The 71,802-nt window shown below is 39.0% G+C and overlaps 4 protein-coding genes across 5 annotated transcripts in view; 3 read left to right on the top strand and 1 right to left on the bottom strand.

Annotated features, from left to right (window-relative positions):
• The window catches only part of ranbp2 (RAN binding protein 2), a 23,989-nt gene extending 7,863 nt beyond the window's left edge, over positions 1-16,126 (top strand). The window contains exons 13-30 of one of the 2 annotated variants that reach the window (XM_065962110.1): positions 260-421; positions 738-875; positions 1,842-1,973; positions 2,109-2,330; positions 2,463-2,546; positions 3,108-3,249; positions 3,386-3,480; positions 3,569-7,937; positions 8,372-8,449; positions 10,998-11,174; positions 11,266-11,352; positions 11,563-11,738; positions 12,158-12,425; positions 13,085-13,174; positions 13,253-13,410; positions 13,543-13,816; positions 14,524-14,879; positions 15,057-16,126. In XM_065962110.1, coding sequence (XP_065818182.1) covers positions 260-421; positions 738-875; positions 1,842-1,973; positions 2,109-2,330; positions 2,463-2,546; positions 3,108-3,249; positions 3,386-3,480; positions 3,569-7,937; positions 8,372-8,449; positions 10,998-11,174; positions 11,266-11,352; positions 11,563-11,738; positions 12,158-12,425; positions 13,085-13,174; positions 13,253-13,410; positions 13,543-13,816; positions 14,524-14,879; positions 15,057-15,362 — 7,314 coding nt within the window. In that variant the 3' untranslated portion in view covers positions 15,363-16,126. The remainder of the gene's footprint in view (positions 1-259; positions 422-737; positions 876-1,841; positions 1,974-2,108; positions 2,331-2,462; positions 2,547-3,107; positions 3,250-3,385; positions 3,481-3,568; positions 7,938-8,371; positions 8,450-10,997; positions 11,175-11,265; positions 11,353-11,562; positions 11,739-12,157; positions 12,426-13,084; positions 13,175-13,252; positions 13,411-13,542; positions 13,817-14,523; positions 14,880-15,056) is intronic. The other variant, XM_020641114.3, reaches the window with a different exon arrangement.
• A 4,424-nt stretch (positions 16,127-20,550) lies between these two features.
• On the top strand, positions 20,551-24,518 carry tpt1 (tumor protein, translationally-controlled 1). Its single transcript, XM_020641113.3, has 6 exons — positions 20,551-20,708; positions 21,227-21,300; positions 21,824-22,008; positions 22,097-22,202; positions 23,577-23,693; positions 24,227-24,518. The coding sequence occupies exons 1-6, from the start codon at positions 20,681-20,683 to the stop codon at positions 24,227-24,229; spliced, it is 513 nt and encodes a 170-aa protein (XP_020496769.1). The 5' UTR covers positions 20,551-20,680; the 3' UTR covers positions 24,230-24,518.
• Positions 24,519-26,274: 1,756 nt separating this feature from the next.
• On the bottom strand, positions 26,275-66,189 carry LOC109989370 (general transcription factor IIF subunit 2-like). Its single transcript, XM_020641097.3, has 8 exons — positions 66,079-66,189; positions 65,834-65,907; positions 65,672-65,690; positions 65,237-65,381; positions 30,716-30,797; positions 28,972-29,071; positions 28,176-28,319; positions 26,275-26,969 (listed from the first exon to the last, which is right to left on the bottom strand). Exons 1-8 carry the CDS (start codon positions 66,142-66,144, stop codon positions 26,835-26,837), a joined length of 765 nt encoding a protein of 254 aa, XP_020496753.1. The 5' UTR covers positions 66,145-66,189; the 3' UTR covers positions 26,275-26,834.
• kctd4 (potassium channel tetramerization domain containing 4) lies at positions 44,024-48,950 on the top strand. The gene has a single exon (XM_020641096.2). The coding sequence runs from the start codon at positions 44,312-44,314 to the stop codon at positions 45,086-45,088; it is 777 nt and encodes a 258-aa protein (XP_020496752.1). The 5' UTR covers positions 44,024-44,311; the 3' UTR covers positions 45,089-48,950.
• Positions 66,190-71,802: the final 5,613 nt, after the last annotated feature.

Raw genomic sequence — 71,802 nt, 5'->3', positions numbered from 1 at the left:
TGAATAAAATATCCAAGCAGATGATTGTTTGGATCTCTCTCAAGCTCAATCTGCTGATTTATTAGAGGACACAGCAATCTCTGAACAAAATAAAACATAATAGAAAAATGTAGAGTAGAACTTTCTTCATGTTTTTTTATGACAAGTTACTTGCAAGTTGTATATGTCGGACTGCCACAGTCACAGATAATTAATGGCTAGTACCGGCTACTTTAGTCTTCTAATCTTACGGATGTCTTTTGTAAATTTCATAACCCAGGGTGATGGAATCAACTCGTACTACGACCAGAAGGAATACATTGGCCGCAGTGTCCACTACTGGAAAGCTGTACTTCCACTGCTGGAAAAGATCAAAAACAGACGGAGTATACCAGAACCACTTGAGCCCCTCTTCATACACTTCCCCTCTAAAGATACCCAGGTTGGACTATTTTCTTGGTTTTCTTTCAAGGTCAAAGAAACAGTGTAGTATTGTGTCTAAAGCTGTTGAGGCTTTTGGCTTTAACCTACCTCTGTTAAGCTTTTGCTTAATTTATTATCACTTAGCTATAACATTGAACACAGATTTTTGAGAATTTTCACTGTTTATTGGATCCATGTGTCATAGTTTACAGTATGATAGAACTTGGTTTGATTCACACTGCAGTTATTAGACTGGTTGATTAGACTTAAGAACTAAATTGATGAAAGATACAAGCTACACTATGTTTTCTTACACTTTTATGGTTTGATTTCAGATTTCTTCTGTGAAGGGTTATGAAGAGGAGGCCACGGTAGCATATGCAGCTCTTCTTGACATTGAAGGCAAGACAGAGGAGGCCATTGCTACCTTGGAAACCATCAGTAACATGTCATCCATCTGGCATTTGGCACAGGTAAGTCATAGGTTCTTAACCTGCATAATAGGTAGAATAGGATCCTCTTTCACAATCTAAGGTAAACAAATACAGTCTTTTCTTTATTTAATAGGTATGCACCATTTTTCAATGAGTCAAGGCAAGCTTACGTTTTCGTTATGGCTGTAAATGTAACAGTACAGAGAAGGAATTATACATCTTATAGGAGCTGGATTATTGCCTGATTGAGGGGTCAAAGAAGCCATATGAAGCCACTTAAACACACAATATGCTTTGAAGGGTTTTATTTAATTTTCAGTGCCCTGTCAAATTTGTGGATTAAGCTTTTGAAATGCATTTTGAATGGGGGGGAATTAGTGAGTTAAGTGTAAACAGAGAAGGTAATTTTCTGTGGTCTTGACAGCAAGTAAAGAGACATTCAATGTTGCTAAGCTGCTCCGTACTCTGCTTGCCCGTATATTGCTTTCTAGTTGTTAATGATTTAGTATCCATATACAGTATCTCACAAAAGTGAGTACACCCCTCATATTTCTGTGTATATTGTATTATATCTTTTCATGGGACAAAACTGAAGAAATGACACTTTGCTACAATGTAAAGTAGTGAGTGTACAGCTTGTATAACAGTGTAAATTTACTGTCCCCTCAAAATAACTCAACACACAGCCATTAATGTCTAAAACGCAGGCAACAAAAGTGAGTACACCCCTAAGTGAAAATGTGATATAGTGTACATGTTGACATGATCTTTCAAAGTTGCTTCTTCTCAGCAAATAAGAGAATCTTGATGTTTTTGGCAACTAGGTGGAGAAAATGTCCATATATTGACTTCACGAATGAGTCAGATATTGTGCGCAATTCCAATTTTAAGTTACATCTCTCAATATTCATGCTGAACAACCAGTATAACGGGTGCATTGGTAATATGGGTGACTGGCAACTGTTTATATTTCACATTTTTCTTTCTGCGATGTTTCCTTGAAAGATTTACCAGCGACTATCAGAGGAGGCCAGCAATGGTGTTGAGGAGACACAAGATAGGTGTGTCACTTTTCTGAAAAAGTTCAGGACCTACCTGTCCAAGATCTACAATGGTAATGCAGAGGATATTGAGAAGGTAGGTCCCATTTCTTTAAGCAAGGTGACACTTTCATTATATGTAAAGCAGAACTACATTAGTGAATCTTTCTTCTATTACTCCTAAATGTTGTCAGCTTTCCAACTGTGTAACTTTGTTATATTTGAATCCCAGCTGCCTGTTTCCATGGAGGAAATTGTGGACCTCCTCAATGATGTGAACCAGCAGCTCGGGGAGAGTGGTGAGGCCATGGATGAAGAGGAGGAGAAAGAGGGGGCGGTTCAAAGAGGACCAGCACACTCCAGCCCCGCTACAGAAACCTCTGCCAGCATATCCCATATAAAGTTTTCCACTCCATCTCCTAACAAAAGCATCTCTCCTTCCAAAAGACACCTGGTAGGTTAGGTCTGAAGTTATTCAGATACTTCTATAAAATGTATCTAGTCTATCTGCATGTGAACAGTTGCATTGGATTTATCGCAGAGATATATAACACACTGAGTGACTTTACATAATTGTTTTTTCCAGATTTCTCCCAAGATACAACCGCATTGGGTGGAGGACCAGAAAAGTCTCCTCCAAATGCTTTGTCAGCAAGTTGAAGCCCTCAAGGTCAGGATAAGATATAAATAGAGATTAATGTCACACAATTCAACTATAGATCCTGAGATTAAATAATTCAAATTTATTTTTGTTTGAGAATCAAAACATTCTGTTTGTATATCGCCAATTAAAAAAAAAAAAGTTACATAAAGAGAAGACCTAGACCAAGCTCTTTAAGTGAGAAAATCAAGTTAATTGGGTGCCATCTATAACTTAGGTCTAATCTTTTAATCATGTTAGCACATTATGCTTAATCTATAAAATATACATATGAGAAATTCCTAGAAAGTTAACAGTTCTGATTGATGGATATCATTATCACAACTGAATAAACTGGACTTTAAGAACAATGCCTTCCTTCTCTAACAACCTCTTTCAAGCAAAGGCCAGTTTCTCAATGCAGTTGAAATTAATTCAAATCGAAGATGTAAACTTTTGGACCGTTTACACCTATTAAGATAAAACTGAATTATTATATGATTTTAACTCTGCATATTCTACTTTAAGTGGGAGGGTTTTTTTCTGTCAAGAAGTCGAAAAGAGTCACTACTCATAAATCTTGTTTTATAGAATGAGGTTCACGATCTGAGACACAACTCTTCAGGAAACGTAGACTCCCCACATCACAAGCTGTATGGGGAGAGCTACGGGGCTGAGGGCCTTCAAGAGCCATTTACGCCAGTCCAGTCCTACCATGGGGCCCCTCTAACAGGTGAGCATGCTTAATAAAAACAAATTAAGTCTAGATATACGGTTTCATATCTTCATTGAGAACTATTCGGCAGAATTTTGTGATTTAAAAAAAAAAAAAAAACAACACCAACAACAACTATGTATTTGTATCTCAGTTGCCACCACAGGCCCCTCTGGTTTCTACAACCAGTCTCCAGCTTACAACTCCCAGTACCTCCTACGCACAGCAGCAAATGTAACCCCCACCAAGGTAATTACCAGTGTCTTGTTTACTATAAAATGGCATATTTAGAATATATTTAATTACATTTATTGATTGTTAAAATGTCTCTACACAGGCTCCAATGTACAGTATGAACCGTATGCCACCACAGCAGCATATGTATGCCTACCAGCAGCCCACTCAAACGCCTCCATTGCAAACAGCCCCAGCCTGCATTTACCCTCCTCAGGAACAGGTCTTTGGTGCCTCTCTTCGATTTGAATCTCCAGCCACAAGCCTTCTTTCCCCATATAGTGAAGAGTACTATGGCCAGAGTGTAACCCAACAAACCACTAACCCTCCGCTTCCAGAACCTGGCTACTTTACCAAGCCATCAGTAGTCCCAGTTCAGCCACCAAAGAGCATTGAAGGAAAGCCTATGGACTTTGGTAAGCTCCCCTTTGGCCAACAGGCACCGGCTGAAGTCCCAAAAGTGCCTTGTTTTGGAGGAGTGCCAGTTTCTCAGTCAACACCTTCCACTGCTTTTAAATTCAACTCAAACTTTAAATCAAACGATGGAGATTTCAGTTTCTCAGCTTCCCAGGCCAAGCATAGTGAAAGTCTGCTTGGTCTTCTTACATCAGACATTCTCCCTAAAACTGATACTGCTACTGAGAAGCCTCAAGTCGGAGAGCAGCCCCCCAACCAAACAGGCATCTTCACATTTGGAAATAAAAACATCGGTGGCTTCTCCAGTGTAGACCCTGCTCAGAGCGCAGGCACTGGAAGTCTGTTTGGAAACATGGAGCAGCCATTTACATTTGGCGATGTTAACAAGCCATTGTTTGGGGTTGCCCAGTCTACAGCAGAGGAGGAGAGAGCAGCAGAGAGTGATAATGACAGTACGCATGTGGAGGAGGATGAAGATGGTCCTCACTTTGAACCCATTGTACCTCTTCCTGATAAAGTAGATGTCAAAACGGGTGAGGAGGAGGAGGAGGAAATGTTTTGCAACAGGGCAAAGCTGTTTCGTTTTGACACAGAGACAAAAGAGTGGAAGGAGCGGGGCATTGGCAATGTTAAAATCCTGAAACACAGCATTAAAGGGAAGGTCCGTCTCTTAATGAGAAGGGAGCAGGTCCTTAAGATCTGTGCAAACCACTACATTACTTCTGATATGTTACTAAAACCGAATGCCGGCTCTGACAAATCCTGGGTCTGGAATGCCATTGATTATGCAGATGAAGAGCCTAAGCCTGAACAGCTGGCGATACGCTTCAAAACAGTAGACGAGGCATCACTTTTCAAAGCCAAGTTTGAGGAAGCCCAGACAATTTCGCTTGAATTGCCTGTAAAGCAACATCAACAAGATGAGAAAGAGGAAACCCTTAAAAATCCAGTTTCTTTGGCTGCCCAGTTTGCTCTTAAAGAAGGGGAATGGGAATGCGATGTGTGCTGTGTAAGAAATAATCCAACAGATATGCAGTGTGCTGCTTGTCAAAGTGCAAATCCCAACTCTTCATCAAAGCCAGGCATTCAGGCTGCTGGTGAATCCAAAACCAGTCCTTTTACTTTCAAATTTGGGACTGATGCATCCAAACCAAATAGTTCTAGTTCTACATTTACAGGATTCGGTGGGTTTGGAGCTTCTGTACCCTCCTCATTTACATTTGGCACCACCACCTCAAAACCCACTGACACAGTAAGCAATGCATTTGGCTCTGCCTTTGTGGCTCAGTTTGGCAAGAAACCAGAGCAGTGGCACTGTGACTCATGCTCTACAAGAAACGATGCATCTGCAGATAGTTGTGTGTCTTGTAAAGTTGCTAAAGTTTCACCTAAAACAACTACCGCAACACAAATGGCACCAGCTGCAGTACAGTCCTCTTTATCCACTGCAGTGTCTGGGTTTGGTTCCCAGTTTAGCAAGAAGCTTGGACAATGGGACTGTGATGTATGCGTAGTAAGAAATGAGGCCTCTGCTGACAAATGTGTTGCCTGTCAAAGCCCCAACCCTGCAACTAAATCAATAGAAGGGGCTTCAGTTACATTTAATCCACCAACAATTTCAGGATTCGGAGCTGATTTTGCAAAAAATGATGGCCAATGGGACTGCAACAGCTGTCTGGTCAGAAATGATGCATCAGCTACTGAGTGCATTGCCTGCCATGCTCTTCATGAAGCTCCCTCTTTAGGAGCAATGTTTGGTAAGAAGGATGGAGAATGGGATTGTGACACTTGTTTGGTGAGAAACAAAACCTCTGCCAGTAACTGTGTGTCCTGTCAGACACCAAATCCTAATGCTAAAAGCACAACCAGCATTGCTCCCTCAGCCTCCACTTTCAGCTTTAGCTTTGGAACAAAAAGCTCATCAAACCAGCCTGCTGGAACTGGGTTTACTGTGCCTTTTGAGACTGGCAACACGTTTCAGTTTGGTCAAAATAAAGATAATGGTTCAGCTGCTTCTTTTAAGTTTGAAGCGCCTCAGGCAGGATCTAGTGCTAAAAGTCCATCAGGCTTTTCGTTCTCAATGCCTACTCTAGCTGGTGGCTTTAAGTTCGGTATTCAGGAACCTGAAAAAGAAATTGCCTCCACCGATAATCAAATACCTCCATCAGGATCAGCCTCCAATTTTCTAAAAAGCATAGCTGACGAACACAAGGCGAAAGAAAATTTGTCTTTGATCTCAGTGGGCCAAACAGAGCAAGAGCAAAATCCATTAGTTGCAGGAGGGGCGTTCTCGTCATTAAAAGCAATCCCCGCAAAGACTGATGCCACAAATGAACTGGAGGATGATGACATGTATAAAACAGAAGAAAATGACGATATACAGTTTGAACCAGTGGTCCAGATGCCTGATAAAGTTGACCTGGTGACTGGTGAGGAAGATGAACAGGTTCTTTACTCCCAGCGTGTCAAACTGTTCAGATTTGATGTAGACACCAGTCAGTGGAAAGAGCGTGGTGTAGGAGTCCTTAAATTCCTGAAGAACAGCAGTAATGGCAGGCTAAGAGTGCTAATGAGAAGAGAGCAAGTTCTCAAGGTTTGTGCCAACCACTGGATCACCACCACCATGAATCTTAAGCCCTTAGCAGGCTCGGACAAAGCATGGATGTGGATGGCCAACGACTTCTCTGATGGAGATGCTAAACTTGAACAATTGGCTGCTAAGTTCAAAAGCCCTGAGCTTGCTGAGGAGTTTAAGGAAAAATTTGAAGAATGTCAGAGACTGCTCTTGGACATCCCCTTGCAAACCCCCCATAAGCTCATTGACACAGGCAGAACAGCACATCTCATTCAGAAAGCAGAGGAAATGAAGTCAGGATTGAAAGACCTGAAATTCTTTTTGACAGAGGAGAAAACAAAGATCAAAGATGACGACAACCAGGATGATATTACTACATCCAGCAATGTTTCAAGCCTTGTGATAAAGCCTCACGGTGAAACCACCGGCCCCACCTTGGAATGGGATAACTATGACCTTAGAGAAGAGGCTTTGGATGATACTGCTGACTCATCAGTCTATGCCTCTCCCCTCGCCAGCAGCCCCCTGAGAAAGAACCTTTTCCGCTTTGGTGAGTCCACTAGTGGGTTCAACTTCAGCTTCCAACCTGGCATTAGCCCCTCCAAGTCTCCTGCTAAGCTTAACCAGAGCAGAAACTCAGTGGGCACTGATGACGAGCAGGATTCAATCCAGGATGAGGAAAAGGATGGCCAATACTTTGAACCTGTGGTGCCATTGCCTGATCTGGTGGATATTTCTACAGGAGAAGAAAATGAACAGGTGGTCTTCAGTCACAGGGCCAAACTGTATCGCTATGATAGGACATTGGCTCAATGGAAGGAGAGGGGTATTGGAGACCTCAAGATCTTGCAGAACTATGATACCAAGGGAGTGAGGTTAATAATGAGGAGGGACCAGGTACTTAAGATCTGTGCCAATCACTGGATCACTGCAGCCATGAAACTAGAACCTATGAAAGGTGCAGAGAAGGCCTGGGTCTGGAGTGCGCGGGACTATGCTGAATCAGGAGATGGCAACATTGAGCAGTTGGCTGTGAGATTCAAGCTCCAAGAAACGGCAAACACATTCAAGCAAGTTTTTGACGAGACTAAGGTAGCACAAGAAAAAGGGGAACTAATGACTCCTGTGACATCCAGTGTTGCCTCTCCTCGAGACTGTGGATCCATAGAACCAGCAAAGCCTGCTTCAGCTATTTGTGGGAAAGCAGCTATTGCCGTTCTGGAAGAGACCACCAAGGAACGTACTGAGCTTTCTCCTGAATCTGAGCTGTGTGTAGCTGGGTCGCCAAGTCAAGTAAACCCCTCAAAGACAACAGTGGTATCCCCTCCTAAGTTTGTCTTTGGCAATGATAACCTTCAGAAGATATTTGGATCTCCTAGATTTTGCTCTGAGACTGAGGAATCTGCATCCTGTGTAAAGGCAAAAGAGTCTGAACCGTCTGCCAAGGCTATAGCACCTGCATTCAAAATCCCAGAAAAAGGTAACTATTGTTTAGTTCCATTCAATTATTGTGGTGATTTATATGTTTTAATAAGCTCATGACTGACATCAGATTTTGCCATGATCTTCTTAATTGACCCTGCCCATCATCCTTCTCAAGAGAAATTGAACTAAAGAATTTCCACTCATCCTTCTGCAGCCTCCTTACATGTAGAAACTTAAATCCTAATAATATAACTCAATGTACAAGTTCACAAACGCTATATAATGATATTAGTACCTTTTTAGTTTACCTATTAATAATAAAAAGTAATTTTGCTTATGCATGCTTAATATATGTTGTCAACCCTCTGAGCTTAATCGTAAATAGTTCAGTTACACTCTTTTAATATTCCACATATTACATTTGTATCATGGTTACGATACCAGCCTCACAAGTAGTTTCTCTTCGCCCAACAACCCAATATCCTTTAGGGCTGGATTTTAGGCTTTTCAAAGATAATCCAATGGCTTTTTGGACCAGCTCATCAACCACCCAATTTGAACCCCCAGGTATTCTAATCACTGCAGTGTGTGTTAACACTTGTCAGGTGCCACGTGGCTGACCCTTACTACTAGACAGAAATAACCTGGATGCACGGAGTGTTAAAGCTAATCTTTTGCATGTCCGGTGTACAGATTTGTAGATTTTAGAATAAAAATGATCTGGTAATTACAGTAAATATTTTGTTGCGTCTATATGATGTAAGATTCAGTGTTTCACTCAAATGGTAACGAAAGATAATATCTTCAAAACATATGACCTGTGATCTGTAGTTGATCTGTTTGTTTGTTTTTCTGAGTCAGAGTCCTGGTGAGTCATTATGGGTTATCTAGTTATTAGTGCTGTCAGTCAATTAAAAAATAATCTGATTAATTAAAGGCTTTGAAATTAATGACTATGAAATGAGAAGAATTGCGTTACAGTTAGATTTACTGCATAACTCTGTTTCCACTTGGTTATATCTCACTTCCACATTTAAATTTTACTCTGTTCTTCAGGTTATTAAGAGTGAAATTAACAATTAACTTACATTTTATCCAGTTGCATCCTTCAGTTCTCACCCCTTCCTCTCACACACACACACACACACACACACACACACACACACACACACACACACACACACACACACACACTGTGGGGTAAACCAGAAGCAAAGCACGTCCTCAGAGTTACATCCAGCAACTATTATTTCTCTGCACAGCGCTGCATGCATCGTCCATTGTTCAGTTGGTCTTTCTCCCCCCACCCCCCCCCCCCTCATCAATGTTTTATTAGTGACAAAAGTTTGTTTTTTTCACACGAGTTACGCATGGAGGGCGCTTCTTGTCAAAACAATGGAGAGGAACTCACTCCTGAACAGCATCAGAACTTTTTACAAGATTTTGAAACTGTGGCAGGAGTAGAGTTATATAAACAGGAAAGATTGCAGATGTATTGAAAGGTTGAACATAGCTTACCTCAGCATGTCTCTGTATGTCCGGGTGTGTGTGTGTTTCTCTGTCAAGGCAGACAGAGACGGGAGGAGAGATGGACAGCAGACTGACTTATTAATTGATCCGGGATGGTGTTGATCTATTGGATGTAGGCTATACAATTTGTGTCATACTTTAGTTTAGAGCGCTACTCTGGATGATCAGTGATGAATGAATGATGAATACTTGTTTGTCCCTAAACAAATTCTGACTGTTAATTTAGCTTAAAAGTGTTTCTCCTGTCTACTTAAGAAAAGATTTCCAAGTAAAGTTTAGTTAGCCGTCTCTCATCTCCTGAAGTCTCAGTGTGTATCTGGATTGAAAGACATTTTTTATAGGGGCTTAAGGTTTTTAATGTATTCATGGACATTTGTTGTTTCAGTAGTCAATGTTACCTGTGTCACATGGCTGTCAGATATACACCAGTTACAAAGCTGCCATACTTTCCTCTCGTTTTGCTTCTTTTCTCGCAATTAAAGTGTGTTCGGCACTCTGATTAGTCAAATAAGAAACCTCTTAATTTAATACTCCGCATTTTTTGAATATTTAGCCTGCGACTGTTCACGATGAAGAGCAGAAGCAGATTGGAAGTAGATTTTACTTGTGTCGTGCTCATGCACACATTTTTATGCCTGACAATATTTGCATCTCGTATATTTAAGTTGAAATTCTTTAAAAAAAAAAAGAACGTAACCACTTGGAAGATCCTCTAATCACATAGGCTTATGTCATGCAAGATTGCCAAAAAAGATTGAATGTATGCATGTCAACTTAGCACAGTAGAAACATTGTTGACATGAGCTTGTAAAGAAGCCACAGCTTAACAGTTAAAACAAATAGTACAAGTAAGTTTACTGACTCTTATGAGCCTCATTGACGAAAGTATTTCTTTCATACTGCCTGCTGTGATGGGTAACTACAGCTCGCCATGAATTTTTTAATTGGTGGAAAAAAAAATGTCCTTACTGCAACGTCCCTGTTACGCAGTTGAAGAATGGAATGTGGGTATTTAATAACTGTAGGTAAAATTGGTGCTGCTTAAGGACCAGTCGGTATTTAATTGAATCAAAACCAGAGTTTTGTTTAGCACATGCACGTAGGTCTCCTGAAAGGTGAGCTGAGAAGATTCCACAGACAACATTCCTTCTGAGAAGAATGTGCTGTGCAAAGATGATCCTTGCCATTTTTAGTAGGGGATGAGTAGCAACAACATGAAATGCAATCCACCATCAGTGTGGCCCCTGCAAGGGAAATGCACCTCAGCATGGGGCTTATTTCAGTAACAAACCAGATATTTGTGCTGCTTAATGCAACCATACTAAGTATTCAAGTGGTAAATTCTGTCAAATGAAACAAAAGACAAGACATCCAAAACAGACATATTCTTTTAACACAACTTGTCCCACAAACTTGTAAACCCACGCATGCTTTTCATTTCGCTGTGCATGAGTTTTTGTTTGTGTGTGTGGAACTAACACTTGCTGTAATAGAAGAAATGAAGCAGTTTAATTCCTGCTATTCTTCTGATCCCTACCTTCTTACCCTGACTGTATGTTTTTACTATATCATCTGTCTGTCACAGGAGCACCTCGGGCAGAAGGAGGCAGTGCAGGGTCAGATGAGGACTCAGAGGTGGAGGTTGTGTTTGTCAGGGAACCTACAGCTGAACAGGCTGCTTTAGCAAGAAAGCTCTTGCTGCCTCTTACCTTCTTCTGCTACCAGAATGAACCGGGCTACATAAGTGACGATCAAAGTGATGGTAAGACCAAAGATTAGATGCAAACATTTTTTGTTGCGTAAGAATCAAAAGGTAATTTAAATAAAATATGTTTTTTTTTCTCATTTTTCAGATGAGGACTATGAGTCAGCTGTAAAAGCCTTAAATGGAAAGCTGTACCCTGACCCTCCTGAGAAAAAGGCTGCAGCATGTGGTGACGGTATGTGTCTTGTATTCTGTCACACACAACGTTTTTTTTATCCCATTATAGGCCATGATTTTGTCAGTTGCCATGTTGGCTAATAACTTCTCAGAGAAAAGTAGGCTGTATGGATAGATGTTCTTTTCCATACATACAATATAAGTTCCACTAAATGGTGAAAAGTATGCAGAGAAAAGTCAAATGCTTCAACCTTCATGTTCCATTCAGAGCAAGACTGCCAGGTGGTGTGGGAGAAGAAGCCGACGCCAGAAGAGGAGGAGAAGGCGAAAAGCCTCCAGCTGCCACCCACCTTCTTCTGCGGCCTGAGCACCACTGACAGTGACCCGGACCCCGACAAACCTGAAGACTTTGAGACAGAGGTCCGCAAGGCACAGCAAGACTTGGTAATGGACTCAACATTAACTGAAACCAAATATAATTCAAATCACATAGTGTACAGATAATAATGATTTATAACAGAGTACATATGGACAGCTGCTCCGTGTTTACTGAAACATGCAACTGGCTCCATCAATTTGATTGCCAGTATTTTAGTAATGCAAGCCTTCTTAACTGCACCCATTTTTAGTGATGGACCAGTAAGCTGCATGAATAGTAACATTTCCTAAATGATGAACATTATGAACTTCCTTAAGTGGGATACTTGCATTCTTGTTTGGACAGCGCATTATCATATATCTTACCATGAGTGCTAAATATTTTACTTTGGTCTATATGGCTAAACTGAGTTGGTTGCAGTTTTTAATTTCCTTTTTTAATGTAGCATCAATAGCATTTAAGTTTAACTGCTAAATTGTTTCAGGACGCTCAGTTAAACCAAACTGAAAAGACCCCGATCAGCGCTTCAGTTGCCCAAGAAGAGCCAAGTGCAGGTCCTTCTTCCAGCAGCACAGAAGCTGAAGGCACCACGTCTAGACCAAAAGAACAGACGTCAGACCAGCCAACAGAGACTCAGAATGATGCTCCCAGCAGCAGCTCTCCCATTGACCTGTCGACTAAAAAGAGCCCAGAGCCGGACTCCAACAGTGAGACCGCAGCTGTAGCTTTGACCGCTCCAACAGCTAGTCAAGGTACTGTGCAGTGCAGTGGTGTTAATAACGGAGCCCTTCCCACAGGCTGGGTTTGATGGTGAAACAGATACTTCTTTTATATTTACCTATGTTACCTCTGAGCTTCTCTAAGTTGAAGAAGTTGTGCTGTATCACAGCATTCGTTGTTGAAAATGCTTTTTAAAAGTATGTTTGGTTTAGGTCAAGCTTCTTTTACCTTTAGTTCTATGAACATGTAATGCTGTACTAGTTGTCTTCTTCGGCCTCTTAAATGGTTTTAAATACTGTTTATGGCTCAAAAAGGTAATATAGTACTTATTTATGTATTTTAAGAAAAGCTTAGAGGTAAGTTTAAAAAAAAATGTATGCACACTTCTTGAGCAGAACGTATATATATTGCTACTCTCCCAGCCCATTGATCATCTCACTTTACCCCTTCAGGGGTAAGGCTTCGGGCACCTCTTGACTATTCATCCTAATAGTGTTAATTATATAAAGAAGTTCAAACTAGCACAAACATTACCAGTTAACCCAGCTAAGTATCATCTTCAGCTAAGAGTTTGGATTTAGTGTTAATTATTTTGTCCAACCTCACCTCTGTCTCAAGATTTTAGGCAGGAATCTAGCAAAGTTTATTTCATTCAGTCTTTATTATTTAATGACCGTCTTTCCCTCCACAGATTCCTCAAACTTTGGCTTTAACTCTCTTGGAGGCTTCTCGTTTGCTGAATTGGCTCAAAACACAGATGGATTTGCATTTGGAACAAAAGGTTGGTATTTAATTTAAAGTAAAGATGAAATCAGCTAAATAGATATCCTCCCCCTCATTAATTGTTTTCTTTTAAAAGGAGACACTGACTTCTCATGGGAAAACGCTGGGGCTACAGTATTCCGTTCTGCGGTGCCAAAAGCCCCAAAAAACAATGGAGATGAGGATGGAAGTGATGAGGAGGAGGCTCCAAATGAAGTGGACATTCACTTTGAGCCAATAGTATCACTACCAGAGGTACCTCTAAATTCTGATTTCCAATGCTCTTTGTCTGTCCTGCTGTTTAATAGGCCTGAAGCTTCATGCAACACGTGCATTATTTATTTAATGCACAGCAACTCATCCCTGCCTAACTCCTCTACCTCTCAGGTGGAGACAAAGTCTGGAGAGGAGGACGAGGAAATCCTGTTTAAGGAGCGCACCAAGCTGTACCGGTGGGACCGAGACCTAGGTCAGTGGAAGGAGCGAGGGGTCGGTGACATCAAGATTCTCTTCCATCCTGATAAACGTTTCTACCGTATCCTGATGAGAAGAGAGCAGGTGTTCAGAGTTTGTGCCAACCACACTATTACACAGGTGATGGAACTTAAACCCATGAACGCCTCAGCCAACGCACTGATCTGGATTGCCACCGACTACTCAGGTTCGTTCATAGTGTTTTTATGTCTTTTCATGTCTTTTATGTCTTTTATGACTTGTCTGTTTTTAGCTTTTGCAAATGCATCTTGTGGTAACTGCACTTCCCATCTATAGAGAAAGTTGTTAGAGGTACACTGGCCCACATTTAGCTGTTAGTTTTTAAATCACATCATTTTTTGATTGAGCATTTTGATGATTTTATCTAGAAAACCATCAATTATAATAAAGATATAAAGATCAATTCTTAAATAGATTACTTTGTGTTCGGGCTGCTCGAGAATAAAGCAAAAAATCATACTTATGATATTTTGATTGATATTGAGATCACTGTTATAAAACTGAATGAAAATAAATAAGTGAAAAAAATATAAATATACATGTCATCTTCTTAAGTTCTCCTGCTTTTTCAAACTAACCAGAGTGCATGCCATGGCTCCCCAGCAAGAGCTGTTTTAGTGGGAGGGGCAGAGCACACACTGTGTTGTAGAGGAAGGGAGGGAGAGCTCCATTTACCACACGTGACAAAACCTTAAGACAAAATGAGTGTAACAGTTATTGTTTGATCTCGATTATCTTGTTTTCATGATTGTGGGAAGCCAAAATGGTAATTGGAACTCCATTAATCGCCCAGCACTGCTTTATGCAAATATCAATATGCTTTTCAGCTGTTCTTTTGCTGATGTCTTCTTTTCTTTTGCTTGGATTATCTAGATGGCGATGGAGTTGTGGAGCAGTTGGCAGCCAAGTTCAAAACCCCTGAGATAACCCAATCCTTCAAGAAGACCTTCTGCGAGTGTCAGAGTCGCATAGGCAGTGCTGATGGTGATGCTTCATGTATCTCCTCACCTCAGATGTCCAGAATTCAAGAGCACTCCAGAGACACTAACCCACAGGTTTTCCTCAAAGTGGAAGCTGATGGCCAACCACTTGGCACAATCAACATAGAGCTCTTTTCCCATATTGTCCCCAAGACGGCTGAAAACTTCAGGGCTCTCTGCACTGGCGAGAAAGGGTTTGGCCTTCGGGCTTCCATCTTCCATAGAGTCATACCAGACTTCATGTGTCAGGTAAGTCAGGCATTCAAGTTTTTGAAAGTCATTATTAGTGCCATTTGGTAAACTATTATTGAAATGATTCCCTCAAGCACTCCATACTCGCTGTGTCTCTGACAAGGAAGAATGTTTTATTTTCCGGCGCAAATCTCCATGTTAACATTTCTAACGAGTTACCTATATGTCTCTAAGGGCGGTGACATCACAAACAGTGATGGCACAGGAGGCAAGTCCATCTACGGCAGCAAGTTTGAAGATGAAAACTTTGATGTCCGGCACACAGGCCCAGGCGTTCTGTCAATGGCTAATCGTGGACGCGACACCAACAACTCCCAGTTCTTCATCACACTGAAGAAAGCCGAACACCTGGACTTCAAACATGTGGCTTTCGGTTGGGTTTGTGAAGGAATGGATGTGTTGCAACGGATGGGAGAGCTGGGCACAAAAGGAGGCCCCCCCTCAAAGAAGCTTGTCATCACAGACTGTGGACAGCTGTAGCCTGTCACATGTTTAGCTCAAGATTTACAGTTTTGTTTAGGTGATAAAATTATGTAATGATGTGACTCCTGTGCAGTACTTAACCACCTGCTGCAACTAAACAACTAGTGAATAGACAATTGAGAATAAAACCCAGGACACGGGTCTAGTGATCAAAATGATACATCATAAAAGTGTCGTTCCATTAGCATGGAGTAAGAAACTATTTTTGCTATCCCATAACCTAGTCATAAAAGAGAAACATGGCACAGTATGTGTGAGGAGGTCAATGTACTTTTGCTGTGTTGCACTTGCATCTTTATCATCTGTCAATAAATTGTCATGATATGTTTATTTTGTGTATAGATGTACATTGACTTTTTAAAATGTTGTTCTTTTGTCTTACATGTGTTCAATTTAAATGTGCCGGTTCTCTTTTGTTTTTTTTTCCTAAAAAGTCTTGTCTATAATTTCAAGGTGACACTGTTATTTGAATGCACCTAGATTTGTACCCATGGCCTTGCCTTCTCCCCGAGTACTGCTTCAGTCCTTTTTATTGTTCCCTTGTGATTTTCCTTTGTGTAAGTGGATTTCACGATGGCCCTACTCAGATTGCCGTTTTAAGGCACTTTTGTAGAAACGCAGTATGCAAAGTGCTAATGTGCTTACCTCCCCATATTCTGGAGTTATGTCACTGTGTTGCACGGAGGGAAGGTGGGTGTAAATTATCTATATCTGGTGCTTGTACCAAAATAATTTGACAAAATAAAGTACAAATAAAGTTGCTTTACAGGTAATGAATGGTGATTTAAAAGGTTTTTCTTTAAATCTCTTTAGCTTGTATAAATTTCAATGAACAACCACATATCTTGGATATAAAATGTCATTCTCTTTCTCAAAGGTATAAGAAAATGTAGATATTTTCTAATAATATGGGCAGAAGATGCCATTCTTGCGTTATAAAAGACCACCATCGCAGGTGAAATAAAAACATTGTGAAGTAACACTGGCACATTTTATGAAGTGACCCGGCTTTTAAACGAGTATGTACTGATTCCCCACTCCTCTCATTTCCAAAAGAGCCTACTCACTGAAGGATACACTCCCAATACCCACCGTCTGGCTTCCACAGGTGGGGCCACTGCACTCACTGCTCCAACTCATCTGACACTAAACACTTCTGTCACCCACGCACTAGCAAAATATGTATCATCAACTCTTTCATAAACTGCAGTAGCTACTGTGTTTACCTACTAAAATGCCTGTGTGGGATAGTCTGAGGATCAGACCAAACGCCCCACACATATCATTGAACATAAAGCAGCCATTTGCAACCTCAGCATGGACTATGCAATAACAATACACTACATACAAGCAAACCATTGTTCTGCTGCATCACACTGGGGCATTGAAAAAATCTCTCCCAGAGAGGGAGACATTGTTAATATACTACTGAATCATTTACACACTCAACATGAGCCTCATGTTTTTTTGTTGTGTTGTTCGAGTCAGTTGTTCTCTTTGTCATTTCAACCATACACAACGTACACAGTGAGATGAAATGTTGATTTTCTAGGACCGTGATGCTACGGAAGACAATTGAGGATTAAAAAATTAAGAAATAAGAATTAAGAGGAAGGAATAAGCGATTCAATTCAGTGAAAAGAAGGTGGTTATAGATAGTTAAATTATTAAACAAAGCTAAGTGGATTGAAAAACAAACCGGTAACAACATTTTAAAGTGACTAAAATAGCTTAAGTGGCAACGTTAAAGTGACATTTAAATGGGCAGATGTCATTTTTTTAAACACAGACCATCATCAACTGATGTAGTCTACATATGTACCGGTACTTATGAAGTGCAGCCAGTAAATGTATGTAGTACATGCATTATACATGATGGCTGACGGCTTGGGGGAAGAAGCTATTACTCAATCTAGTAATGGAGGCTTGGATGCTTTGGTAGCTTTTTCCAGAAGGCAAGAGAGTGAAGAGTTTGTGGGTGGGGTCAGCAACAATCCTGTTGGCTCTGCTGAGACAGTGTGATTGGTAAATGTCCTATGATCTTTTTAGCAGTTCTAACTATCCTTTGTAAGGTCTTGCGATCTGAGGTGGTGAAGTTTCCAAACCGGGAAGTGATAAAGCTGCTCAGGATGCTCTCTACATACCCTCTGAAAAATGTGTTGAGGATGTGGGGTGTACCTTCTTTAGCCTACGAAGGAAGCATAGGCGCTGCTGGGCCTTTGTGATGATGGTGCTGGTATTGAGCACAGACTGTAAATATTAAGGTGTTTAGCAACCAGGTGAGGTCGTCTGCAAGGTGGACACCTAGGAATGTGATACTCCTCACAATCTCCACGTAGCACCCATCGATGTTCATTTTGGAGTGGTCTCCTTTGTTTCCTCCTGATGTCAACAAACATCATCATTTTCCCCATTCAGAGATAGTTTGCTGAGTTTGCAGTAGGTTGCACCTACTATTTGACCCCTTTTCTGTATGCTGAATCTTTGTTCTTACTGATGAGACTCACCAGGGTTGTGTCATCAGCGAACTTTATAATGTGGTTTGTGCTGTGGAGTGCAGCACAGTTGTGAGTCAGCAGGGTGAAGAGTAACGGGCTGAGCACACAGCCCTGAGGGGCACCGGTGTTCAGACTGGTTGTGGTTTATTTTGTCTTCGGTTTTGTTTCTATGTAAGAATAATTGACGTCTTCTAAACAATGTACATATTGCAAATATTATCACACTTGGGCTGTGATGTTATATAAGTGGGTTACACATGAGTCACACTTTCATCAACCAATGAGTGATGACTGTATCTGTACTGTTTGAATTGGAGAAAGATGAAGTGCGTTGAAACGTCAGTTTTTTGCACCAAAATAATTTGCCCTAATCAATCAATCAGTATTTGAATAGGGCCAATTCTTGACAAATGTTATCTCAAATGTAATCAAAGAACCTACTAACTTAAATAATTTGTGTGCCCCAGTAGCCTACATACTTTGGATTCTGCCATTGAATTATAATCCAAGGTCCTTCTCTGAGAGCAGAGACCTCCATTCGCCGAGATTTTTCTTCTACTTTATTGTCTAATATTGACAGAAGTTTGAATAAAGCTATATTCTCACACAGAATAGGACACATTTGACTCATCCTGCTAACTGCAGACGAAAACATTTAAAATTGGCGACTGTACACTGTCAGAGGTTTAGCAATGAAGCTACGTATGATTTTACTGAACATTATCCACTTAGTATAGGTAGGGTTAATACAAATAGCCTATAGATAAACTGATAATATGAGGCATACATCTACTGTGGACGAAAAGAGCTATTCCTTGCCCTGTTTTCATACATGTAAAATGAGACTTGCATGGTTTTCTAATTATGGAAAAAGATTTCTAGAACATCTGGGGAATTTGGTTAGAATACAAAATAACCAGATCACCAAAGTTATTTCTCCTCTGGGACTGTTGTGCCACATTTAAGTCAACTTTCTTTGACAGTATTGAAAACTGGCTTGATAACGTATTATTAATTCCAAGGTGTCGCTAAACCTCGAACCTCTTCACTGAACGTGTGTTAGGAACAAATTATAGCAATAGTTTCTTGTGAAAGATCATCTGAAAAGTGGACTGGAAATGATGTTTCACTGGAATCTGGAGAAAGATTTCAAATTATCTTTGCTCAGTGTAACCAACATACATTTATGTATTGAGTAACATGCTCGTTTTCTTTGGTACTCCAGAGTGAAGTCTGATGCTTCTGCACTCTTCTGTCATTTTCAGTGCAGTGTTAAACTTTGTTTTTCTGTGTTGTTCCTACATTTAGGCTGCTGAAAGAAAAGAGCAGATAGCCTAAGCTTCTTATTCCACTTCCTAATCTCCAAAAGCTCCAAAAAGCTTCATTTGCATGTTAAAATTGATATTTTGTTTGCCTATACTGTTGATATATATGCATGCAATATCTATAAGTCAACTGTAGGTCACCTTTTCAGACATTCACATGTTAAAAGAAGCCACAACGTCCAGGACCTCAAGCTTTCAAAAACATAAACTTGTCGTTTTATTTATTGGATAAAAAACATAATTTACAATTGCAGGGGCCTCTCTGTAACTTGTTTTATAGGCTACATCGAGAATTTAAGGTAAATAACCCTGAAGTTATTTACCTTTCAATTGTTCATGTTTAAAACTAGGCCTACAAATCAGCGTTTCCTCTTAATACATTTAATACAAATGTGTTAGTCCTTTCTTAATCAACAGTAGGCTACTTTGGTGGCAGCTTTGGTTTCCTCGTCAGGAGGTGCTCTGGAGAAAAATTTCCTTTTTGTTGAGTTTTAAGTCTGAGGAAAGGCATGTGCTGAAAAAAATCAATCAATCAATCAATCAATCAATCAATCAATCAATCAATCAATCAATCAATAAATCCTTCAAACGGGAGCTTCTTTGTGTGCAGCTCTTATTTGCTTCTCTTTACCTGTTTTTGGTCGGGGGTTGGGCTGAAACAGAATAGATCCCATGGGGTAAAAAAAACTAGGCATACGTGTTGGTGGAAAATTGCCCGGGATAAATAAAAAGACAACATTTTGAGATTTCCAATGTTTTAGTGCAGGGGTGGGCAACTGGCGGCCCGGGGGCGACATGCGGCCCCCATCATCCCTCAACGTGGCCCTCAAAACTAGCCAATTTTTACACATCAGTTAATTGGAATCATGATGACGAAAACATGACAAAATGTGCCAGGAAATCATGAAAAAAAGAAACATGTCCATTATAATAACTGATCACTGGTATATGTTGACTTAAGTTTGAGACATAATTGATTGGAATCGTTTTTTGTATCCTACTATTTGGCCCCCTGGCAGTGAGAATTAAATTAATGTGGCCCTTGCTGTCACCAAAGTTGCCCATCCCTGTTTTAGTGGATCAAATGGGATAAGAGGGGGCCTCAATTGATGGAAATGGAGACACACACACACACACACACACACACACACACACACACACACACACACACACACACACACACACACACACACACCATGGAGCGCATTTGGTGGTTGGGTGGGTTACAAATGTTGCATTTAGAATCTAAAATACATTGAATACTGCGTTAATACAAATAAGATGCAACACTGGTTTTCGGCCACAGTGTCAGAAAGTGGCAGCAAAGCTAAAAAAAAAAAAAAAAAAAGTTGGCGCGTCATCGAGCCCGCGGTGACGTAAGCAGGATGTAAATACAGTGCCTCGCGGCCTGGCTCGGTCTTTTTCTCCCCTGTGCTGTAAGGGCGGCAAGCACTCCCTCTGTCTCCGTGAGATTTAACACCAAAACGGCAAAATGATCATCTACAAGTGTATCATCTCCGGTAAGTAGACGGTTTTTCCGTGTGAGTAATAATATCTTTACAGTGGCGTTGGTTATTTTGGCTTTGTTAATGATATAAAATAGACTTTGTCCGGCTAGAAAAACTAGCTGACTCGTGTATCCGGCAGTCGGATGCTAACGCTAATCAAATGCTAACCAAAAAGCGAAAATGGTCCCCAGTTTAGTTAAAGCCACCATGTTAGTTAGCCGATGTTGCTAAGGCCGGTAAGCTCAACATTATGACCATCAACTAGCTTTAAGGTTGTTACAAGTGTAACATTAGAGTTGATTATTTAGTAGGGGGAAGTGTTCCGGGACAGTGGCTCAGTGTTTAAATGTTTAAATGTTAGAGATGTGGTACAGACACGGTGTACGTGGCCTCGTTGGATCATGTAGCCTTTAGCTGCAGTCGTATTTATAGGATGGACTTTTCTGGAAACCTCTATGATTCAGGCTGTCTCAACTATTAACACTAGTTCAGCTTGTGATTTACTTTTATGACGCTGTTTCCCTTTTCAGATGATGAGATGTTTTCAGACATCTACAAAATCTCTACGTCTGAACACGGACTCTTCTACGAAGTTGAAGGAAAGGTAAGTCAATATCAGTGCAACACTCAGGATGTTTTTTTTTTTTTTTATCTCAATCATGGTAGAGCCTAGTTAAACCAAAATGAAAAAGATGAAGTTAATTCACCATGTTCCTTTTCATCCTCCCCCTCCCCCCATAGCTGAAGCTTGGGGCTCGGTTGTTCAGCTGCAATATAATCAATATGAACGATTGAGTCTAATAAATAGTTCTGCTACTCAAGTGTCGATCTGAGACAAATGGGGGATCACTGTCTTCATGCACATAGCTCTATGAGATCATCACAGCCACACCTGTGTGAGTTTCCCTGCTTCGTGGGAAGTTAGGAACGCAGCCTCTGATTAGTCACTCAGGCCAGTGCATCATGGGGCGGTGAAGTGAATGGCTTTTGGCCCTTTAAATAACTTTATAGTACGTTTGAGATATGTGTCAGACCCATTTGAAGCTGTCTGTGAACTTTGTGTACTATCATGCTTTGTTTGTTTTATTTTGCCAGTGTTGCCCTAATATTCTTCTTCCTACTTCCAGACCATCACCAGGACGGAACAATTCGATGACGCTTTAATTGGAGCTAACGCCTCTAGTGAGGAGATATGTGAGACAGCTGATGCATCGTCCAACTCTGGCTGTGACATTGTTCTCAACCACAACCTTAAGGAGACTGGCTTTAACAAGAAGTCCTACATGGCTTACCTGAAGGACTACTGCAAGAAGTGAGTATCAGTGCTGCAGGTAACCGAATACATGGCTGGAACGCCACTGTGCTACATGGAACTAACGCGTATCTGTTTGCATGTTCAGTATTAAGAAGAAGCTGGAAGAGACCAACCCTGATAGAGTGGAGGGATTCCAGGAGGCCTGCAAATTAGAAGTGAAAGCTATTATGGAATCCTTGAAAGACTTCCAGGTAGCTATATGGAGCAGAGTCACACACGGACGATAACCTTGTGAGAACTTGTCTTAGTGGAGTTGTTTCTCTAACTCAGCTTCTATTAACCTGTTTCTTGCTTCTAGCTCTTTAGTTCTATAGTGACAACACAAACCTTTTAACATACTTACTCTAACTACAGTCAGTCTTGTGCCCTTTAATAATTACAGGGATTGAAGTTCTCCGTCGCTACGGCGAATTTCTGTCAATTTCACAATTGTAATATAATATTTTTAGTCGGTGTCAATCAGACAAAAAAAAGTGGAGCAGAATGAGTTAGTGACAGACCTTCATGTGCAAACTGCTCTCTTTAATTTCAGGCATTTATCTGAATCCTGAAGCGTAAGTGTAGTTTGCGTTTGTGAGGCATTTCAATGTACAGTCAGAATGTTGATCTGCTACGTGAAGGCCGCTCGGCGTATAGGAGGCTTTTATTGTGGTAGTGAACATCAGCGTGCACTGCCCGTCATGTCCGGACTTGTTTTGCTTCGGTGCACAACTTCATTTACCCGACCAAAGTGAAATACCGGAGACTGACACACACACACGTTAAGACAACAGCTGATACAACCATAATATTTACAGTCTATGGATGAAACATATTACCCACACAGAGCAACGCAACACGACTCACCATTTAAACTGCACCGTTTGACAACACAAGTTATATTGGCTTAAAAAGCTATCACTAGTTTTACGACTTGAGTGGGTTGAAGTTATAAAGTAGGCTACAAGACTTAAGTTCTGTACACGTTTTAAAAAAGCTTCTTAATCCACTGAATTAATAGAACATTTTAAGTTTGTTTGCTAGTTACTTCTCAGATTCTGATTTATAATGCAAAATAGGATGAATACGTCATTGTCAAAATAACTTTATTATATGCCCTGTGAATTCACAAGGTATCCACCTATATATCATATGTAAATAAATGCATAAGAACAATTTATATTACTCAAGTAGGATTAGGTAACACACATTAATGCATCAAGAAATGTATTGCATAATAATCTGTAACAGATGTTTTTCCAAAGTTCAGTTTGATGCTTCTTTACTTTAACTTCTGTGACTTGTTTGAGGTTATTTCTATGTTGTTACTTAAGGCTGCTAAAGTTCAACAGAGTCAGCTGCTTATTCAACCGTCCAGTTTAGTATCAAAACGAGGTCCCCACTTCTCATGATCCAATCTCAAAATGCTCCAAAAAGCTCCATTTGAATGTTAGAAAGGCCAATTTTTTTCTTCTGGTGGGGAATCCCCAATTCATGGTCTGTTGTCTTTTGATCAGAATCCTTGTAAACTTGCCACCCATGACTTAAACCACAGATTTTGATGTTCGGGCTTCCTCTCCCTACAGTTTTTCACAGGAGAGAACATGAACCCAGATGGCATGGTGGGTCTGTTGAACTACCGTGAGGATGGCATCACACCATACATGCTTTTCTTCAAAGATGGCCTGTTGGCAGAGAAATGTGTAAGTACTTCTCTGAAGTCAACTGTCATGAAGCTGAACGACTTCCTTTTTTTTAAAGTCGCTGTTTCACAATATAAAACGATATTAGAATGCTTATATAGTGGGAACACTGGTGTGAATATAAATGATGGCTGATTTGCATTTTGCCACTTGAGTTTCTTTTCACATGCATTCTGGCTAACTCATTGTGAATTGTGATTTCCTGTTACCTGTTTAAAATTGCCATTGTAGATTAAACCAAATAAATGTTTGGTTAAAGACATATTTTGATCACCCTGCACGACGTAGCATCTGACGAGGGTTTTAGTCATCTGTGTAGCTCCCACTTTAGAAATGTATGAAGGATTAAGAAGTTTGAACACAAAACCAATGATACACGTAGCAATATTGCACTTAACATTTAGTACTGTCATAAAATTGTTAAGAGATGGGTAAGACATGTATTACAAGCAGGAAATCTTCTCTACTGTTTTTACATTTGCACATCTTGTATAGTAACATGTATGCCTGTGCCTTCTTTTCTTTTTTTGCAGTAACTACCGGGAACTTGATATGCTTTTAAATCGGCTTCTGCTTTCCAAATGGCCCCAAGAAAAGATTGACGGAGCACTATTTTGCATCATGCCTGAACAGAAACATTCTTGTAAAGTTTCTTTAAGAATTCACATTATGGCCCACAGCACCACTACCAACGTAGGGGAATTCAAACATGATTGGTCACCAATTGCAGTTTTTAACTTTTCCCTCTGTGGCTTCTGCAGTGTTTGATTTTTTGGCAAAATTAGCCAAGTTTTTGAAGGAAAATAAAAAGGACTTAAGCTCTGACATGGTTTTACTTTTTTCTTCTTTCTGCAAACAGCTTGAACAATAAACTCCACAGGTTGACCTCAGACCTCTTGTTGTTGTGATGGTTGCTCTGAAAATGAAACACTGAAATTAAAAAATAAACCTGACACAGCCACTTTGATTTGCTGTGTAAGTGTTGAGCAAGCATTTTTTTGTCATAGGATTGTTTATAGCTACATCAATGAGCTCTTTGAGTTTTAAATTACTTTGGTGTATTACTTGATGGGTCCAGAGTCTTTATACGAATATTTTCTCTATGCTAGTTTGATGAAACATGTAACCATGGTGATGTAGGGCACAATGCTGTCATTGAATACTAATTTGTCCTAACTAGTCAGCCACTTGAATGCATAAATTACACTGACAGCCTTTTTATTTTATTTCATGCAAAGTTTGCTCAAGTTAGTTTAAACTTTTCAGTTTGATAAATCAAATTGATAAATATATGCACAAAGAAATAAACATTCAGTTAAAAATATGAACGCAAATTGCTCCGATAGGAAAACATGAACTCAAGGATACTATAAAGAAAATGGTAAAGTCCTGCAATCCATGTGAAGTTTGAGATGGTGTTACTCAGTGAAGGACAAATATTGATTACCGGTACAATATGTATCTGTGTGTATAGAGCTTTTACACCGTACACCAAACCATTCACACAGTCTGCAGCGGCTGCAGTGGTCATTATTATTAACTAATCACGTCCATACGTCACTGACGAAGCAGCAGGAGCAACTTGGGGTCAAGTGTCTTTCCCATGGACACACTGGACATGTGGCTGCAGGAGCTGGGGATCGTACCACTGACCTCCACCACTGATCCACAGCCGCACAGGAACCTAAACAAATATTTGGTGGAGTACATCCAAGAGCATACAAAGCCATAGAGGGGATTGGTTTTAAATGGATGTGCATTTCAAAATAGCTTTGTGACAAAACAAGATTTCCACAATTAAGTCCTCTGACTTTTAGTGCTTTGAGAATTTTTTTTTTTTAAAGTGACCAAAGAAAAGACCAAAACCCTCAGTAACTTCAACAATCTCTTGATTACTATGAAGGTTTTGTCTTACCACTGTAACTTTAGCTCAATGTTGCTGAAGTGCTACGCTCATGATGCATTAAGATGGATCTTTGTAACACAATGAGTAAGGTCGTTTACCTGCTTTTTGTAAAGTGTCTCGAGATGACACTTTTCTTGTGAGTTGACGCTATACAAATAAAGATTGATTGATTGATTACTAAAATCAGCACATTAACTATAAAAATGGACTTGGACTTACTTAGCAGTGATCTAGTCCTCTGACCACTCAAAGTGCGTTTACACTACATGTCACATTCACACACTGTTGGCAGAGCATGTTAGGTGAAGTGCCCATCAGTGTTAATTTATCACATTTGCATGTTAATCCTACCATGAGAATAATTTAGGGTTCAGTGCCTTGCCCAAGAACACTTCGGCTATGTTCACACTGCAGACAAAAGTGACCTGAATCAGATATTTGTCCTCATGTGTGACTCAGATCTTCTTTTTTTTCTTCAAACAGCACAACTCTCATGGACTCTGATCTTGTGCTTCTTTCATTTGTGGATTATCTGATACAGGCCACACTTAAAAGCATTGTACACAGCCAAATGTGGCTTCTTCAACTATTGTAAACATGGTTCATGATTTCCAAAGTTTCTATATAACACATTTTCTAAATTGTGTTATATTAAGTAATAAGAAGTTGGAAACTTAAATGCTTTAATACAACTTTGACATCCAAATCCAGAAGTCCAAAACTGGGATGTGCAAATAAATAAAGACCGAACATCATAGATTGAACTAAATAATTGAAACATGAGAAGCAGATGCTTTTAAGCGCTTGTTACAGTCCTATTTTCTGTCCAAACTATGCATAACAATTGAGTGTACAGACACACAGCTGCTCTTCAGATGGTTAAGAGAGAGAAACAGAAAACATTTGAACTATTTAGCTTGTAAATCTTTGACTGCCTTTATTTAACCTGGCCATTCACTCAACAACTAACAGTAAACTAATGCAGAGTATTTTATTCCACCTCTTAATGAAAGAAAAAAAATTATGAACCAACAAAATCAAATAATAGCAAGGATTAGTGACAAATAGTTTTCCTTTTTGACATCAACATTTAGGAAGTCACTGAAAAAATAATTACACTTCTACCTAATCTGAACCTGCTGGACGCTCACGTTTCAACATGAAAATCACAGCAAAGAACTCCAGTATGATGAGATGAGACCGGACTTGAAAGGACTTGCAGGAACTTGTTGGAACTAGGCGGTCTGCATCTCCTCCTCTTCCTCCGCAGACTGGTAGTGTCGGTACTCTGCCTTCAGCTCCCAGGTGCTTTTGTGAGTGCCCTTGCTGTTGTAAGTGCCAATTTCCCTCATGATATCTTTCAGGTAGGTCTGCAAAAAAACAGGTTGGGATTAAAAGACTGACGAAACACTTGACCATATTAAGACATCCGTCTCATCACTGTGTTGTATCAGACCGTCAATGGATAGTTACACTTGTTTAGAATTCTTATCGGCTCTTCTGGATGTGTCAAAGAGAAGAGAAGCTTTTTTCACATCTGCCTGTTTGCCTGTCATAGCAGGACTGACCGTTTAACAGGGCCAGGAAAGCTTTTTCCCCATTACCGCCTGTTAACCAGCCTCTCTGCTATGCTAAGTGAACCATCTCCTGGCTTCACCAGTATGCATAAATGCATGACAGAAGAGCACTATGGTGAATGCTTCTTCTCTGTCTAAAGATAAAAAAAAAAGCCAATATATTTAAAAACACTTGCACATATGTTTTTTTTATTTTTTTATTCTCTTGGTTTAAACTGTACATTAAAAAGTCTGAAAACAACAAAGAATGTTATTATGGCGGTGATATGTGAGCTCATTTCATGGCTAACACTTGACCTTAACAGACATGAGTGTCCTATCAGTCTGTGTGCTTGTAAAAATGTGTTTGAGGTACAGACATTGAAAAACAAATTCATTTGTCACAATCAACAGGAGCTGTGGAAGTCCAGTCAGGGACACTTTGTGTGAGGCTATACTGTCCAACCACCACTTGGTGTCTCTGTTGAGCTGCTACAGTCATACACGCTGTGCCGGATGAATAACTGATGTGCTGCTAGACTTTTCATAATGAACATTTCGGTTACTTTAGTTCAGTTGAATTGAGTGTTAGCCAAGTGCTTTAGGAGAGAAATGATGGCGTGGAGTGTATTGCGGCGTTTGACTCCTACTCAGCCAATGGTTATGCAATCAGATGCAATCAGAGGGAGAGGAGGACCTCAAGGTCTAATCAGCACCTACACAATGCTGTTCTCTGCAAACTGGAACGGATCCACTGCACTGTATCGATTTAACCAATGTTTGTGTGTGTGTGTGTGTGTGTGCGCGTGTGTGTTAGCGTGTATGTGTTCATGTGCATGTTGGCCCAAATTTCTGGCACAAAAGATAGTGTGAACAGGCATGAACGTCAGTCTGTGGGCGATCTTTTCAAATTTAACAAAGGAAGGTGGATAGTGGGCAGGTGTATTGTTTTTTGGTCTTCCAGCTATATTGTGTGTGTGTGTGTGTGTGTGTGTGTGTGTGTGTGTGTGTAATGCTCACCACAGGCTGTTTGGTTATGTCCACCAAGTCCTTAATGTTGTAATACTGGTGCTTCTCAAAGGCAGAGAAGAGCATGTCCAACACAACCTGCCGCTCAGCGCGCACCATCTTCCCCTCCGACTTCTTCTTCTTGTCATGCTCCAACTGAGAATTATACAGAATATTATCACTTCCGATAATAACAATAATACTGAAACTTGTAGTATTGATAATCCTCTTATAATCTCACCAATATATATATTTGTTCTTTTTGAAAGCTGCTGGTTGATAAAGTTTCCTATCTTGACAAATTGTACTTCTAGTTAATTGTGTAGAGCATATTTGCATAAGCTGCTACTGCTGCATAGAATAGGACTTTCATTGATTTTGCAATCACATGTAGTCAAATATCCTGAGATATCCTGACTCCTAATCGTAACTAAAGGTTGAATCCTTTAAATCAGTGGAACTGGAACTGAATATCATCTTTTGACCCGACATGCTTTGCAAGTTTTCAACCTCTTCACTTGCACTTTGTGACACAATATTTGAGTTTTAAATGAGTAGACATGAAGCCCTGATCAGAAACGATCCTGATGACATCACTAAAGGGTCACCAGCCTTACAACCAGCTGTTACATTCTTTTCCTTTCAGAAATCCTAAACCTCTGGCCTGTAAAGACAGAGAACAGTGACAAAGTCCTTCACTATTTAGGAACATCATCAAATGTCTGACCAACAGTCTAAACTCCCAAGATATTTAGTTTACCACCACAGATCAGGACAAAAACAGAAAATATTGAAGACATGCACTCACATTGAAATCATGGTTGGCTACGGGCTTAAAGATGGTCGTGACTGCTCTCTCGAGCTGCTGTGATACACGCTGAGGCTTAGTGGACTCTCTAATCTGCAACCTGAAAAACACACATTAGAGAGAGAGAGAACGTTTGTTTGGGGTTTTCTTTGGTCCAAGATATGTGCCCGTTGGGATGGAAGGTAATGGTCAGTGCAAGGAGACTAAACCATCGTAAATAGTAACGGCTCCAGCTCTGTCCAAACATAATCTTTATACTTTTTTTTTCTCATTTTCTCTGAGTCGATCATTAAGAAAACTATTTTAAGAGTGAATACTTTATAGTTTTGCAAAGCGTATGAGATAAAAACAGAGCACGACTTGATGTACCTGCCTGACAGAAAACACATTAATAACCTCAATTAGTCAAGAAACACACACATAACTCTCCCTTTAGACATGAGTAATGGCCAACAGGTGTCTGAATCTTCTTGAACTGAGTCTGTCCACACACACGCACGCACGCACACACGCACGCACGCACGCACTGCCATGACCACATAATGTCCTACATATCCATGATGGAGGGACATTTGTCAGCTGCCATCCAAATAGGAGCCGAGAAAAAACCTGGAATCAAAGTAAAGGATTTCAAGTCAGACATAAAATACAGTCAGATAAATCTTAGTTCAGTATCTAATCTAAAACACATCATTTTACCATCCTGCAAAATCCAAGGACAACTCCTGCCAGACCATCAGCAACATCCTGTAAAAGATGCAATCTCAATGAATCGTGTTTAAGCAGACAAGTTGGAACATTTTTGCAGTTATTTCCCTATCATGTGTTGAATGTCCTGATTTGATAGCTGACAGGCTCGTACACTGAAGCACACTGTGTTGTGCATTTGCCTTGGGTTATATTGTAGCAGTGCGTCTGCCATAGTGATGCTGTTGCTATAGCAATGCCATCCACTAACTAGCTGGACTAACGGATTCCAATAAAAAGGAGACAGAAACCATTGAACAAAGGCAGGGTGGACTCGAGTGGTTTATGTTCACACATTAACAGATGCAGCATTTCCCCCTGTTAACAAACAGGAGACTTCTCTGCTCCTGCTGGACTTCATTCACAAAATGTGAACACATGTGAACACATGTGATCACATTTTGTCATCCAGGGGGCTACTAAGCTAATTTAGTCTAAATTTGTCCAAAACAAATGAAGTCCTGACTGTTATTTACACGACTTCGTACATTTCAGATATTTACTCCATTCATTTAAGGAATAATCTTAGTTATTCTGTTTTTTTTAACACACCATAATCTTTATATTTATATTTTTCCAACTTTTACCAGCAACAGTTGTTGACATTTCACCATTTTCAATTACTCTGTATTTCTGGGGGCGCTGGTGGTGCAGTGGTTGGTGTGAGCGCCCCATGTATGGAGGCTGTCGTATGTCCCTCCCGCATGTCATTCCCCATTCTCTCTCTCCCTGATTTCCGACTCTATCCACTGTCCTGTCTCTCCATTAAAGGCAGAAAAGGCCCAAAAATAAAAATCTTACTCTGTATTTCTGCTGGAAAAGTAGCCTTAGCATTCATTTTGTGTCTATTGTCTACTCTAGAACATCCATTCCCTGTATTTAAATTACAAGTTATCTTCTTTTGCTATATCCCATTGTATTAGCCAATGAGAATTGTATTTGAAGTTACTCAGATTCTTCAAACTGAAGCCTTTTGGAACAGTCAAAGTTGACTCACTTCTTCAGCTTCATATAGTTGTCATTGACGACTGGTCTGCATTCAGCTCTGTGCACCACCATGCCCTCCAGACTGATTCCATCTAGAACAAAGACAGTGACTCAGTTGCTTAGTGATTCAGACGCATGACACATGCATTCAATTTGATCGGGGGGAAATACAATTCAAGTCTTTATTCATTTCAACTCCACATTTTGTTTGAAAAACACTAAACTAAACCAAAGGAATCCAATAGAAACAGTAAACATGATTATTGGCACGCTCATCAGTACGTTAGCCAACTGTTTTTATTTCCAGTGTTCAAGTGATAAACTGAGTTCAAAATCCAAACTGTGATTATGACTACACTAAGATTTTCCACATGTATAAAACTAGCATAACAGACATTAGTACCTGCAAAAGAAAACACAGAAACCTTACATTAAAAAAAAAGTCTGTTGTTTAGGGTGCTCAAACCCCTAGATGTGAACGTTGACAGGTCAGGAATGTGGTCATCCATACGCTGTCTACCATCCAAAATGACACACACAGCATTAGACAAAAGCCCAGAGAAGGATCTACAAAACTGCTGAAGAGTCAAAGTTCAGCATAACTCTTAGCAGTAATGGGTGTTGAGCCAACATTAGTCATGAGAAGCCATCAGCCTCACTCCAGTGAGGATAGCAAGGATTGGACAAAGTGCCAGAATGACAGCCTCTCTGCAGCACTTCATGGCTGTTTCCCAAACTGTCATAGTTAAGTGTCACTCTACGTGAAGTTACACTCACAACACCATGCTCTAAAAAAAAAAGAAAAAGAAGCTGAGCAGTGAGCACAGGCAAAAAAAAAAAGTGGTACATTGCTGTTAAAATTAACATCAATTTGAACTGTTTAGAATCTTTTCCATTGATAAAAAAAAAAGCCCTTTTCCAGCCTTCAAACAAGTAAGCCTTTTTTATGTGACTGTAAAGTAAATATCTTTGGGTTTTAGAAAACATGCTATATGAATTCAAGCTCGTCCAATTTACCCTAACCCAGATAATATCGGCCGATATAACCATTTCACGTGACTACTGGCATCGTCTAGATTTATTCACCAGTCAGATCGTATTTCATTTGAGTTTCATTCTATTATACGAGCAGTTTTCTTACTGGCTGTCACCAGCAGAGTGTGTTATATGGATTACAAAAAGGCATTATCACTCTCCAGAGCGTCAAGATGCACGTAGATGCGCAGTTACTTTCCAGTTGAGGGACCATCCTATCTTTATCATATATCTTTTTCCACAAGTGTTTGATAAATCTGAGGCATCAACACAATAAATGTGTGTGAATACCTATCGATCTTAAGCAATGTGCAAAATGTATAATTAGGGGCAATACAATGATGGTACATATTACATGAGGGTAACTTACTCAAGTCATGTCCTTTATTAGAAATTGATATGTACGTCATGCTTACATGTAGAGTATATTTAAAAATGTGCATTATTTATGTCTACACAACAATTACACTACTTTAATCAACCTTTACTTCTGACCCCACCGTCATATTTTAAATTTCCTTAAGTTGTGATCACTTCTACCATAGACATTTCTACATTGATAGTTAAACGTTTCTAAAAATTATTATGCAAATAATAAGTAGTAATAATTATTTGTTAAGAAGAGATCAGAATCCAACATTTCAGAAGCATGACTAGAGATTGTGAGCGAGTGTGACTATCCTTCACCAAAAATCATGACTATTCATCATTTTGGATCATTTTAGATTTTCTTCTGCAGTTTTTTCTTTGTTCTTTATCTCTCCGAGTTAGGTTCCTGGTTGAGGATCTTTAAAGTACCTTGTCGGATTTTTTACAGCGACAATGCCATGCAGCGTGATGTGGCTAGAAGGAGATACCATTAGGGGCCGGATTACACAGAGGAAAAACTTCTCCAGATGGAGACTCAACAGGTCTGAAAGAAACTTCTGAGGTTACTGGAGGACAGGAGATATCCCAAGTTACCTGGTGGTGCAGGTGTATACTGGGAGCTTCTGTCCAGAAACCTGAAGATCTAAGAGTGGGGCTTGGTAAAAAAAAACAGTACTTCAGAACCTTTCTGGATCAGAGGATACCAGCAGGTGGCGCACACCTGCAGTCTGTTTCAGTCATCAGCTAGAGTTCTCTGCCTCACTGAACTCACAAATTAAATTGCAAACCAGAAAAGCCAAACAGCAATTCATCTTCAAGGTAAGTTTTAATGTTTAGTTCTTTATTGCAGAATGACATGACATACTTTATACAAAAAAATTAAGTGTCAGGTGTTGAAGGAAAAAACCTAGCTAGAATAAGAAAAATCTACCGCCTTTAAACATCTAATGCTTAATATTATCTCAATATGGGATGCAGTAATAGAAAAATTCATAGAAAAACCATGAATCTACTTGGCAAAATCAAGACTCTTGTACACTATAGGCGCAGTGTGCTGCAGGTAGAGGAACATGTATTTGATACTTCACAAAGCAGTGCTTAAAAAAAGTGACTTGCTAATGGCAAAGTAAGACGCTGAAAAAGTTCTAAACATAGCATATATTTCTATCATTTGGAGTGATTTAGTTTTTTCTTAAATTGGCTAAATTACAGGGTAAAACAGGCCCTGTCTGCAGCGATGTCTAGCTTCCGTGCTGGCCCTCTGCCAGTGTCTTAATAAAAGGGCCAAGCTGACAGGCATCACCTGTGAGTAATGCAGTTACTATTTTATACAAGATCACAACTGTCCCTTTGATGTCAGCTAAATGAATATATTGTAGGCTTTCTGAATATTATAAAGACTAATGAAAAGCTTGATGTTGGGAATGTTTAATGGAGTGAATTGTCGATCCTCACTAGTAGTGATGTGGTTTTATTCAGTATTTAAAGCTACTAATTTATCCACACAAGCTCTTGCTTAGTCACCTTTTAAATAAATGTCCTTCATGCTGTAATCCAGCCCTTTGTGCTGAAGCACGGTACGACAACATGTGACCATGTGGCCAGTGTGACCGCGCTCTTAGTTCCTCAAATCTCCCAGAACTGCCCATGACATCCAGATTATCAGGGTTTTAAAATCCAATCTTAACACAATGTCAATGTCCCCCCTATTCTATCCCATTTTTAATCCCACAACCCTTCTTACTTAGTTTGGAGCATTTTAATGGACAGTACCGCTAAGTGGAAAACAACGGAACATCTCAAATGGTAAAAACCAGTTACAACATCACAATGCTGAGTACATACTGTTGTATCAGCATCAACAATTGAAAAGGATCATGTGTAACTAAGTCCTTTATGCTTGTGTACTGCATTTGCTTGATACTGAAAGTACATTTAAAAATACTTCGATTTTGCTAAAGAGAGGTTAAGATACTTCTTCCATCACATCCAGTTAGCCTTCCATACACCTTTCACAGCCCCCCCCCCCCGTCGTTACAACATTTTCAAGTCTTTCTGAAGATTGTTTCAATTATTGCAATGATTTTCCCAACTCTGTTGGACTCTCCAACCCACATCTGTTTTCAGAAACGATTTGATGCCTCTCGTGCTCCTCTTCAATCAGTATTAAGAGCCACTTTCATCATTTCTTCTAAGTCCTGAATCAACTGAGTGAGAAATGGTGCAGTCCAGTTGGTTAGCGTTGGTGTTATATTGGCGACAGCTTGGCCTATTGTGCATTGTTGCATGATTTGGCATCGGTTCTATTTGGACACATGAAAGGTCCAAAAAGGTGATACATTTCACACTCATTAGTGAACAAGAGCAGCAGAAAGAGATACTGAAAGGGCACACAGAGTTAAAAACTACAAGAAGCTGTAGGGGGCCACACAAGGTGCCAAGGCTCTGTGAATCATCAGATTGATAGGACTAGATGACAGGCGGAGGAGGAGGGAGACAGGCTGTTGGATTTATATTAATATTTTTACAATTCTTACCGTCAGTTGAGGAACCTGAGGTGTGAAAATGTGTAAAATTAGTGACTCCTAAAGGGACACTTGCCAGATCCCGCCCACATATTCACACTTCCCTCACTAACGTCTTTCCTTTGTGTCGTAGTCTCTCCCACTCAACAAATGGAGGAGAAACGCAAAGAAAATATACGAGAAGTCATCGCTCCCTTTCAATCGTCATCCAAAGCAACGTCAGTTTCTGATGACGCTGGCACAGCGGGATCTCCTGTTTGGAGCCTTTAACTGCTCAATGGAGTCTTTTTTGTTCCCTTGTCTGTTTCCACAGTCGATGTGTTTGCTGTCCAGACAATAGCAAAGGTGCATGCAACCGCCTCTCCATCAGTTCTTTTGTTATGCCAAGGTCTTCTCAACAAACAATAGAATGCATCTCTGCAGTGTTTGCCCAAGTGGAGCAAACCAAAAAAAAAAGAAAAAGTACTTCACTGCTCAGATACTGCCAATTCTAATGGAAGAAAGCACTTTTTTATTCATTCATTGTATGAGTCTCCATTTATTTAAGTTGTGCCCGTAATGTCACAAATTAGAGGACTATATGTACCGCTACATATTTTCGATGAAATCACAGAAAATAGTCGGTTTTGTTCCTTTTCAGTCGATGCTAGTGTGAAGCTCCAGAATTGAGCTGATGTGATTTCCCAGCAGAAAGTCAACTGCAGCACCCACTCACTTTTAGTCAAATATGTGGTACTGTACGGTCAAGTAAAGATGTTTGTTGATCTCGGGACAGGATGCTGCTGGAATATATCACCCAAGCCTCCCCAAAAAATATTTACAAATAGAAATATGCACCAATTCAAAGAATAAAACTAAAAAGCATGTTTGTCAGAAAAAAGGACTGATCTTGATTATTTAAATTTATTGCTGACAACAAAAAAACATTACACACTGAAACCTTCTCTATGTTGGTACATGACTTAATTGTATTGACATTCTCTCTGGGGCATCTGAAAACCTTCTAATGTTTTTTTTATGAGTTCAATTTAAAAAAAAACATAGACTCAAAGTAATTCAATGAAACTTCTGGACACAGCATTGTTAACTATGCTAGAATGCTAGGGGGCGCTACTGTGCCAGAGCGACAACACACGTGGCTCAGTGCGAGTTAAGAAGTGTGTTTTCTTCTCTTTCTTTCTAAACAAGAGCTAATGGGTCAAATTTGAGTCGTGTTTTTTCAACTACAACTGAACAGATCTAGTTGTTTGAGGGGTAAACACATCAGCAGGGTGGATTTTGACTAAAGGAACTTTCAGTTCTGTGTTGATCTTGGTGCCCACTGTGGGCAAAGCCTTACGGTCTTATCTATCCACTGATCTTGTACTGCATATACATGTACAACAAATCTCATGCTGCTCTCTTTTAACAGTCAAAAGAGTCAGCATGGCAGCAGTTAGTAAGATATTTAAAAAATATAGAAATAATCTATTTTGTCTCAGGTGGTCTCATTGTTTTGTAGATCATAAAGTGCTTTATGTTATTATTTCAGTCTGTTCATAACCCACAAAAAAAATGAATATCAGGATTTGAACTCCAAAAGAAACTTGATCAAAATGAGCTTTCAATGGCAAACACTGACAGGACTAGCATTATTTCTGTCCCTCTACTCTAATTTACTCGAAAAAAAAGGAATGAAAAATAGAATACAGTGAAGCTAACAAGTAGACTACAGCTGCACTTTTGGAGACCTCAGTTCCAGATAAATCTGAGGATGAAGATAAAAAGGTTAACAGAGCTAGAAAATCCTCTTCCTTCACTGAAGTCACAATTATGGCAACATACGTTCTGAGTATTAAAGGTCTGACAGTAATAATGTTCTACCTTATTTATTAAAATATAATGTTCCTACTAAGCTATTTACATGACCAATGAAAAATGAATCATTTGTTCTCATGCATAATCAGATTCACTCAAGCCTTGTAAACTCTGTGGGCTAGCTGGTTTGATACACACAACCCCTCGCCTCTGTCGTCTGGCTCTGTAAAATAAATAAAAAACAGAGACAAATTCACTGTAGCTGAATTATTTAAGCCCATCTCAGAAATCTCAATCTGAAAATTCTACCTTTATGAGGTCTTATTCAGTTATTCAAACCTGGAAGGCCCCTGCTTTATTGCTACCCATGTCAGCTTTGGGCTCTCTGTTCGTAACAGGAAATACATCATGATTACTGATTTAAACTTTGATTTGACATCTTAAAAAAAAACCTTTAAACTAGCTTGCTGGCTTAATTTAGTAAATTAACAGTACTGGTTTTAATTTGTACATTTGGGAATGAAGTGAACAGTTAAGACCTTTATCAAATCCTGCTTTATACCATATTCTGAAGAACAGAGAAAACTGGTTTGCAATTAAATGTATTCACTAGAGTAGCCATCTGTGCTTAAAAATGTACACGTATAATGGTAAAATCTAATTGTGGATTGAGACAATCCAAGTTGGACAACAATGGAGCTTGAACAACAGCATTCGAGAATTCATACTTTGTGCCCATAGGATCTTTTCAGGCTTTGTTCCATTTTTCAACATGACAGGACGGAGACATGGATCTAATACATAATATCACCAGCATTATCTTAAGAAAAAAAAAAAAAAAGCCTTGATGTATTCAGTGTTAATCAAGGCTGAACAAATGCAGGTGCAACTGCCACGGTCACCATAGTAACAATCACATGCCACCTGACATCACGTGTCACACAACATTCCATCAAGAGTCCGTCTATCTTGAGGAAACAAATGCTTTGCAGTACGCGTCACAGATCTCACTAATGTTCATCTTTGCCACAAATGGATGCAATTATGTGCAATTATTGGCTGGAAAGTGCCAGAGCACTTGCCAGCAACATGTCTAAAAACACCCACACACAAGAAACATGTGCACACATGCACTGACTATTGACTATATAACAGCCACATCCAGACTGTGTTGTCACAGTCAAATAAAGTGCCATTAAAATCAGATTTTCCCTCATGCCACACAAGTCTTTATTTTACTCTGGCCAGCGTCCAGAGGGACACTGAACAAAGGAGAGACATTTATTCAGACACACATCCAGTCAATTTGAGAGACAAGACCAGCATGGGATGTGGATTGACCACAGCATGTGTAGCTCAAGGCTTCCATGTGTGGGAGGAACACTTGAGAGAAATAGTAGTCTCCTCCATGTTGGCTTCTCTTTAGGACTCCTAAGCGCGAGATCAATGTTTTGGTCCACACCTTAAGCACAAATTCAGCATCCCAATTCTCCTACGCACCCATTCAGAACTCCACAAGACTCTCCTACTGAATCCCACCTAGTTCAGTGAAGCCACATGTTGCATCTCTGGCAATAAGCTGCTCTTGCTTTCGTTTGGAAATCTCTATGAGGTACCTTGGATAAAATGGGCCTCATGCAAAAAAAACACTTGTTACGAACACATTCTTTCTTGAGCAGCTCATACAGTTGATTTTGGTGAGTTTGTCACATTTACTGTCAGTGGCTAATAATGCACTCATGTTCTTTTCAAAACGGTAGTTTATAGAAATCATCCTGTTGTGCCCTTGATAGATCTGCCAATCTTGTGAACCTTTAAAACAGACTTCTGTCTCCAACAGAAATCCTCAACCTACCTAGCAGAGGCTTACTGATGATCCATGAAAACAACAAATGACTGAACATCAGTAACGAAAGAGATCAAACCAAACCAGCTGTGGAAGTAGAGTTTATAAAGTAACCATATTAACAATGGGAGGTTAGATGACGGAGCAATTTAATTCACTGAATAGTTGTGTTTATGCCTCAGTTTAAAAAAAACAACTATTATTAGAGAGTCTTAAAAGGGGGAAATGGGGAAAGAGATAAGACCTGCTGTACATTGTGTATTTATAACATGGTAATACATTTGAATGTATGTATGTATTCAGCTTATTTCTTTAAGAGTAGAGAAGTGAAATTGGTCGAGTGAAGAAAGGAGAGAAAGCGAGAGACAGATGTGTGGGTGCAGGAGGTAACTCGTCCACCCCCTCACACTCATCTTCTCCGAGGCCCTTTTCCACAAAGCTCTGACCTTCCTAATGTTTAACACAACAAACAGCCCGCCGCCCACCAGGTCTCCATCCACCATCACCGTATCTGGATAAACTCTCCCTCCTCAACTGTGCTTCTCCGTATGTATGCCACAAACACATCTAGCCTTTAGGTACAAGAGTTAGAGCAATAAATAGAAATGTCAAGTCGCCTTCTTCAGCAGGCAACATCGACGCTGCTCTTCAGTACATGTTACAGTACTGCAGCGCCACAGTTCAGAGATTTGCCAACCTAATGCTCCTTTCAGTATCCACAAAATAAAAGATCAAAGAATTCCTTACAAGCACTAGATCTGACAAGAATTCAGAAGCTGCTACGGTTGCTGTGCCTCAGGCCACTAATGTGACCCTGTTTGTTTCAGAGATCCGTCACCAATAACACCTTTTTGGATGATTCACTGCTTCTCTGAAAGAACACTGTCTTTTCTCTTTGATTTTGACTCATATGATAGAAGCAAGTTGACCCTTTTGTTAAAATGCCAATAGTGATTTTGTGGGTTTGTAGCCATTATACATGTTAGGGAATGTTGACAGGTGGCCTTTTTTTTTCTTCCCAAGATAAGAAATATGTGTGGGGATGAGTGAAGACAAACACCATGCTTCTGTCATTTCAAAGGCAAAATGAACGGCTCTTAAAAATACATTATATATTTTTTCCCCACTTCATAAACATCCTGGCTCTGATGATATGATGGAAAATATTTCTTTTATTAGTTGACGTATACAATGCCGATCAAAGATGGTTAACTGAACATTGTTTCCATACGTATTATGTAAAACTATCTTGTAATGTTTTAAGACAGGAGCACTTACATCGGCACTTTGCAGGTTCATCTTAAAGTTGGTTTTATTATTATCTCAACTGTATCAATGTGTTTATTGAGAATGTGATACGTTATTAATATTCATGGAGATCATTTGAATTTAATGGGCAGTTTGTATCATGGCTTGGTGAGGAGGAGAAAAGTGATATTAGAAATATAAAGAAATCAATCTAAAAAATCTATGATCCCAACAGAGATTTGTGATCCATCTCATCAATATGTCTGACTCATAGACACTAGCATAACTTGGTCCTTATATCAGTCCCTCTAGAAAGGTTACATCTGGCATTCATATCTAATGAGATTGGCTGCCTTAAACTATCAGTCAAAAATGCAAAACAACAGGTTAAATAAACAACTCTTTTATTTCCGCACACACTCACATGTTAGATACAGATTGTGTCAGTCTGATGACTGAAAGGAAGCATTAAGAGGGGGTGGGGGGGGGGGAGTCAATGATTAGATCTCAAAATATAATTTTCCATTAGCGTTCATCTCTAGCAGGCCCAGAGGCTGCCTCATTAAGGAAATGTAATGATTCCATTCATTAACTTTGAAGTGATTTGATCTCTGTAACTGCATACAGCCCACTCATTTAGGTTTACCACCATTCATATGCAAGGCAAACACAGAGAGGACTGGTGGATCATTTACAAGTGGACTGGAAGCTGAGGGACAATTTCTCACCCTAAGAATATTTTGAAAATGTTGCATAAAAAGTGAATGTTTTTTTCTTAATATTCATGTTTTAATATGTACGGGATTATTAGCATTTATTTAACGCCTGAAGTGATTGTAGTCATGACCATATATAATTATTGTGTACGTTTTTGGTAATCTCTACATTCAGATTCCAAAACAAATGTAGATATGTGGGCAGAGGTCTGGAGTTTGGTATGGGAAGTCTTCTGGTTTCTATTTGTTTAACATTTGTAGTCAGAGTAGCATTAACAATTACGTGTTAGCAGGCGTCGTTTGTGTCGGAAATAGGGTTGTCACAATATCACAATTTTAAACTTTGATGCAATACAAGTAAAAAAAAAAAAAAAGAAAAAAAAAAAGATTCCCTTTTCGATACCAAGAAACTAAAAATTAACTTCTTGGCACCCAATTTTTTTTTTTTCAAATTCAACCTTTACACAATGCTGTTAGAGAAAAAGTCAATGACCACACACCAATATTTGACATCCTGTAATAGAAATTGAAGACATAATTAAAAGGACTTTCCTGAAAAATCATGTGTGGACCTAAAAATCCCCATGAATTATGGTTCATATTTAACAAGAAGTTTGTGGTGGCATCTCGGCAGAGAAGGTGCTCTCTGTATATTTCCTATTTTTAAACTAGTTTGGACATTTTATGACCCTTATTGTGCTGCAGTGTGAAGCTTCCTGTCAAAGGGACCAGTTGACACCTCTGTCTCTCTCCTCTGCTCTCTGTTTGCAAAAGACACAAACACAATCCGTGCATCCTTATGGAGGTGCTTAAAGGACTTTACAAAATGTCTGTATTTGATGAGAACTAAACATGAATGGTTTGTCTGTTTTGCGGCTGTGCTTCATGAGAGCAGCAGGTGTGATGAAGGGCAGCGCAGAAAGACACCGAGGGCAGGATGCAGCACTGCTTTGGCAGCATTTGAACAGAATCCAGCTTCTGCCTGCATGTTTGTGCAGAGCTGTAGACATGTTTATGTTTTTTTTTAATGTGTAACAGCTGTTCATCTGAAAATAATCGGACTTCTCTGACATGGCAGCTTTGGGTTTAAAACATGTCTGTAGATCTGCTGCTTTTCAAAAGCACAAACATAAAAATAACAGATGTTAATAGATCAGCCAATCAGCTTTTGGTTTTCCTGACTTTTTGGGATGCATCAGAAATGATTCATTGGTCTATTCAACAAACAAGCATTTTAAAAGTTGTTTCCTCCTCCTGAGGATAGACCTGACAGACTAGCTTGATTTTTTACTTAATACAAATCTACATCACGTTATATCAGGACCCTTAAAAGATACGGCAAGAAACTGGGGCTTTTCTGAAGAAAGGACCACACTGTCTGGGAGGAGATTGTCTTTTTTTTTGGCAGAAGAAATGTCTTTGAGGGTTCGCCCCCTTACATAATTTTTGTGCAGGTGGATGGCTGCCTTTCTGATACAACCTTTCAGAATAATAATTTGAACTATACAAATTGAATATCATAAATGTAAGACTTCATCCTGATAAATTTACAACTTTATCCTTGTAAATTAATGACCTTAATCACAACATTTTAGATAATTTTTTCCCTGGTAGTTTTCTTTCTACCTTAAACAAATATTTTACATCAATATCAGATTTGCATTTTTATGAGACGATATTACAGTTGACGATATGAATAAATGAATAAATACTTAACATTCTGAGATCTGATCAGTTTTTCAGATTAACTTGAGCCCTATCACAATCAGACTCTATACAGTAGAAATATCTCCATGATGAATAAAGCAAGAGACTGACAGCTCTGAGCTCATACCATACCCTATTTTAAGTAGTTGCCATGCCAGCTTCACAGCAGTCATTGACTACGTTACACACCAGCTCTTAGAACAGCTCGATGAATAATTCACCTCCTTTAAGGGAGATTGGAGACTCCGTCCTCAAAGCATTTTTTGGGAATTTCATTCAAAAGTCAGTTTGATAAAGAGAGACACAACAGCTGTGACAAACAGATTCTCACTGACTTTGAAGATAATGATTGTCCTCCATGTGCCAGTTTTAATGAAGAAGAGGCAGAAAGCAGGTCAAACCTCCCACCATCCTCTCTGCTGCATCTTGGCCTCGTTTGCAATTCCAATTGAGTGTTGTTGATGATGATATCACTAATCGCTTATGATTAGAAAATTGCCGTGGAGACAGAGAGAGCTGTCACTCCTGGATCTTCTCCCAGATAAACACACGCAGACGCAAAAAGACTTTCAGTATTTCACAGTAATTATTACTGTAGTCCCTGTGTTAAAATTCAGTGTTTTACCCAAAATGAATCTTCAATCTATTCTCAGTGCACCCTTCACTTACAGCTCAAGCTCTGAGCGGCAACTTGTTGCACAAATGTAACAAAGACGTAGTTTTCTACATCGGAGAGCTTTACAAAGGGACGCCACTTAAGTTTTAGTCAGTTTGTTGGGGAAAAGAAGGGGGATGATTTCCACTGTGTCTCTCTCAAATGAAATTCTAAAATGAGGATTTCCATGATCTCAGATACAGACAAGCACACATAAAAACACAAACTTAAGAAAAGAGCTGATCAAGAGTAGCTTGTTGCTGAGCACAAAACATCAGTTCATCTTATTGATCATGAATAAAATGATAGATTGATGAAGCAATTAAAGGGGACATATTATGAAAAGTTAACTTCTACAGTGTTTTTGAACATATATTTGGGTGACCTGAGTGTCTACCAACCCACAAAATGTGAAATAAACCCATCCAGTCCTTTGTTTGTGGTCTGCATAAGTCTGACCACATAAGTCTGTAAGTCATAACTGGGCGAAAAGTTTGGCTGTTTGCGTTCACACATACAGCTCCTCTGCAAAATGTGAAAGCCCTATAATACTGTATGACTTTTCCACTGAAGGACTTGGCAAATAATCAAAGGTACACATGGATTTCATTTCAGCAAACACTGGACAAATCCAAAAATGTTATCATAGCATACTTCATTTTCCCTTCAGCTTTTTAAATTGTTGTACCATGAAAGTAAGTGCCATATGAAATACACTTTGGTCGTATGAATAATCTTTCAAAAATGATGAGTGTAGTTCAGTTCCCCAAAGGAAGGGGTGGAACCTAGAGGCAGACCAGACCACTGTGACTCTAATTGGTCCATTTCCTCCACAGGACTACACTACACAAGCAACATTTACTAAAACTAAGGACTGCTTGTTACCTTGCATAAATGCGTTCCCTGTGGCTTTCATTTACATATGTATGACTAGCTGCCGTCATAAACAGAGATGATACAGAAAAAGCATGACAGTAAACCCCTCAATTAAACCGCACTCCTTTTAGAATAGAGACTGTTCAAATGTAGGTCTGCGTCCTAAACAGATGGATTTGGCTGCAAAAGGAGTTTCATATTCAGACTCACACAAGCTTAGACAGTTTCACACTTCGGCAATTATAAAGCAACCCCCCTTCCATCTGGTGACAGCAGGGTGTGTTTGTGTGTTTGTGTGTGCGGGTGTGTGTGCCTGTGCGTATTGCTGGTTTCAGCTCTGCCTCTTTTTAACAAAGACAATTAAGGAAGAGAGAAAAAAAAAAAAAAGAGCTCGAGTCCAGATTCTTCTGTTGTTTGCTCACATATTCCCTTTCTCTCCCTGCATGTGACGCTGTCTGCCCACCCACTCCAACAGAGGGAGAGAAAGAGAGAGAGAGAGAGAGAGAGAGAGAGAGAGAGTGAGACATAGAGGGAGCTAAAGCGTAAGGGAGGGAGGAGACAGAGCTCGCGGAACAGAGAGCCAGTCTGTTTTCAGCTCCCAGTTCACTGTTGCTGCTCTGCCAGACAGCATTCAGCCATTCACCATCGCACGCTCTCCAACACATTCACTCTCACTTTTGCGACAGCTGACAACACCTTTTTCGTTTTCTCCGCAGCACCACCGACTCCCAAGCCAGATCAACCCCCGAGAAGAGAAAGACGGACTCGAGTTGAACCGTTACCACGCCAGCTCAGAAGAGGCTGGGTCGAGGCTGGAGAGAGTGACTGGAGCATGGAATGGAACCTCAGAAGGATGGAAAGTGAATTGAGGCATATCAACCCTGACCTGCTGCAGCCCAGCAAGAGCTTCAAGAAACCCTCCTCAGGCACCATCACCTTAAACGTTGGGGGGTTCCTGTACACAGCCCACCGGACCACCCTTGCCAAGCACCAAGGTTCTTTTCTAGAAGAACTGGCCAATGGTAAGAAGCCTGTCCAGCACACTGATTCAATGGGAAACCCGTTCATTGACAGAGATGGTCCAGTTTTTCGCCATGTGCTCAACTACCTAAGAACGGGAGAGCTCCAGCTGCCTGATGACTTCCGGGAGGCAGGGCTCCTGCGCCGAGAGGCAGATTTCTACCGCCTGAGTGAACTCGTGGAAGCTGTGGTTGATTGGGAAAGTCAGAGGGCCGCCCAGCGTGAGGCCGCCTTTTTAGAGGTGACGGATAGCCACGAAAGGTCGCAAGGGCTCAAGGTGTACTGCAGTGACGCCGCTTTCCTAGATAAGATCAAAGGGCGGCTTGTGCAAATCTCCAAAAGCCGCTTGGATGGATTTCCAGAAGAATTTGTGGTGTCATCCAATGTGATCCAGTTTCGACACTTCATCAAGTCGGAGCCAGGCTCACGTCTCGTACTGAAGGAGGACAGCACATTCTTGTGCACACTTGACTGTCTTAAACTAGAGACAGTCATGCTAGCACTTAGATCAGGCTTCAAGCTAGTCACCAGCCTTGACAGCAGCAAAGGTTCTGTGGTGGCAGCGGAGGCCCTGCACTTTGTCAAGTAGAATTAAACGAAACCGAGGGGAGGAGAGAAGAGGAGAGAGAAAAAAAGTTTTCCCTGATTCTGTATCCAAGAGTGGTATAGAAGATGTGCTGAGTGTATTGTGTCATTGGGTGAAAGAAGGTAAAACAGGTGGGCTGGACTTTCTTAGAGCATAGTATTTATATCTTTACAGCAAAATGTTGGCTTTCAAACGCAGGACTGGATAAGATTTTGGTAACACAGAGTTTCTATAGACATTTGCAAAATCAGCAGAATGGCATTTTGGCATCACCCTATACTGCTACTGCTTTGTAAGCTGGTATCTATGAAATTAATATTTATGCAGAATAACTATATGAAATATTTGTTGGATCTGATCAGGCATCACACAATCACTCTAATATGGAAGACAAGCCAAGATTGTATCCTTCCATAGAGAAGACAAAAGGGTGAAACTGAGATTCTGAACGTTGAAAGCTTCATTAGTGGATTAGTCTCTGCACAAGATCTGCTTCTGCTGCTTTGTCAACGACTGAAAAAAAAAAAATGAAAAAAAGCCTGCTAAAGCAGCTGTGGTGTGCACTGTTGTGCCATTCAGCTTTTACTACAGTCAGTGCCTGTATGTGTGTGTTTGAGAGTGTGTGTGTGGGTGTGTGTTGCTATATACTTTGTGTGCCGTTATTAGCTGATTTAATTGCTTGTGTAGTTTATAAGCCTCTCTGGAGCCTTAATGGAAACTTGCAGCTCATTAACTTGTTATGAATGATCTAACGCACTGACAGACCGAAGCATCAAAACTGTATCTCTGTTTGTGTCATCAAGTTCAATCTAAGTGCAAAGACTTGTGATTATTGTAAGGGCTTGAATCTAGCATGATGCATGTGCACTTAAAGACCGTGTGTTTGTTAGTGCTGTGAGCCTCTCTGAAGTCAGTGCCACAACAATGCCTATTACTTCACATGTAAATATATTTTACAAATAAAAGTGACACTGATTGTACTGGTTTAAAGTGTGGTGTGTAAATGCAAAGTGTATGTAAGGTTCATGCCAAAGTCATTGCTTTGTTGAAGAAGCTTGTGAAATACTATTTGTTGACATGTTTACTGTTTAGAAGACCATCAGCTAAATTGAGATTATTTAAGTCTGATCCCTATAAACTTACAATTTATACAAAGGTAACTAAAAACTATAAAGTACAGTCTGGATCTGCTCTTAATCCCAACTGTCAGATATATCGTTGTTATTTATGAGAAATAAAATGATCAATTAATGATTGTAATTATTAACACAATCTAGCCTCTTACCGATTACGTCATTATTATGATTACACAATCTTCATATATGGTTTATTTCATCTGTAATTTGTTGGACAGGTACACTGTAATTTGAAAATAGGAGTAACTCTATACTATAATGATTTTATAATTATTCCTCAGAGGCAGTATGCAGAGTGGAGGAAGGGATCTTTCTGGTGGCTTTTATACAATAAATGATTGTAAATTAAATTTCAAAAGAGGATAGAACTTTACAAGATGTATTTATGTATTCATGTTGAGTGCATTATTAAATATTTTGGAAGATGGACACACTTTCTCTGTATATCCGTTTATAAAATTGAAATACGTTTGATTAACTGGATCAACCTTAAACGTTAACAATACATGGCAGTTGTCAAATAAACGGTAATGAACGGTTTGACACTAGAATGACAGGCTTAATTAGTAGAAGTCATTTGAACGAGGATACGGCCATAATTATACACATTCATTCTATCATATCCAGTCACATAACTCTTATTTTCGCTTATCCAGTCTGGAAATGATCATTCCTACTTCTGATCACATTTTGAAGATTAATGAAATGATCTTCAATTTTCTTTCCTGCACCGACATTAAAGACATTTTATGTAACTTTTACTTTAAAAATGTGTTGTATCTTCTGCCTGCATTGTGTTGAAAAGTGTTTCTGCTAGAGCTGCATGTCAGCCCTAAGGCCCCGTTAATCAGCACGAGTGAATTTTAACTTCTTAATAAAAAATGTTTAGAGAGAAAGACAAAAAGAGATACATTAAGGTAAAAATTTACCTTAAAAACTCCTTACAAATATGAGAAGCATCTAACACGATAGCAGCCAGTTGATTCACATAAAAACTAACTATTCATTTAACAGCTACTACACAACCAGCAGTCTTGCATCACTATACCATCAGCCCCACCGTATCAGATGTTTTCTGTCAGTCTGACACCCTGCAGCTCCTTTAACCATGTAATGTGCTTGCCCACCAAACTTCGCTCTGCCCTGAGCCAATGATAACAGAACATGTACAGACATAAGGACTTTCCATAGAGCCGTTGGATGCTGGCATTTCACTTGCATGTCAATGTTGTGACCAGATGACTTTATCAAACTGTAGGAGACTAGAAGAGTTTTGACATGCAGGTTTAAGGTCCATCTTTAGAAGATGTTGTTGTTGCTTTAGCAATGCCATCCTGCTGTCTGGCTTACATTAGAGTTAAAAGGCCTTTTATTTTCTGACAGTCATTTGAACTGGCATACTACAGTAAGCTGACTACTGCAGTAACTCCACCTGCAGAGGCCTCTGGGGAGTCCCTTCAACCCCTCCCAGTTCCAGTAAAGATATTTGGTATTTTAAAAACTGGGCCAGTCTGTGAGATAAATCCTGCCCTTTTCCCTCAAGTGGGATCTCTTTTTAATCTCAATGTATTCCAAACGGATGTGTGTCATCCTCATTGCTTATAATAAATACTATTTCTTCAAGTAATAAGTGGTAAAAAATGACGCTTCATTTCAACTGCAGTTACATCATACTTGTAATTAAAAGTTATAAAACGTAGTCGCTGTTTTATGAGGGGATTTACTGAAACAAAAGGACCACAGTTTTAGTTAGAACCAGTCTCCTAATCTAAAATGATAAAGGAATGCTCTTAGCTCATGTCTCATCTAGAACAATCCAGTTCAGACAATAGAAAAAACTGTGGAGAGCAAAGTTTGCTTTGGGTTGTAATTAGGGATGTTCAAAGAAACTCATTTCCTTATTGATAAAAAGGAAATTTAAATTCAGACTAACCTACTAGTCAAAGGGTAATTGTGAAAAAGGGCCGCCTTAGAGCTTAGCCAACGTATGTATGAGGAGTGTGTGTGAACAGCCAGGTCAGGAGAATATCGGGAGCAAGTCCTCCTCAAATGAGCTAGATATTTTCAGGTGTGCATATGTGAAAACAAAACAGCTTACAACAAGTCTCATGGCGACACCATTTTCACAAAGCATAATCAAGGTCTTAAAGCTTTTCTAAACGTAACACCATATCCAGTTAGAAGCAGTATGTTGAAGTATAAAAACATCATATAGATAGAATTCAAGCACTAGCAGTCCCTCTACTGCAGGACGATTAATCGAGTTTCAATTTCATTTTCTATTGTCTGCCCATATTCATTGAAACAAAATAATAATTGAAGAGATTAAACAAGTACTGTGCCACGTTTTTAGTTTTGTTTTTTGTTTATTCCTTTACAGTACTGGTTCCCAACAAGGGGTCCGGGCCCCTTAGGGGGGGCTCCAAAGAAGTCAGAGGGACGCAAAGCTTTATCGGCCCAGATATAGGCAAAGATGACAGAACTACTCATCATTGATTACATTACTGATGTTTGTTAAATCATTTTGTGTGCATTATTTGTGTTTTAGGACAAAATTAAATGCATTTTATCGTTACATAATTCTTTAATAAACAAAGAATAAAACATGAAAGTACAGGATGCTCTAATGTGTACATCTGGGCCTGAGCTGAATTTACAGCACACAAATAATAAACATCACTGAGCTGTAATTAAATGTAAAAAAAAAATAAAGTGCAAGTGTTCCTCTTCGTTTGACTGTGCTTTTTTTAAAACCCTCTGAGATCTAAGGTATTTTTCGCCAAGGATGTCGGATGAAGTGCTAAACAATTGTTACACCGTAACTACAAAATAAAAAGCACCAGTGCTTTAGAATTGTGTTTTTCTAGCTCTTTCTTCTTTTTCTAGCGAACTCAAATAAAATGTGTAAAACATGACTAACTTCATATCCATGATTTGCTCGGTGCATACTGAGTGCACCAAACTAACCAAGTGCTCGAAGGACAATGTTCAATAAGTTGAATAGGTCAAATCTATTCAATCTTTTGTATACCGGTATCTGTGCTGTGACGTCTGTTTCAGGCTACACTGGCTTCTCATTGGCCCTAACATGTGCAGCTGTGGCTTTGGTTACTTCTGATGGTCTCACTACATAGCAACCACTACCATCAGTGTGTGAATGTGTAGGTGTGACCTGCGGTGTAAAAGCACTTTGAGTAGTCAGAACAGAAGACTAGAAAAGAACTAAACCTGCTCAAGTCTATTTACCATTTACATATCAGTTTATCAAAGATACAGCCTCTGAATGGCGGTGAGTAGACGATGTTATTCTTCTTTTCTCTAGTCATTGACTCAAACAGCTTAATATGTGAGGCCGTCCAGTCCATGTAAACATGATATACACATGGCTCGTGCTTCTCACTCAGTGTAGACAGTCATGACTCAGAGAGACATGTGTGAGGATAAACTTGATTTCTGCTATTATTATGTGTAAAATGTTGCACATTCTGCCTTTAAAACGTGCCTTAGTTTATGTCTATAAAATAATTAATATCAGGATTTCCTGAATCATTACTGCTTTTTGGAACAAATATATTGAAGTGCATTGATGAATAAATATTTCTACTCAGTCTTATAGGGTTAGGAGGTGTTTGTCGAATTTTTTAAGCCCATTGGATGTCTCGTCGTGACTTAATCACCCACAACAACCTATGATCTTCAGATCCTCACTAAGACCCCCAAAAAATGATACACGACTACACCTGTGTTTGTAAACCCCATCAAGACAAGATACACTGAGCACATTCTTACTTTGTACTATGCGCTGATATTTCAATGACAACATCAAACCTGAGGCCTTTTTTAAATTACTGATAAGCTCCATGCATTTTTTATGACTTTGACTACTGATTTGTTGCAGGGTCAAAGTGGTCCCTGCCTCATCAAAAGGCAGCTCGGGAGGATGAGCGATGCAAACGGGGAAAGCCGTGAAAGAAGGTTTTGATTTCAGCAGAAAAAAAAAAAGCTCAAAACCATCTTCAACTGTCTCCATGCCACTCTTTTTCACCTGTTGCCAGGCAAACGCAACTCCTACATCATAGGCTCACAAGCTGCTCTCTGTCTCTCCAGCCAACACACACATACACACACACACACACACACACACCTTGTGCTGCGAGGTTGCTCAGCCAGAAAATGACTAACATGTCACAGATTTTTATCTTTCAGCAGCAGAATAGGAGGTGAAGCAGGGGAGGGGGGAGGAGCGCAAGAGGATGGGTGATGAAGAGAAGGAGGTGCGAAGGTCAGACTCTTTCCACCTCCCCTCTCAGTTCAGACAAAAGAGGCAGACGCAACCATCATTCAGTGACAAAAAAAACATGAGCAACAGATGAAGAGGGGCAGGAGGCTCAATGACTGGATACCGTGAAATCCTGAATAAAAGGCGCACAGGTATACACTAAGAGTCTCAAAGAAAGTGAAATCTTAAAAGTCTGCATGACGATCTCCATTGTGTTCAGATAAGTCCACAATGTTGTCTTTGAATGCTTGATAATGATCTAACCAAACACTTGATTAGGCTTTGATTGAGGCTGCCTGTAGCTGAAGGATTGAGGGTGTTTTCACATCTAGAGCTCGTTTGCTTTGTTTCGATTCAGATTTTTTTTTTTAAGATACATTGTTGCCCTCCTGAAATTATTTTCAAGAGGACTGCTCCTGAGGAAAGAAAAAAAAAACAGAAGTTGCCGACAAAGCAACAGAGTTCACCATACAATGCTATTATGAGAATATTGGCTATTAAATCAATGCTATGCATAGTTCAACGACATCAACCAAAGACCGGAGAAAACCATACTAGCGAATATAAAACATAATGCAGCATTTTTAACTGCGTGCACAAAGATCGTAGTGGTCTCGTGCGTTCAATCTATGCATAGTGCAGCAGTCACAGGATATAAATGTCACCAACCCCTCCCACTGGCTCGAGGTGAATTCTCCAGATAATATCCTGCTGTGTTCTCACATCAGCCCACTCAGACCTGCTGCGGGAAAAATACTAGGGGGCTGGCAGGAGAAACTCTGTGTAAAATCAGAGAGGTAAATTTGTCTGTTTACATTTACGCATACAATCACACATCACACTCTGAAGTAAAAAAAAGTTCTGGAACCTGACAACTGGTAATCAGCACAACTGAATCTGTAATCAAAAGTTCCTATAACTGCATTATTCCCATTACTACTACTACTACTACTACTGCTGCTGCTGCTTATAATGCTACTGGAGTGTGATGAGTCAGACAACCTGTTTCTGGTGATTGCGTTCTAATTGCAAACTAACTGCTCCAGGGTTCTACTGGAAGTATGCCGAGACCACCTCTTCAAAGCAATCTCAACGCGCTTGTTTTGCTCTGCGGAGTGTGCTTGCTGTGTTCACAGATGTCTAAACGAACCAGGCTAAGGAGGAAGTGCTCCCTTGTTTTTGAAGACTTTAATCTGAGATTCTTCACCCCTTGTGTTCAAAATGTGTTTTCTCTACAACTTCAACAATAAAAATGACTATCATATTTTCTCAAAGACAAAGGTATAATATAAGGTATTGATATAAAACATTAATTTTTCAAGTTATGCAGGAAATCCTCATCACTAAGAAGATTAAACTCGTTAAACTGAAGCATTTATGCTTAAAAATTCGACTTAAGCAATCAACTCTAGGTGCTTAAAATGTCAACTTAACAAATTCAATAATGAAAGGATACATTTCCAGAGTAGAATTATGAAAAAGAGAAAGACAATAAGATGATCTCCTGCCCAGTTGTTCAATAGGTTTAATCTGAATGAAAATGATCACTATTTTGTAATCCACTTTTTCTACCAAGGATCAGGTAATCAATCACACTTTTCTGACTGTTGTTCAAAGAAAAACTAGATAGGAACACCCTCATTCAGGAAAATACTTTTATGGATTACCAGTGATCTAAATGGGAATACATACAATAAATTACTGTGTCCACATGGGTGTGCCAAAATCTACACAGACATCTTACCAGTCACTTTAAAAGGTAATTAGTACTGTAAGACTTTCTGTTGCTTGTAAAACACACATTTCAAATTGGGGCCTCTTCCAGGGCTCATTGCCACCAGAGGCACATGCCCCCTGCAGGACTTAGCATGTATGTAAGTGCTTGTACATTTACTGCAAGCTACCTCAGCATATTGCGTTTGTTATAATGGAAAAGCAGATAATTTAGCATGTTAGCACAAGTTAACACTCAATTTTGCACCGGAACAGAAAGCTAGCCAAATTTGTGTTCGCAGGTGAAAGCTTACCTAAGACAATTTAACACATCATTTTCACTTTAGAAATACTGTAAAAAAAAAAAATCATTGTTAAGAGTAATTGGTTTTCTTGCATTTTTCCCTGGAATCCAGTCCCCTCAGGATAATCCAGATTTCTTTTGGATCAATGTAATCATAATCCTACTCAAAAAGTTTTGAACAACACAAACTGGAGGTTTTATCCAGATTAAATCCTGGAGTAGATGATCTAATCCTATCCAATTACATAATCCCCATTCCCTTTTAAAAAAATAAAAAAAAATAATCCAATTTCAAGAGATAAAAATCGTATCTGATACTGATAGCTTTTATCATGTTGGATTACTTTTGAACAACCGGGCCCTGCAGAGAAGAGAAAGAGATGGTAGGAGGTGGAAGAGGATATCAGAATCATTCTGCCTCTCACCTTCCTACCGTCTGTGTGAGACTGCAACAATCATGTGTTGTACAAGTTGTGCACAAGTGTTTCTGTTCATGAAGTTGTATATCCATTCTATAATTTCTGTGTTTTTCAGTTGCTACAAATTAATTCAATGTTTAACTTTAGAATGGATACGACACACGTTTTAAAGCTCCAACAACAGTAGTAGAAATATGGATAAATTATTATTCCTGATATTTGGTTAAATATACACACATACCTCAAAATGATGTACTTTAGAACGTTTTATAAGAATCATATTATCACAATGCTGATTTTTTTTTAGGTAACTGTAGTAGTGAGGTAAAATATATCTGTGTAATATTTTGAATAAGATGATTTCACTTGGAGGCTGTTTCTGCTGTTAATTCCTCTTTTTTTTTTTTCAATTTCAAAAATACGAAAAATGTGTACAAAACAATTAAGAGCTTTCTTTCAATAGATTTCATCCTTACATTTCAATGAACCAGACTACCCCGGTACTCACTGCATACATACACTGTAGTCTCAACCACTTTGAACAAGACCTCAACGGGGGATAATGGAACAAAGAAGTAAACATACAAGTGTTAGTACAGTTAGGGAAAGAAAAAACTCAAATGTTTTGTGCAAAAAAAACACATAATATATTACTTGTTATTTAATCATTTAAAAAGCATCTCATTGAGAGTGCTTTTACATCTGAATGCAGCTTTAACTGCTTTTGGCCGTCTGATTGGCCGGGGAAAAGGCCCACGCTCAAATGGTACGGCAAAGCTATGTTACCATGGTTACTAAATGATTTACATTAATGTATACGTTGCCTTTATAGATTGGTTAGAAGATGTCTTTCTTGAACAGTTCAAGAAAATGTTTATATATTTCTCTTACACCATAAACGGACCACACCAGATACTAGGGGGTGCAACAGATCGCCCATTTTTCAGAGTGTCAAAAGAACGGTTTTAAAGCTTTGCGGATCACAGTTCGACAGTGATCTGTAGCACCATTATTGGATAACATCTGGAAGTTGAGCCTTTTCCCTCCTTCATAAAGGAACCTCTTTTCCCCAATCATAGTAACACAAATATGGCTGTCACACAGAAAACCTGGGGCAATGACATATTTTCTGAAACACACGTATGAGTACTGGTTAATATAGCCGTGCCTCTGGGCAAACAATAAAGCTCCAATCCGTTAAGCCTGCCTTCTAGGCTGCCGTGAAGTCTGCTGTGTGCACTGTCCACAGTGTACATACATACACACTGAGATGTAAGATGGAGTGGGAGGTCAATATATACAGCAAAGACTTACTTTAAAGAACCGTAAAGATGGATTTTGCAATATACATGCTAAGTAATAAGTGGATGATTAATGTGTGGCTGCATTTGGAATATTTTATAAGACACAATTTATTACGAACCAGGATTTTTCATGACACTCTAACAACAAAATTGTTTAATGAGATAAAAGAGTTGCTCTTAAGACAAAAATACATTTATGAAAAAACGCTGCACTTTTTCCCTCTTAAACCATGTTTCCATCTGTCAGTCAAACCTGAGTTATGACTTATTGGAATCTGCAGCTAGTCTCACACTTAAGCCCTGCACAGAGGCCAACATACAGTATGCAGCATTAAGGATACAATCTCTACGCTTTGCTTCCAGACTTTCCTTCCCTATCCGGGAGTGCTGAGGCTTTTCATCAAGATCCAAAACTGAATCTTAAAACAAAATAGTCGGACTGCCCAGAATTGAACAATGCAAAGAAGCAACTCTCTACTGAAGGCCAGACTGATGGTGGGTGAGCACTGAGCAGCTTTTTTTTAAGGCTGAGAGAGACAAGTTTTGTAACTGTCGAGTAAAATACTCCCACACAACACAAAAAGATTTTTTCTTTTTTTTGCTCAGAAATCTCACACAAAAGTAATACAAACATATGGATTGTGTGACCTATGTGTGGAGAAACAGCCATCATATCACAACACTGATGGACAACACTGACTAGCTATTATTACAGTTTTAATAAAAGAGCCAACATCCAGCTGGCTATGGACTTACAATAATGTGAAACTTTTTATTCATGTGTCAGTGAGCATGACTCCCTGCAAAGATGAAAGCAGAGAGTAGTCTACCCACTGGTGCAGGTCAGCTGAGCTTCTGGATGTTTAGTACAGAAATAGGCTGCTCGACTCAATTTCCTCATTTGGAACAGAGCCTAATGGGAGGAAAATAAAATACAGAACAAGCTTTTAAACTCTCTGATACATAATGATGGATTGCTGAAATGTGAGCTGTAATGCCACGGTCGCTTTATGAAATTACAACGAAAGATAGCAAAGTGTATAATTACATTTACTTTAAGCCTCATAGTCTAAAGAATGTTTACCATCTAATATATGTGCAGTTAGGAGACACGGCATTGCCATAAACTTAATGGGCTTAATGGGACACAGTGGCAAGGGTCATGGCAGAGGTGAATACCTCTTCACTTCTGAGCTTCAAGTATAAAGAAAACTTCATTTAAAGAGGTTCCTTCCCTCACATTTTCCCACAATGTGCTTCACTGTAACCCTTTCTGTCTTTCAACCTACTGACAGAGAATACCATTTGCTCTTCTGGTGACAGAGCATCACGTTTAAGCCCTTCACCATTATTCTGGTGTCACATGTTTTTGCCGGGGTAAACAGCAGGGGTTGGACAATCCTTCTTTTCAACAAGCAAAACAGAAATGAGAATGCAGGTAATGTTTCTCTAGCCAAACAACTCCTGGCTGCCTCCACCGTTTTCACCTTGGGCAATAAAAAACATGCATGTCTGAGAGGAATAGCAGGCCTTGAGTTACACTGATTCAGACCCCTGCAACACTGTGACTACTGGGTGTAACAAATGTGAGATTTGTATTTCAGAGGAACATGTGAGGTGCAAACATTATTTCTTTATCCACAAATTTAGATTCCTGTTATTTGTAAAAATGGATAAGGTTTAAGGTATTGTTGCTGTTGTATTTCTAAATACCGTTGCAGCTCTCTGGGCTTGTGTCCTTGAGCAACAGATTAGGTGTGATATCTTTAAGAGTTTTATTTTTTAACAGTAAATTTGTGCTGGACCACACAGACAATGTTTTGCACAATAGATAACAGAGCCGTTAAAATGGAGAAAAACAGTATATTCTTACACCCTAAACGTGTTGTTGCCAGTGTGAATGTGTGGAGCAGTGCAAAGATGAGAAAAAGATTTGTTGAAAAGAGCAGAGAGCTCAAGTGAATTTCCAAGGATAAAGAAACACTACATATTAAATCACCCTGTGGCAAAAAATTCAATCAAAAAGTACCTTTTTCTTTTTTTTTTTTTGAAATTTCCACTACATTATTTTTTTTCCTGATCGTGCAGAGAACAGTGCAACAGGAGGGAGCTGCCAGCTTCAACCTGCTCTGACAGTGAGTTTGCCCAAGAGGGTTACGTTTTCAAACAGAAGGAACTTTAAAGCAGGAGGGGTGAGAAACTTCTTCAACTCTCCTGTCAAAACACGATCACTGCACGTCAGAACACCAGATGACTTCAGGTAAACAGCCCAACCACACACATAGTACTGCACAACTACATGAAGTTAGAAAAAATACTGAAAGCTGGAGATGAACGTCCTTGTGGATGAAGTCAGATAAATTCCTGAAAATGTGTTGAACATGTCATCTGACATAAAGCTTTACAGGAGGTACTCAGAGAAGAGAAATTCCTCTTTTAATCCTCAGTGATTCATGAGCTGAACTTTTGGAATGAGCGTACAAAGCCAAGCAAGCCGCACTTCTTCAATACAACACCTGGAGCATTCTGCCCGGGACCCAACACAGCACAGTTCCAATGATTTTTGCATGATGCCACTTCACAAAAGGTATTTCAAATAATAACAATGTAAAACAACGGCAGCATATCCCATTTCAAAGAAACCAGACAAATATTACTAAATTTCCAACATTTGAATGATTCCAGGCCTTTAAATCAAAGCCACCACCTCTGATTTCATCCAATGAAACAAACATTTGACGACAGGAAATGCAAAAGCAAAGTGAAAACAAAAACTAGACCAGGCTTCTGTCCACAGTGAACACACACAACAGGTTAAACATTCAATTTAATCTTATATGGCCCTTGGAACTTTCTTCACTATAAGTCTCCTTCTACCAGCATATAAATGTAGCCAATATTGGAACACTTAAGTATTCATATGAGATTCATATAGATATTAATTTTATTTATTTATTTTATTCATTCATGTTGGTTTTTTTTGTTTCGGTTTTTTTTTTTTGGGGGGGGGGGGGCTTTATTAGCAAAAGGTGAAAATTCTTGTCTAATCAAAGGTTACCAATATTTTTTAATTCCATCTAATACAGAAGCTGAAGTCATTTGAAGGTTGGCTGTCTACTATGTGAGTCAATAAAATCAAATTACACACAGACCGTATTAAAATAATAACATAATCTGAAGTATTGTGTTTTAATGGTGCGTTCAATTTGAAGTTGGAAATTCAGAGTTACCGGTCTTCATGACTTTATGACTAAAGACAGACGAGGCTGTCTATAGTTTGCTTGGCAGAGCAGACTGAAACAAATGTGTTGCACATACTCTCTGATGTATGTCACTTTGGATAAAAGCGTCTGCTACGTGAATTATAGAATTGTGTTGAAACAAAAGCATCGAAGAAGGAATTCAAAAGTAATTCAAGCACTCAAGGTTTAAAAAGTTATTTTGTGAAAAAGCTTGGCAGACGCAGCTGAAGGAGAGTCTTACTGTAACAGAGCAGAACATTGCATCTGGCTTTCTGTTCTCCCCTGCAAGCTTCTGTGGCAACTAGGCCTGTTGCTTAGCAACCTCTTAATCAATACCTGGTCCTCGTCGGAACAAAGCAGAACAACGAGGGGGAAATAATGGAGGAACATTTAGCTAGCAGCTTTACTATACAAAAGCCATGTCAGATACCATTGATGTAGGTCTCAATCATTGACGGTCACCATTAGCAACCTCTTGCTATTGTTGCCATAATGAGCATTGAAAGAGGTAGAAGAATGTATTATACAGACATTGAAATGTCTGGAGCATAAAGATAGACACTGCTTGGCTGCCTGAATTACATATCCTTAGGAAAAAGAACATATCAGAAGACCTAGTATAAATGTAGTGTTCTGTAGAAAAAAATAATTGTACCAGGTTTGGCCAAAAAAAAAAAAAAACTTAATGTAAACGCAGCACTTTAGTTCGTGCTACTGCAGCCACTTAACAGTCTAGCCAATGTTAACTGTAAGGTGTAACCGTAGAGTTTTTATTTATGTAATGTTTTTTCTTCAAACTGAAGTGTGAATATTTAGACCAATAAAGAGCTCATTATGAAATGTTGAATTGTATCTGATAGAAGAAAACTCTACCAACAAGCCAACACTGCCACTCCTTGAGCCAAGCTGGCGATACTGAAACCCAAACATCACTGATTTAACTTGCTAAAACATGGTTTAAAAAAAGTGTAATTTAAATAATTCTGACTTTAAGCTTGTTCTTTCAAGCAATTTTCTGATTTCAATGACCTCTACCTGAGATTTACAAAACCACACATTTTTAACAACAATGCACTGACTTTAAGTTGTTCCCTATATTGACTTAAAATGAAAAACTTTGTCCACTCAACTCTAACTCAACTAAGTTTGCCAGTTTAAGAGTTAAAAAAAATGCTTCATCCAGATTATATTTCATCAGTTTGAACATGCAATGGTGTAATGGTATTGAGTTAATCCTGATTTCACTGCCTGGGATGTGTTCAGAAAATCTTCAGAAAACATTTGCAAGTTATTCATTGGTTTGTAGAAGTGATTAACATAGATAGGGGCAAAGAGCTAATTTTGAGATGTATAATATTTGCTTATTTTGACACAAGGTGGTATATAAAATGTATTTAAAATTATAATTCTATTTTTCAAGATGTCTCGAATTCAGATCAAACATTCTTTAGAAGACCTGCTGTGTCTAAAGTCTTAAGTATCATTTGAATCGTTGTGAGGCAGAAATGTGCTGATTATAGCACTGCGAGGTTAAAAAGCTGCTGTGTGTGTGTGTGTGTGTGTGTGTGTGTGTGTGTGTGTGTGTGTGTGTGTGTGTGTGTGTGTGTGTGTGTGTGTGTGTGTGTGTGTGTGTGTGTGTGTGTGCATCTAAGAGAGCAAGACTGTTGGAAAGTGAGTGGGAAACGGATGACATACAATACACCTTCCTGTAGGCGAATGGGGGCGCAGCTGAGCATTGGTCAGGTAAATAGACTGCACACCACCACATCCCCAAGGACGTTATCCTCCTTTTTGTTTCCAGTGCACTTTCACACTCAAGCAAGCCATCTGAAGGTTATCTTATGCCTCCTAAATGTCATTTTATCACAGTTTCATAAAGATTATGTTCTCAGAAACAGTACTTGGTTTATATACATCCTTTCAGTGGGGAATTTCAGTACAGAGAAGTTAAAGTGTTGCTATTTTTGATGGTGATAAAAGACTGAGAGCAATGAATAAAATGAAATATAAAAAAGAGAAAGAGGAAAAAAATCCATTATCATATGTGGGAGGTATTAATGCACATGCAAGTGTGGGTGAATGTAAGTGCACAAGGGTGGTGATAAAATAAACCTTGTGGCTGTGGGATATAACCTGATGACAAGAAAGCTTTATTTCAATTTACATTACATTTTTGAGGCCAGGTTAACAGGATGCAGCTATACTTTTCAGTTTATTAGGTACACCAAGCTAAAACTAAAGCTCTTTTAACACAGCAGTCCTGCAAAGAAAATCATTCCCTGATTAAAGTAACAGTGTTCCTTTTTTTGCTTTTTCTTGGATGGATTAAGATGTAGAATCTTTTGTGAGGCTGAAGATTGAGTTGAACAGCTTCATACCGAATGTGAAGCTGTGTATCGCTTGTTGATCCATTTTACATATACCGTTTGTTTGAGGCAACACTTTATATTGGCTCTCAGTGACATTATCAGCGTATCACAAGGGTTATTAAAGGTTTATATAATTTTTACAAAAAAGCCAACTTCATGACTATACTAGTAAAGGTATGCAGGCTTTGCTAGTCTGTTGGCACAGCTATGTTAAACCAGCAAAGACTGGCATCATTAGCATTTTGCTCTAAGACTTCGATACTCAACCCGATCCTCCTGAGCTGTGACTAGATGTGGCTCGTTTTAATCCTACTTGAAAAACAAATCCCCCCACAAAATTGAAAAAAATGTTTAAAACATAGTCAAAAGAAATGATTGATTGCAAATCACATTAATTCATTTCAGTGTTCCTGCACAGAGATGATACTGGTATATCTCTAGGTATATTCACTGCCCCACAAATATGCCAATTCTATTTTTCATCCGTTTGTTAAACACAAAATCCACCTATGTAATGATGCGTGGTGGGACAAGACGCTGCTAGGGGTGCAAGTGTGCAAATAAATACACACAAATGCTATGGTGCTCTGTAATGGACTGTGATTGAAAGCTAAGTGCTTTCTCTTTTTTATTTACTTTGTTATGGACTTCCATTATCATCACTTCAATTATATTTGTGCTTGCATGAGGATAATAATTAGAAGAAGAAGAAACTAAATGTATTGCAGTATACATCATGCTTTTCTGAACTTAATAAACTATAACTATTCTCGCTATTCTGCTAACTGTTCTTTTGGAAGAAAGGGAAGTTTTTTTGAATTGTGGCTCTTGCAAAAAAATGTTTACTGATTGGGCAAGGTAGCGACATACCACTGCCCTAAGCAGAAGGGACACTGCAATACCTGCAATGTGCAACTTGTGTAAAATGTTTTTTTTTTTGTTTTTTTTGGCAGATTCGGCATTATATGTGGACCATGAATAATAACACAATCCATGTTGTCTGTAGTTACTGTACCTTAGAAGTGTTTTGATGTCATGAAAAACAGTTAAATTTGAAGTTTGAGTTTTACCTGAAGCAAACAACAGAGACAAATAGAAGATAAAGAGAAAGAAAACTGGAGGGGGCTCATATTATTCTATATAAAGGTTCATGTGGTAAGAAAACCAAGAGGTGAGGACAGTTGTTGCTGCTGTAACTGCTTCGCTCATTGGCATTAAGGTGTGAAGTATACAGCTAGTTTGCATATATATTGTTTCTGCTGCTGAGAATCCGTATTGCTCATTGAGAATATTGTCAGAAAACTTGAAGAGCGGCACATTTACCACACACCTCCAGAGAAGGTTATCTGTGCAGCACAAGTTACCATAGCAATAAACACTTGTCAAGGCCAAAACTTAACATTAGCTTGATAGCAACAAGGGACACTACATATGTTTTTGTTTTCCCACCATGGTTCAGTGCCAACCGCAGCGTAGACTAGAAAGGGTTAAGAGACAGGAGAGCCCCCAATGCTTAACAGAGATCTGCTGACATGTCAGGAACATCCCAAATGTGTTTCTTGTTTTAGAAATAAATGGTAACTGGACTGCACTGATATGGCACTTTGTCTTGTAACTGCTCAAAGCACACTTACACTACATGTAACACTCACCCTTTCACACCTAAACAGGTGGCAGAGGCTGCCATTTAAAGCACAGTGCTGATCTAAACATCAAAACACATTCACAATTTAGGGTTCTTGCCACAGGACGCTTTCAACATGTAGAGTTCCAGAGACTGGAACAGCCAAACTTCTGCTTGAGAAAGACTGTTAAACCGAGTCACAGTAAGTTAGTCTTTAACATAAATCATCTGCTTGTCTCTCTTCTGGTAGCAGCAGTCATTCCATTAGACCTATCTCAACACTGAATTGTTTTTTTTAAGAATTCATTTTGGGCCTTGTGCCTTTATTTTTGATAGAGCAGTCAATAGAGTTGGAAGTTGGGGAGAGAGAATGGGGAACGACTTGCGGAAAAGGGGCGACGTGTCAGACTTGATCCAAAGCCAGCCGCCTGGAGGACTGTAGCCTCTGTCGCCCCCTCCACACTGAACTATGCCAGCACCTGAGAAAGGTCTGGCTGAACCCAATCATAACTCCACACACCAAATAAAGCGCTGTGGGTGGTTTGCATTTTGAAATAAATCCAAACAGTCTTTGGCAGCCCTGGGGCGAGGAAGCAATGCAGGTCCCATTGCAAAATAACAACAACAGCTAAGAGAGTTCTCTTGTTTTGGAGGATGCTAAGCCAAGACCTGACAACTTAAATACTCTAACTGACAGCCAAAACCCTTTGTTCCCTTATTGTTACATTTTGTTTAATGCAGCGGCTGTAGCTCTTTGGTAGAGTCGGATTTCGCTTTACTGGAAATTGGGGGGGGTTCAATCCCCAGCTCCTTCAGCCACATGTCAAAGTGTCCTTGACCAAATTGCTCCTGATTGGAACAGCCAGAGGTGAATTCTGATGGGCACTGTAGTTGACAAAACTGCACAAGGTTTCATGACCAGCTCTCATTCTCACTCAAACAAATCTCCCCCAGAACAGTTACAGTGTCAAACCCTTTATTCCCTGTATTCTCGTGGGTTTCCATGTCATCATTTATGTTGGAAGTGTTCTCTTCTTTTATATTTGGAAAACACACCCAGTGGCTACCCCAAAATCCTAAACTACGATTGGCTATTTTCCCTGTCAGAGATGGGACTGAGGTACTGCAGGTAACATGTACGAAAGAGAAAATTAGCGTCAGTGTTTTAAGTCCACTTCCAAGTGTGCTATAATGTTTCTCTTGCTGAAGTATTTGTTGCTGAAATTAAATCATTAAATCGTGGGCTGTAAAGTTTTTCTCTTTAGTTTAGAATTCAACCCTTATCTCTCCTGTTAAACACAAATCTTGTGTTGTTGAAAGAGCTTACAAGTGGAGAGGATGTCATTCTGAACCTCCTTGGTTTAGTTTCTTCAGATACACCCACGTCATTGACAACAGGCAACCTCTACACATCACTAACCTGCTGTTGTGAAAATTGCATCACAGCTATAAAAAAAACAACAACTCTACAAAGCTGTTTCAAATAAGGGGCTACTTAAGTCAAAAAAGCAGACAGGAAGAGCAAACAAGAAAGAATAGATCCTTGTAAAGATGAAAGTTATTCTCAAAGCATCTTAGCCCTTCAGAGAGCTCCTAAGGTGTAAAACTGAGTAGTGAGGAGGACTTTAGAGTTTCTCAAACTGGGGAGACAGAGAAATCTTCTGCAAACACCACATGAAATATATTTGTACTGAATCAAAGTTGGACTGAACAGACAAAAAGCTATTTGTCATTTCAATCCATCTTTGACTTTTGTCAGTACAAAGTGAGACATGCATGTTGAGTTTCTCTACATGTGGTCACCTCCACAGGTGCATCCAATCACTTTTTAAGGCTCTTTGCATGCTGAGATCGCTATCAGCATGTGAAGAAGCTAATGCACAAGTGAGCATTTTGTAGGCTATTTCCATAAGTGAATCTTACAAATCATTACATAGATGCTAATTGCAAAGTGTTCATCATTTCAAAATGTCTGACTAGATTCTATGATTGGCTTTTTTTTCTCTTTTTTGGATTAACCAATCATAGCTTTAAAAAAAATGTGCCATACCCAGCAACGAGGTCAACCTCACTAAGATAAAAGTGTCCTTTCCAAAAAGCCACAGATCTGCGGACTTTTCAGTCGGGGGGTTCAGCCTACTGAACAATAGGTCCTGACAGTATACAGCACAGATAGAAGGGACTCTCTCTACTGTCAGATTGTGTAAGCACTGTGCAATACGGAAGCGCCCAGTGTCTCTTCCTCACTCAGAGTTGCTCTGATCGCTTCAAGGATTTTTTAAATCTAAGTTAGGAGCGAGCTCTACGGGCCCTGGGATTTACAGAGTGACCCCACACCCATATACAGAACAGAAAGGCCAAAAACAGCAGAATCCAGTCCTGCCTTGAAGAGGCTGTGTTATGTCTTCTAAACCTAAAAACAAACGCCTCCACTCCATGTGGACATGAGAATGAATGTGCTTAGAAGATCTAAAAATCTGAAGTCTGTAACTTTGTTTCATGTTGAGTTTATTTGATGACTCAAAGGTTTTGCTGCTCTATACTGTATATGAAGTCCTGTTAGTTTTTTTTTTTTTACACAGAGTAACATCAGAAAATAAACACTGCTATTTTCTGGTTTCACTTTGGATAGCGTTTAGTTACAACTATGTCAAACAGAAATAGTAGTAGCCATTACCTGGGAGTGCTTAAAATTGCTTTTTTTTGTCTGCCAAAAACACACAACTACATGCACCCTTAGGAGTGCTTGAAAAATACAGTGAGCCGCCATTTCATTGTTAGCAAGCAAAGGCACCACGAGAGGTTCAAGATCGCCTCTGACATTAACTACAACTAAACACAACTGAAGTGCATCGTGTTATTTATTTACCCCCTGAATGAATAGTTTTCCATTAAATTACAGACCTTTTTATGTTTTATTTCTTACATTTCACAAAACTTAAAATGGTTTTAAATTTCCCTAAATCGCTCTATTTTGAAAGAATGACTTTATATATTTTACATATACTTCTTCTGGTCTGACACATTAAATAGAGCTCTTGTCTATTATTACACCCAACCACACAGTTTGAGCTATCTTTAACTCTGGCTGTGATGCAAATCCCGCCTGGTTCAGGTACATGAATTGCATATCATGCCTGGCAGCATTACCCTCCTTAAATCAGAAGCAGAACAAGTAAAGACTGCTAAATCTGCAATGTCACGTTACACTATACTGAGGCAATTCCATGTGAGTCTTGGGTTTCTATGTTAGCTGTCAACACAGCAGCTCAAAGATTTGTACCTTGATGAATTCTCATGAATGCATTTCATCTACAGTAAATAGTTAATCCGAATGAGGATTTTCCTGGTTAAATAAATTTCAAATTAATTGATATTTAAAAAGCTTTTTTGCAGATTTTCCCTTCATTGAACTATTAGCAGATGAATTAACACAGGGCTCCTCTGGTTTTTTAAGTCACAGCATACTAGATATTCAACACAATGCAAAGAAAGTTTACATAATTCAAAACTCTATCCTGGGTCTAAAATACTTTCAACCCCCCCCCCCCCCTTTTGTCTGAAAAATAAAACATATTTGTATTTTTTTGGTGTGGGCGACTATGACGTGTCCTCCTGTTGCGCTTACAAACAACACTGCCCCGTGTTTGTATAGTCTCAGTAATGACACACTGTCAAATCCATTATATGTTTCAGATTGAATCATACAGCACAGAAGAAAAAGAGGAACGAGGACTGTAACAGCAGAGTCGCAGACTGACCTGTGTCACTCTGGCTGAAGGCAGCCATGGTCTGTCCACCCACTGCATGCATAGTGAATGGGTGATCTCTTGGGACCTTCAGTGATGCATCCTTCTCCCCCACGTCACCCAGGGCAGTCAGCTCCTCATTAAGGCAGAAACGTACCTGGGAAAAACATCTGAGTCAGGCCCTGCTGACTAATCATACCCACAAACATCTACTTCATTCATCAGATGGGGTCAATTCTATCATGAAACATTGATACTTGAGAGGAGGTTGCAAAAAACAAACACAGGGATTAAAAAAAGGTAGATAAACTAAGAATTATTATATTTCTACAAATGATCAAAGAGTGCTGTATGAATAGGCCTAACAATGATTTTAAAGACAACAGTTGTGAAGGTTAGTTGTATGTCTACAAGCTGAAAGTGCAGTTTTACACGCAGCTATCTCACCTCTGTTTTGCCGTGTTTTCTGTCACGTCGACGAGAAGAGACAACAACAAAAACAGAGGACAGCGCTCACATTTATAATTCCAAAACAGGTATCAAGCATAGTGACAAAAAATAAATAAAAAAGCATGAATTGCACCAAAATAAACTTTTTTAGCGACATACTTTCCGATAGTGATCTTTCCAACTTCTCCCCTTTCTTTGGCCTTGTCCCATTGCTGAGACAGATACTTGGGAACCTGTTTGGAGATAAACATAGAGGTCACATGGACATTTTAGATCCCTTTTACTTTCCTAATAGATGACAGGTGTAACCTAAGAGGTGTTGGTGATAACAGTCTTTAGGGGAAATATCTTTCACTTCTCTTGGTCGATATGTTTGCTATTAAACAAACTGCTGGAGCACTAACCTTCACAAGCCACACACCATTACTTTTCTTCACTCCACTTAGATCCACTTCTGTTTTTACTGACATGGTCAAAACGTGCTCACAGATTTATTGTGTCCAACAGGTTGTGTGTTAACCAGTTTAGTAGTTTGCTAACTAACGATATTAAACTTCCTGTTGCACCTTTCAAAATAAAACCCCGATAAATCCATCCAGTACAAATCTTTTGAGATATCAGTAAAAAGAACAATCAAAGCAACCAAATTGAAGGGATTTCTCGCAGTATGTATTCTAGTTGCCTATGTGGAGTAAGTCATACATTAGCTTAATACAATTTCAACAACTATTTTATCTGTAAAGGCTTTTTTTTTAAATTATTATTTCACTGTGAAACAAAACAAAACAATTGAAGTGTTGTCCCAGAATTATTTGATCTTTGGAACTGCAGGCTTCTAATTAAATTACATGCCATCTAACTAGTGGGGTTAATAAATTATTTTTTGCCATCCAGTTCGTCGATTGACTGTAATGCTGTGGAATCGATTGTATTGTCCTAATATGTACCATAAAAGCATGGTACATACACCACAAAGAAATAGGAGGATACATGAGAGGATAAACAAGGCCCTGCAGTTTGAATTGTCCATGCAAATTGATAAAACAAAAATTGTGTTGTTGCTCCATCGGCAACTGCTGCTTGCCTGTCACAAATTATAGCCTACAATAACAATAAGGATGAAAAAGGTCGAAAACTAACGTCATATTGTAACAAGTGCTCATCACCAGTCTCATGTCCAGACCATCTGAATAATACCCACAGTTTAAATTAATTTAAACTAAATTAGATCAATTATATCAGGTCCACAGCCATGCCTGGCAATGCAATATGTGTCCAAATGAAGGTAGCTTTCAAGATTGGCTGCAGCCCAAAAGTTTCTTTCATCGTATTAATTTATAACTAACAAACAAACAAACAAACTGCCAGCTTTTAGAGGAAACTAAAAGCCAAATCTCTCTGTGAGGAATTACTTTTAATATCTTCCACTTTGACATTTCCCTCACCCATTTAGATGTTTTAGGTTCACAACAAGATCTGAATTCATTTATAGTGTAATTACTGTGATAGCCATTTTAAAGATCTTTAAACATGAATTAATGAATGCAGAGCAAATAGAACACAGGCACATTAAACAGAGTGCTTACACACACTTTCATATTGATTGACTGGCCAAAGGAAATAGATTGAGGTAGCCAACAAAAAAACAAATAAAGATATACTGAACTGTTGTATTAACAGTTGCCTACAGTTATATAAAAAAGTAATAAAAAAATATTTTAAAGAATACACTCAATACTGCTGAAAATATTTTTTAGGTATGATAAAACAGCATTTACTTTTTTATGTTTACGAAACTAATGATTTACTAGAATTGGCCGATTTTATTTAATTTAATTTATGTACCATAAACTAACATTTATCAAAAAAAAAATGTTGGCTACATAAGTAGGAAATGAAATCAAATGAATATAAAGCCTATAAACTGGGGCATTTTACTTCATCTGAAAAATTACTAACATTTGGCTGATGGAAAAATCTGATCCTTGTAGCTTGATATCGTCACAAATCAACTTAAAATCCCATTTAAAGTTTATAAACAGTTCAGGTTGAATTTTGTGAAAACTTTCATAAATTATACCACTGGTGATCTTACACAACTTGGCTATTGTATTATATGACACTGATATTGCTTGTTTTATATTAAAACTAGTAAAAAAACATCTGTAGAAATTCAGCCCAACTGTAAGACTGACTGATTTTACTCTACAAACATATAAAAGAAAACTACATAGCCTTACATTTTTTATACTTTGATGAAAATGTATTTTTCCTCCAATTCTTAACAACACAAAACCTTTAACATATAGGCCTAATTCTTCATATCAGTTTACCCTTTTAATAAAATACCATAATTTCTCACTTTGCTGTTAAAACAAGATTCCCAGATAACATTTTCAGAGCCTTCTGTGAATTGATGTCACTGCTGTTATTAATCAAGTAAACTAGATGTTTGAATGTATTTTTCCTTTGTGTAAAGTATAAAACGATTAAATGAATTGGTGTCAGAATAAAAGCAAATGTTTCATTTTGCTGTTGCAACACTTGTTTCGTCTAGTGTGCTTAAGATATTATGTCAACTAGATTTTGAGAGTTGGAGGCTGACTTTCATCATTACTGCAATAATTTAATTTATTAATTATTTGAGTTGTTCAGAAAACTATAAAGAATATATATTTTTAAACTGGCTGTGTGGGATGATTTGAACCAAGATCATCTCTGTGGATAAACATTTTAAGGTCCATGAATGAATTGTTTGAAAAAGAATATAGCATAGCGCAGATTTTTAAACAGTCATCTTAAGTCAGTGGTGGAAAGTATCTTTGGTAACTAACTACATGGCATCTCCCTTTACAACTACATATGACTTGTATGTATTGCCACCTTGTGGACAACTACTATAACTGAACATGATAAGACTTCATGAATGAATAAATGAATGAATGAAATGGCATTAAGAAATATAACATTTCCTCCAAAGCCTGTATAATTGTCTCCTGTATACATTGTGTTTCTTAGATAAAAATAGATAGTAACATACAAACAAATGACAGTCTTAACACTGAGCCCTATACCATCAAGTGCCATTAATGTTTGTTTGAAGAGGTTTGGAGATGATTCCAACAGAATGAATTCAAAGCTTGAATAAAACTTTCTTTAAAAGTGTCACCAAGTTGCAGTTTTCTACTCTTCCATGAACATTCAAAGACAGGCCAATAAACACAGTATATAATATAAATGTGTGACACATGATTGCAATGCCAACTTGTCAACTGATTTGTCATCTATTATTGTTCCATAGCCAACATAGCCAATACTGGCCCAATGGTCAAGTTATATTCATGGCCACTAAATGATCTGACACCTTGACATTTACTCTAGTTCAAGTGTAAGAGTAAAATGTCAAATTTCAGAAAAATAAACGATATAAAATTTGCTATATAAATCCATGCACCCAAGGAAGGGACACTTTTTCTTTTTCAATGACTGAAAGGTTTTTCTTCATAGGCCTACAACTTTGTTTTACACCACAAAACAGCAATATAGTCCTGTATAGTTCACCCCACTGTTTATATTTTCTGTATATACCTCCTATTATTATTATTATTGTTATTTGTACTGATCCTGCCTATTCTGTGAATTTTGTATTATTCTCTGTCTTGCTGCTGCAACGCCCACATTTCCCCACTGGGGATCAATAAAGTATAATCTAATCTATAAGAGCATATAGAGGCTGATTTTGAACCCTTTTTCTTGGTAGGCTAGCTGGACAGTTTTGAGGTTTACAAAAGAGTGCAGCCAGTGTCCAACTTGTGCAGTTTCTGACTTGTTAGCCTAAAGCAAACACTTTTTTGACCAGCATGTAAAAATGCTGCCCCTGTGTTGTCCTTGGTGGATGTGGTCATTTTGATGAATATTTTAACGACAGTAGTCAGCTAGGACTTATGGCAGTTGGCAACAATCTGTTGTTTGGATCAATATAACTTCCTGTGACCCAAATGGATCTCTCAGCAGTGTGACACAGAGCAACACAAAGATTTCAAAAAAGAGAAACCTTATATTGTCCTGTATCAGCTGACCAGCCGTCAGCACATTCACATAACGCTTATTTCACACAGAGCTCTCCTTCACATCAAGACACAGTCTCCAGAGTGTCCCAAGTGCTGGCAACATCTTATCAGCATCATTGGAATGTGTTGAAATGTGTTGTGTGTGTTATGGTGTGTATGTGAGACACTGAAGCCAAACTTCCTCTATTACCAAAGGCTGAAACCATGTAACACTCAGTCCTCTGGTGGAAAGATTCAGAAGCCTCTTTTCATCAGGGATAAAATGAACTTGGCACCAACAGTCTGAGGGTTTTGGCTCTCCTTTCAAGGTCATCGCCTGCTTTGAGGTAGGCATTTTTTGCCCACAGTCTGGGTATATTGCAGAGGTTAGACTAGGCAGATAAATCAGCACACAACACACAGTTACACCGAACTTTGTCTACTGACAAAGACATGTACTGATGCAAAAAAAAAAAACCACTCTCATGTTAATGGCATTAAATCATTTTCAAACGTTTATCAAGCAGTTGTCTCACTGATTGAATGACTTTAAAGAAAACTTCTTGGCAGTAATATAACGTGGGCCTAACAAATCCCTTTGTTTTCAGTTTTCTGTAAGTGCCCATGGCTTGTCAAAGGATGTTGTTGTCATGGTAGCCCTACGCTGGTAGATACAGTCTTTGAAATCTAAAAAGCAGATTGTCTCTGGTAAACTTGGAGATATTAAGGACATTTAAAAAAATATGCTATCTGGTTATGCTGTAGATCCAGGTCCATTCCCAAGAATAAAAAATGATGAGCATGTTTGTTGCTTCAGTGATGTCCGGTCTCTCCATTGCTTCCTCTGAAGACAAACCACAACATATATTATGCAGAAACTTGGCATGCACAACTCCTGAACTCCTTGAGAGAAAAAGAAATATCTAATATGCGTCAAATTTACACATTTGAATGTTAGAAGCAGCAGTTGGTCAGTTCACCTTGCGGCTCATACTGGCATACACTCATTTTAATATTCATGTTATTTCTCCTGTCTTTATTACGGTGAAGAACAGTAGGGCTCTTTTTTGGACTATACGTGTGGGATAAAAACTCATGAATGAACACGTCGGGCCTGAGTATTTATACAGCTAGAAGTACAATCTGTGATTTTCTGCTAGGAATGCTGTCCAATAAAAATAAAGCCAGCATCTATTAGGGCTTTCATACAGAGCAGGGAGGCTCAGTGGACACAAGCCCCAGACAGAGACACAGACACCCTGCCCCACATCACTGCGCAGACCCCTGTTCTCTCCATGGCAAAGGCCTGTGTTGTTTCAAGAATTTTAGGCTGGTTTTTACTGCTGTCATCACCTTGCTGCTCTGACAGATCTGTCTTTTTACCAAAAAAAGCTGACCGTAGTAATCATCATTTGCAGCTGGTTAAACAAGGACACCTTGCTGGACATCTGAGGGAGTATAAATATAAATATGCAGACTTTTTCTCAAGATAAAGAAACACAAGAAACACTTCAATGCAAAAAATGCTACATGACAAAAACAAGGTTACTTTAGAATCTCATCTATGTAAAACAAAAGAACATGCAGAAAAATGCTTTAAAAATACAGAGTTATTTGAACAACTGCATAAAGTGTGAGGGTATAGAATAGAATAGAATAGAATAGAATAGAATGTCTTTATTGTCATTATACAATTGTATAACAAAATTATTTGGCTTCACCTTAAAGTGCACACACATACAAGCATCTACAGCTAAAAACAACAAAAGAAGAAATAAAAAAAAATGAACTCTCATTCAGGTAAGCTGGGTAATGTATGGTAGGAGTTATTTACAGGTAGTAGCATAACAGAATATAAATAGATATTGCAGGAATATAAAAATAAATATTGCACAGTGTGAAATGTAAAATATTGCAGAAATATAAAATAAATATTGCACAGTGTGAAATGTAAAATATTGCAGAATTATAAAATAAAATAAATATTGCACAGTCTGAAATGTAAAATATTGCAGAATTATAAAATAAAATAAATATTGCACAGTGTGTGTGGTGAGGGTGGGACGGTCAACGCATGTC

The sequence above is a fragment of the Labrus bergylta genome, chromosome 13 (genome assembly GCF_963930695.1).
Source record: "Labrus bergylta chromosome 13, fLabBer1.1, whole genome shotgun sequence".
NCBI classification, from domain to species: domain Eukaryota; kingdom Metazoa; phylum Chordata; class Actinopteri; order Labriformes; family Labridae; genus Labrus; species Labrus bergylta.
This window is presented reverse-complemented; position numbering and strand designations above follow the sequence as displayed.

Bases quoted from the DNA above. Each gene is read 5' to 3' on its own strand.
- tpt1 (XM_020641113.3), top strand. From the start codon at position 20,681: ATGATCATCTACAAGTGTATCATCTCCG. The intron at 20,709-21,226 runs GTAAGTAGACGG...TTCCCTTTTCAG, and splicing joins CTACAAGTGTATCATCTCCG to ATGATGAGATGTTTTCAGAC. The intron at 21,301-21,823 runs GTAAGTCAATAT...TCCTACTTCCAG, and splicing joins TCTACGAAGTTGAAGGAAAG to ACCATCACCAGGACGGAACA.
- kctd4 (XM_020641096.2), top strand. From the start codon at position 44,312: ATGGAATGGAACCTCAGAAGGATGGAAAGTGAATTGAGGCATATCAAC.
- LOC109989370 (XM_020641097.3), bottom strand. From the start codon at position 66,144: ATGTCAGTAAAAACAGAAGTGGATCTAAGTGGAGTGAAGAAAAGTAAT. The intron at 30,798-65,236 runs GTCAGTCTGCGA...TCTTTGTTCTAG, and splicing joins CTTCAGCCAGAGTGACACAG to ATGGAATCAGTCTGGAGGGC. The intron at 26,970-28,175 runs GTGAGCATTACA...GTTTTTTTGCAG, and splicing joins ACATAACCAAACAGCCTGTG to ACCTACCTGAAAGATATCAT.